Here is a 59,052-nt window from a genome sequence, read left to right as displayed (position 1 = left end):
CGATAGGCTTGGCCGTGGGTATCCTGACGATACCTAGCATTGATCCGGGTTTTGTGTGGTGAAAAGGTTAGCATTAATTTACGGTAGATAGATAAAAGATTGTCCACTGCACGTGACGTTAGGGGGGGGGGGGGGGGACTAAGCGGGACAATATGTCTTTTAGCAGTGAAAAAGGCTTCTTTGGGTAAACAAGTTTTGCAGCTATTAATTACATGGCCGAAAACTACACGACAGAATGTTTTAGGTATTTGTGACTCTTTATTAACATTTTGAATTAAAATTAGCAAAAAAAATTAGTGCATTTGTGTATAAAACCCAAAATAATATATTTCTAATTAACAAAATTCAATCAGGTTTTGCACTTACCGCACTGTTTCCACCAGCAGAATATTTCACCATCGATGCAGAGACAAATTTCACACGGATCGAGTCGTTGTATCTGCAGAACGAGTAAAAACCCAAAAAAACGAAACAGTTATCATTTTCCAACACAAAAACCATACCGTATCGTAAGTAATATCCTCCCAAAAAGCTCCCCAAAACACCTACCTTCTGTCCGTGGTCATACTTGTAATCGTCGACCAGGCACGATTCCGCCTCTGCTGCGCTCACCGCGATCGTTATCGTTAATGATGTCGGGAGCATCTCCTGATCGTACCGGCTTCCGTCTGTTTCCGCGTCCAGATCGATGCTGTTTCGAAAGTGTTGCTCCACATCCATGAAGTGTGTTGGCACTGTTTGGAACGGGAAGCGAAAGTGAAATGGAAGGAAAAACTCAGCACATCAGCAACATTAATTAATCGATCCCGCGCCCCTCGAAGCACATTCCCCGTGATCGTGACTTCCGCGAGGAGAAAACTTTCTGTTTGATGTGATTTTTCATTACCAGCCCCAAGAGAACCATTGCAAAACAACATTGTATAATCCACTTCGGACGTCATTCATCAAGAAATGTCTGCAAATGAATCGAAGAACAAACAAACAAAAAAACCCATCCCATCACTTGGCAAAATTTAAAGAAAACGTGTATAGAAAATAGCACTACCGAGCGCCGATGCTCATTTCGTACCGCCTGTTGAAGGCGCAAGGATACAATCCCTGCCGTCGAGCACTTGAAATGATAAACCAACCCTGCCAGCCCATTTATTCGCACCACAAACGACTTTGGCGAGGAGTCGGTTGGGCATAAGGTGCCTTATCGTTATTATTTCCCGCTCGAAATGTACAGTAAAAGCTCGGCAGATCTAGTGCATCTATCACAGCGCAAAAACCGAACACATGGAAGGGAGAAGAGATAAAAAACCGGACTGTACAACAGACACACATTCTCTCACACAGCAAAGCTGCGACTGGGAAAATTAAACTATGTGCTGGAAAAACGCAACTTTTCTTATCGCCCCTACAGTTGCAGCGCAGCATTCTCGATGCCTTGTGGACATGGAGCATTGCAAAGAACGTCCGTGCTGTATCTGAGCAGCCTCAGGGGGGAGGATAGATAGAGACCACTTCTTCACTACCACTCGAACCACAGGCAGCGGAAAGAAATCGCCGACTGCTGCAGCGATAGCCATCCTTACCGCGCGCATTGTAAAAGCCACAAAGTGCAGCTTGTACGATCTTTCTTTCCCATTTTTTATCCCTCCGTTCATCTCGGTCCGTGAAAAATCGATTGAGAAAAAGCGTTTCTAGTGCTCCGTTGCCTTCTTCCAATCCTGCCCTTCATTATGTTCGACTTGTTCTTGATAATTCGCTTTTTCTTTCCTGTCCTGTGTCTCTCTGGTCCTAGCGAGCGCTCACCATGTGCTCCGTACACAATTGTTCCAACTTTTTCTCTCGTTCTTTCGAGACATACCGGAAAATTTTCCAGATGGAGGAAGCGCGTACACTTGCTTACAAGTTTACCCAAATGATGGACGACGCTTGGAGGACGATGTTTTGGTGAGCAGATGACGACAGCCGAACGGGTTGAAAACTGGCGATAGAGCGTTAAAGTATTCACAGCTTGCACAGCTCGCGTCGATGCACAATTTATGTCGGCGTACTTGAACCCAATCTCCCTGGGACAGTTGGGCTTGCTTGCTTTATGTATGTACGTCTCGAGACCGACGAACGTTTTCTTCTTCATGTTCACAAACAGTCGGCAAAAGGGCAAAGGCTTTGGGTGGGGAACTTCATGAAAAATAAGAAATAAGTAAAGCAGGGGTTCTTGCTCAGTTTTTTTCCAGTATGAATCGTTACGAAGCGTAAGTTTTGTCGAGTGATGATGTCGAATATTCCCAAATATTATTTCTAATAGAAGCAGAGTAACAGAAACCTCATATATCAATTCATTACGGAACTATAAATGTGTTTTTCTTTAATTCTAAAATATTGGTTCCCCTTTAATCGATGCTAAAAACCCTGCAGGCAAAGCGCAATAATGGATCTACAGCGAATGTTTAGAAAACAAGATTGAGCCATACACCATAAGGGAGCAGCCCGGGACCGAAACCACCATTTTCCGAACTGCATCGCTTTCCAAAGTGTGAAACTGACATAACCATACAAGAAAGCTTTTCACGAACTACCACCCAACCCCCCCACCGAACGAATGGTAAAGCTAGCGTTCGTCGATTCTTTATGCGCAAGTTATGGGTAGGTCTTCATTCTTCTTTAAATATCATAAACATTTCATACCCACTTCGCGCTCGCCATCCCCTTTCGTCACTCACCACCACTCACCATCTATGGATACGGCAGCAAAACCCACCCAAGAAGAAGTGTTCACGCTCAGGAACAAGTTGAGGCAAAATAATGGCTGCTCCACAATTGTTTTCACATGGGGCGATAAAAACTCCCACAACCGTACCGGCGCTTTTGGAGAAGCGTTTTCCCCCGTGGACAGTCTTTCGGTGAGTTCCTTCCTCGGATGTCTCGCATACAATGGGGCCGATGAAGTTCACACCCGCCCAAGATTTGACCAACTGGTCTCACCGGTCTTCGAGGAGGTTAGGGAGGTGGGACAAACTTTTTGGTAGCAAACTTTTTCCCCCATCTGGACTTGTCTTGAAGCGATTGTCTTTCGTCCGATCGGACCAGCATCCGACGGCGACGGGTTTGGGGGCCGGGCAGGTATTCGACTTTGTCTATCTCTCTGCATGAAGCTGTGCAAAGTTGAAGTGATTGGAAAGTTTCCCCTTCCTTGCGACTGGGTGATTGGTTCCGACTTTACGGTTTATTTTTATAGCAAATGTTTTTTGCGCGTCCGTGTTTGTCGAGATTTGATTGATCATCATATTTTGGGGCATAAAGTGAAAATTGAGTTGTAAACCCGGGTGCTCCATGATTCGATCACGCGGGAATTTAGGGGAGTTATGTCCAGATTATAGGGTACGCTTATTGGTGTTTAAGGGGAAAATGAGACCATTCCGAGGTGAGGCGCTGAACGAAATTAACAGCTTATTGGAGGTTTTTGGTAGACCCTCTTGGGCTTTAATCAGGACAGTAAAAATGTTAGGATCAGATGGCGTGGTGCCACTTTAAATTTATCCTTTCCTCTTTATCTTCAAATAGACTAAGATAAATATGTGCTGCATACTAAATACAAATTTTCTATTTTAAAGCTCCATTTACTGAGCTCTTAAATTGTACTACATCTTAGCATGTTTAATCACTCTCACCAAAACAAACAACAACACTACCAACCACTGTTTCAAAACAATTTCCCCAACTGAGTGAAGTGAAGGTTTTAAAACATCGTTTGCTCTTTTTCTCTCGAAAAAAGAGTTTTATTTTCATCTTCAACTCATTTCTTCCGTATAGTCCCACTTTTTTCTTGCTGTTTTCCCAACCCATCCCAAAGGGTTGCACATTCACAACACTCACACAGCAAAAAGGCGGTTCGTGGAAAAACGATTCAGAAGCCGATGAAAGTATTATCACCTCCCGGGACAGGCTCCAACCAAGGGAAACTTTCCACACAATGCCGACTGCAACGTGGCAGGGCAGTGTGGCAAAAGTTACCTGGCACATCCAGTAAGCGGATGATCTGTCGCCGAGCTGTTGCATTCACTGTCTTTTCCTTCGTTGGAAAGTCGGTTAAAAAGACATGCCCTGGTCGGGGAAGCTTTACAACATTCGCCAAAACATGTTAGCATATTAGCTAACTCATTCGGTTTGTGGTTGGAAGCTTCCGAGAGCTTACCCCACACAACAGGGGAAATAGAAAGAGAACGAGAGAGAGAGATAGAATAGAGAGGAAAACTTTCATTTGTAGTTAAAGTTATGGAAAGAAATTCGAAACCCTCAGGTGCTTCGGTATCCGGCCAAGTGAAGGGAAAAAGGCTGGCTTCAGGGAAAGTTTCAGAGATAGAATTTTCCTAAGTACCCGCCGCTAACGCGGGGACGGTAAGTGGTTTTGGTTTTCCTCTGATTTCAATTGGCCAGTTTCCATGAATAAGTTGGCCAATCAGTGTTTGCTTTCGTTGGCTGTACAATTACGCTGTGATTTTCATTCCGTTGGTGCATTTACGAACAACGAAAGACTTGCTCAATTATTTTTTTTTCGGATAAAACCAGTCTCTTGTTAAAATAATTGTTGAAAAATTTGGGGTCGTTTGAAAAATAAATAAAGTATGAGTTATGTAGGGTCCTACTACATACAACATCAACTGCCAAAATTTCTATTTAACTCATTAGCTCTAGTAGCCAACATTTTTCTCATGCTTTTCCTTCAATTAAAAATTACAGTTGAAAAACAGTTTTTCCCCCCCAGTTCTTCTAACTTTTTCCGCAATCACTTACTGTAACTTATCGTAAACTACTGTTTCTATCGTAACTTTTCCCCTTCCTTGCACATCTCACACCAGTCCACGCTGCTATCGCCTCCGTCCGATCACTCCACCCGAAAGCGAAGAACGGCACCAGCGCACAGAGCAACCCAAGCGCAACGGAAGCAGTTTATCCGTCCCCAGTGTGCCAACGCACCCGGAAACCTTTGTGAGAGCCTAATCAGCTGCGCTGATAAAATGCAATTAAACTTTCCCAACAAATTTCCTCGACCCCAGGGCGCAACTTCTGCCCCCGGAAACGGCTCTATTGACCTTCTAATCCATCTCTTGGGCCATGGGAAGACGAAAAATCGCTCGTAGGCCGAGCGAATGTGTCAGCGCGCTGCGAGAACAAGTTTTAATATTTATGGAAACTTCGTTTCCCGCCTGCATCAAATCCCATCTCACGCGAGATTTTTGTTTCTTTGTGTGGTTCATTACAAAGTGCACCGAACGTTAAGCCCATGAAAGCATTCGGTGGTTGAGTTTTGCTTTATTTTTCAGTTTATACCTTTGCCTGCCGTGCGTGCTAACTCGCCAATTTTCTCGCCGGGATTGAAAATCATAGCTTTCCGGCTGATTGAATTAAGCGCTGGTTGTAGGGCGACTGAGCTGGGCCCTCCACCACCCCAGGGGTGCAAGTGTCAAAACGAGGCTGCGCCACAGGGCATAGCATCCAGGGCCGGGTGGATCAGCACCAGCATCTGGCCAGAATCTTAGCGACTCTACCCGAAACCGAAAATTTCACAACCCAACGGTCCCTTCGGGGAGACGGGAAACGGTCTTCTCGCCCAACTGTTCGACCAGCAAGTGTTTCGTTCGGGCTGTGGAAAAACTTCTGTTTCTGAAAAATAAAATAAAGTCTCTCTCTCTCTCTCCTGCTCTCACTCTCTCGGGGTGAGTCTCGGTTGAGGAAAAGTTTTTCCCGTACCGTCTGCCCCAGTAGCGGTAGCGAGTTCGTGTTTCGTGGTAAAGTCAGCAGCAACGAACTGTGCGACTGTTTTATCAACTGCCGCTAGCAAGATTCGTGGCCGTCAAAGTAAGGCTCATTAAAATAATAAACCAAACTGGTACGGGCAAAAAAGTTTGGCGCCGTTCGCGTGTCAAGTTTATCGACTTAAGCAAAACACAATGATGCTGAAGGCGAGCGAATAAAAAAAAGGGAAGAAATGAAGCAGAGCTAGAGCACAATGACTTATGTCATCATGATTTCTGGTGCTCACTAAATCAAATAAGGACTAAAAATTTTATACTAATATTTGTAAACGTTTTCTAACATAAAACTCAAGGTAGACGGTTGAGAAATGCTAAGAAATCTTACTAAATTGTTAAATCACATTTATTGCATACCTTTAGGCGTATATGATGATCAAGCATAGCTCAATTCTTTGGTCGGGTCCAAATTAAACCGAACAATACTTCTTCTGCACAGTTAGAAAAAAGTAATAGCTTCCCTTTTGTATTCTATTCACAACAGTTCCTGTAGCAATTCATCCTTTGAATAAATTACCCCTTCTGTAGAGTAATAGATCCTTCCAATAGCACGTACGGCTTCAACGAGAAACCTATTTGCCCAACCGTGAAATAACGCAAAGTGATTGAACGATTGTTCTAGTGGTAGCTTTCCTTACAATTCAGCATCAACAAAAACCGTCTACCGATCGGAACTTTGTCCTTGATAGGCTCCACAGGCTGACCACAGGCTTGAACGGTCACATTTCGTTGCCCTCCAACGTCTTGCAGGTTAATCGAGTTCTGCTCGCAACACCTTTCTCGCTACCGAATAAACTAAATCGTCCCTTAAGACGCCATTCGACCAGCCCACAACCACGTCACGTTTCACCTTGTCTGACGCCGGACCCATTTACTTTTATACTCTGCACTCTATTTTGTCGACCGTGATTTTTCTAACCGCCCCGGACGACATCACGCACACGGTGAAGCATATGATGGAAACGGAACGACGCAGGACGTTTCAGGTCGATATTCGATTTCCGCTTTCCGGGCGAACGATTCCGTGACCCAAAATCCAACTGCCCTACCAAACCTTCAAGCATAAAGCCGAACTTACAGAACTTACAAACCGAAAACCACAACGAATTCGAGCACTCTCGCATAAGTTCTGCCAGTTCTGTTCCCCGTCCCATTTAAACATCTCGACGTCGACCGCAAGGAACACTAAGCCAATTGCACCAAAAACCTCCAGCTTCTTTGCACTGGTTACAGATTTGCGATTCCAGATTGGAGAATTCCCATGTTGCTGCACTGTATGTTCGCTACTTCCGACCACTGCCGACCACTTGTCAAAGCGACCGGCATGGCCACAGCTGCACCATGAACCTACTGCTTCGCCGAGTTCAGTTGAATATCGTCACCACACCGGTACTCTCTCTCTCTCTATGTGTGTGTGTGGAGTACATGTCATATCTCGGTGAGCTCGATGTCAGCCGAGCACTAGCCAACCCGGCAATGTTCCATCCAGCGGTAAAACAGAAAACCTCCACAGGTCTCGCTGAATGCATGCAGATTGTGCAGCGGGATTACACTACAACCTAGTGTCAGTGGTGATAACAACCGGTTACAACAGGGTCGGTATGAACTTTGAAGACATTTCCTGGTGCCACTGCTACTGGTAGCGGATGGCGATCACAAGTGTTCCATTTTGTGCATACCGAAGTGCAACAACTGCCTGGCATACGGGCACGTACTGAGAGCCCTTCTTTTTGAAACGTTCAAAGCATCAAATCTCGCTCCCTTTCACACATTGCTGCATTACCGTATTGTTTAACGTTTGCTAAACAATCGATTTCTTCCCTTAGACCGCTCAGCAAACGTCTCGGGCTCATCTCGCATTCATACGCTTTTGGTTGGAGATTACGGGGGAAAATAGCATGGTTGCAAGAATCACAGGCTACAGGAACCTTAGCCTCAAACGAAACGAATGCATTTTGGATGATTTTACAAGGCAAGAAAATAACAAGCCTTCCCTACAATCTATCACGTACCAAACGTTCTTCTGAGCGATGCAATAACAATCCAATAATGCTGGCTGGTGGGCTTTGGCTAGGGCGATCCGGCGTGCCTGGTTCGGGGAATAGAAATTATTGTGGTTTGGAAAATGCTATGTCCCGACCCGAACCATATTGAGTATGGCATATCGTAACAGAATTTCGTATAGAATTGAGGAATATATGGGATCAAAAACAGAAAATGTAGCACATATTTCGCCATAAGAATATACTGAACGACCGTTGAAGCATTCTTGGTCTCGCTTTAACTTGAAGACCTAGACCATATAAATCCTTGAAGATCATGAGAATATGCTATTTTCCTCACCCAGGCAAGTGTGGATCGCTTACAGATGTCCTCTGCTTGCATTTGACAGGACTCGGAATAATGAGACAATCATTCCATCTGCATCCTTGTCATCAATAATGTAGGCCTACGGTAAACTTTCAGTTCAGAATCTGCCATTTATGTACCACCATAACTCTAAAGTGATTCATTCCGTTGAAATTGTTTTTCCCCTTAACTCAACAATTCTCTTAATCCCCCAGCCAACAACATCTGGCCCTGAGCTGCAAACGAACTGCAGCCAATATTTATTGGAAAAGTTCTCACCGAATAACAGAGCTATCATGTGCTCTGGCCGGATAGCCACAAACAATGCCCACCCGGTGGTAATCCTCCTGGCCCTCAGGCTCGGAGTGTTTGTCGTGCATCCTTACATGCTTCCCGCCATACTTTAAGCTGCCAGACCAAAGCTGAACCAAACGCAGCCATGCTGCACAGAAAGCAATAAAAGTGTCGTTAATCAAGCCCGCACCTTTGCCAGCAGTTTTACAATGGTCCGAGGCCGGGTTGAAGTTTGGTGCCCATTCTTCAGTTATGCCATCCTATTTATGTGCCCATCGTGTGAGCTGGTGCAGCAAATGTTTTCCTCCCCGATTGCATACAGTTGTGCTAGATTGTGTGCGAGCGTACCAACGTTCAGAGCGAGGGGGGGGGGGGTGTAACTTTTTCCGCTTGGAATTGGAACCGCTTTAGCTTGAAAACCCTTTACCGGCAGTTTAGGATCGTTTAGTTGCATTGTGATTTAGGTCTGCTTGTTGAGAGTTTTGTTGTGCAGAAGAAAATTGCTGACAAAACTGACGTGCAATACTATCCGTGCTTTCGAGGAATAGAGCTACTGATCCGTTACAATAATATGACTCAGCAGGTTAGACGAGCTAGAGACTTTACAATTATCGGCTACCGTCTATTGATACTCTTGAGTGATACTAGTTTTGAAAGTCTTTTATTCCTTATTTAGAAGGATACTAGATCTGTTATGTGTGTAAGAACTGTGTAGTAATAACTAATAATAACCACGCTAAGCTACCCTAAGATACCTCAAATATCTCAAGCATTGTCCTTGTGAAAGCTTCCAAATATTGATTGTCCTAAATTTTTAGCCTAGAGATCATTTTCGCAAGGCCTAATGTAGTTTCTCGATTTTTGTTTTTATCTTCTCACTTCTCTACGACAATTTCTTCCAGCTTGTGAGCGCATCAACAAAATGTAACAAGCTTAAAGTTTTCAGACCCACTTCGAATGCTTTGAAGCATGCTTTGAAAGACACTTAGCAGTGAAGCCAACATTTCCTTGTATTTCTGTATTTGTATCTGATTCGATTCGGAATATACAAAACTCTCCTCCTTGAAGCAGCGAACCGATGAGCGAAAATACTTAATTTTTACACCACATCAGATACGGGAGCAAACGGAGAGCAAACCCGCATCACTACGGTGATGCGGCATTGTTGGAGCCTCATTTTCCGAGACGAAACCCCATTTCCACCCAACACCATCGCTCCATCGCAAGCGTCACATTACCTTCACTTCCATTACACTTCAGTTCTCATTAGTAACTCATCGCTGTCTCACGAAAGGAAAGGCGCAACGGCAATAATCGAATTCCCTAAGCACAGGGAAAGCTGGCAAACCATCCGGACCGCCACCGTACCAGAGCGTGAAACCAACATTCGCCCTTCATCACCAGCAGCTCGTTGTCTGCTGATGACCCCCGTTCCCCCAAGGACGTTATGGAATCCGGAAGCAAAATGGTCTCCAACCCACTCTTTCTACCCCGTCCGTGTGTCCCTTTTCCCTGACTTCTTTCAGCCATTATTTTTTTGCTATCTATACGTGTGTGTGTGTGTGTGTCAGTGTGTGCGTACTAGCTTCCAAACCCAACTCAGGCTCCGGATGGACAATTTAAATGCTCATTTCCTTCCGCTTCCGTTCGCACTTGTCAACGATCTCATTAAGCGAAGATTTCTGGACGCGCGACTATGGGGTGGGGGTTTTTGGTGCGCCCCCCTCCTTTTTGTGCATCACAAATGAGCAGCCCAGTACAGTTCAAACCACACGCAACACACGAGCAGAGCAGAGAAGGCTCCCAGAGAAAAGACCAACGGATAATGGCGCGTAGCTCATTAGAGTGTCGGAAGCATTTCCGAGCTTCAGTCATTTCTGGTAGAGGTTGGAATTTTGGGTGTCGGTGAGTGCAGAATTTTTGGGGAACCTTCCCGGTGTGATTCCATTTTGCTTGGTTGCACTTTACCGTCCGCTTTGAACGGCCGAGGGCGGCCAAGTTCTATTGGAATGGAACGGGCGTAACGATAAGCTTCGGGAATAATTATTCCCGCTCCTTCGTTGCCACTGGTCCCTTTCTGTTCACGTGATCCATTTCTGGTTGGTTAATCTGATCAACGGTCTGCAAGACTTTTCCCCAACAGCTTATCAGATCATTTCCTGCTTCATCTTTTAGATAGTTTGAGAATAAACGTTCTCATCCAGGAAGCAAAGGGTAGTCAAATGTCCCATAAAGTTTCCTATTTTTCACTATTATTATCTTCATTTTTGCCAGCAAATTTTGATATGTTTTGAAGTTCTCGAATGTTTTTCAAAATTTGGTTTAAACTTAAACAACAAATATTGCTCCTTCCAAGGAAATCCACACAACGATTCTCTCTGAGGACTCACACCTCACAAAGAGAGGCAAAAGTGCTCGCTCTTTCCCGAAGCTAATCAATTGCAAAATGTCAATGTTCCTTCCCCAAAAACCAGCTCCAGTACGAAATTCAACGAAATCGAATTATGTGGAACTGTCAAATCAAAAAGCAGTAGCAACGGTGGGGTGTTTCACCAGGCGAAAAAGTCAAACCACACGGTTGGCATGGTACGAAGGATGGAACATTGGTCCCGGAGCACACCGGGGGGGGGGGGGGGGGGGGCGTAACATTTTGATCTTCGATCTGTGTTCAATAAGTGGAAACAGATTCAAATATTGATTTATTCTCTCGCCGGAATCTAGCGGCGCTCTATGAGGTGTTCATCATTTTTCGTACTGGTGTATAATTTGAATATCTTTTAAATTTTTAAAGTAAAATGCTTTTTACATCAGTTTTCACTCTAATAACCACCCTTAAATTAACAATAATGAGGTTACAAACTATTCAAAAACAAACTCACCGCACAACGCCATCCTTGCTGCCAGCAGCAGCATCAACGCCACTCGAGTCGCCACCCGCCGTCGACATTGCTCCAACGAGTTCCACCATTGTATCCACCGATGTCTACTCTGCCACCCTGCTCACTGGCCGTTCGCCGTTTTCCACCAATCAGCACTGAATTAATTTCTTTTCCGGTATTTCAATTTGCAACACCTTACCACTGCGAAAAAGAAAAGCTTCACTCGGTACCGTTTTACTACCCGATGCATACAGAGCACGTTACTTCCTTACTGTAAACCCCCTTCTTTACACCACTAACATCGCCAGCACCACTAGAACTTCTGACAACTTCGAACCGATCGCTGAACGATTGAATGCCTTCTTTCACTTCGTTGCACTTGCTGCATGTCAACTGCTCGCTTCAGCATCATTGCCGGCGTCGCTGCTAATGCTGCTTCCGGCGAGTATGCACTTCATTACTGCATCCCTTCGCATCAAGGGTTCAGGGCACCACCGTCGTTCTAGTTAGCACCGCACTCCCGAACACTTGTTTCGCCTTGATTCACCGCTTTTTAACAGAGTTCGAATGGTTTTGCCTTAGATTCGAACGGTCCGGAGTGGTGTCGACTGGAAAATGATGTGGCACCCGTTCCTATTGATTGCGCACTGTGGAAGTGGAAAAGGGGAAACAGAGAAAGAAACACGTAAAATAAACGTCGATTTTTAAAGGCAAGGTACGATGAAAGGGGTTGGCTTTGTAATGAAATTAAATCGTTTACAAGTTTTGTTTCCTACCTTCGAATACACTTAGTATTCCGAGTGGTTTTGAAGCTACGTGAGAAAAATGCGCGATGACTCTTCAAGCCCAATAAAGGCATTCTGATTGTGTTGCTTCTTAGTGAAAGATAGTTTTAAAGAGGTAATTTTTTTGCTTGCAGAATTTTACCCTTATATATATTTTAAAAATCATCCGCCCACATTTGCTGCTTGAAACAGGGTAAACAAATGGACTACCTTATCAAAGCGGAAAGTAATGGAAAACAAATATGTTTACCAGACCTTCGACCCTTCGATCACCACGCATAGCAACTCAATCGAACCCTCCTTACCCTTCACTGATACTGGCCGTATCTGGGCATTTTAAGCACCGAAATCGGTTCACTTTCGATTGGTTTCATTAACACAAAAACCTCCACCCCCCCCCCCCCCCCCCCCCCCTCAGATTTGCCCGGGGTTGAAAGTGGATGAAAATAAAATATTTTAATCCCACCAACATACGCCACTGTACCGATCACTGCATCAGTCATCGGGTTTGATCCCATTGGCAGCAGGCAATTTCAGTTACACAATAAACCTTTCACACGAGTGCGTTAATTCCAGTAACATAACAAACAGCAGCACCATCCTCGTGATGGGACGGAGGGGGAAGGTGTGAAAAATCGAATGAAAATGCCACCCGCATCGATGGCAGTTAATTGTGTGCCTAGTTGAAGTTACATTGAATGACGCTTCAGTGTATGGAGGCCACGGAAAAGCAATAAAACAATACAAAGAATCAATTTGAACATGATAAACATCGTCCGCGTTTACTATGGTTGTTTTTTTTTTTTTGCTTTGGAAAATTGATGTATTTTATCATAGAATTAAGTTGAGTCAGTACATTTTTTAAACCTTTAAAGGTTGATGCAAAACATTATGATGATGAAGATATCGCTCTTAAGTTAGCCGAAAATTCATTTACCCTTTTAGCTAAAAATTGTACAGCCCGCGAAATAAAAGCACACCCCATTCCCAATGTGGATTAAAGTTAGAGGCAGCAAAAAACAACTCTTGTAACTTTTTCTCAACCACCAAGAAAGACCAAGAAAGAAAGGCATCCTGCATCTTCTAATCTCCCTCAGGGAAACAGAAAAGCAACAAAAAAAAAGCTCTAAGCAAAATGAGAAACTTAATCAGAACTTCATTCATTTGAAGAATGAAGAGAGAGAGAAAAAAAACACCAAACCAAGCAATATTCCACTGAAGGAAACAATATAGATGCAAAAACATATTCTAACAAAACGAAACAACATCACTTAAAACCTCGGGGCTACTTCATTCCCTCACGGTCAATCGACGACTCCTTACTCAATCAGGTAAATAATCCGCTTACTGCCTCGAAAGCCCGAAAGCTAAACGAGATGTTGGACTGTGCGTTCTTTTCTCGTCTGTCTCCCTCTCTCACCCACTCTCTCTCTCTTTTTCTTACAGGTCCAGATTTTCATCATCTGCCACGCATCACAATCACCGCAGCGCAGCTTTCGAGAACGACAAAAAAAACCACCGGTTCGCGATACAGTTGGCCCACAGGTATAATATCACTTTCGGCCCGTCCCGGATGATGAATCGGTTATACTTTCGATGGCTTCATGTTGAGATTTTTTTTTACTTATTTTTTCTGTTGTTATCATTGCGCAACGTGGAGAATATGCACGGCAGATGAGAGAAGAGAAAAATCCCCCTCACCACATTCATTTATGTAAATTAAGCTCAATCCATTCGATGATTTCAGTGTGGCCGGGGTTGTGACAGGAAAGCTCTTGATACTCGCCTTTATTCCGAAATCCCATAATCCCTGGCTTTATTATGTTGAAAACTGGCCTAGTGAGCAGGGAATCGAAAAACCGAGCAACGATGGCTAGATAGAGAGGGACCGATCAAGCCGGTTTTCGTTTTGTTACGCTTTGCACTTATGACAAACTTCACATTTTTAGGTCTTGCGCTGTTCTCTATCGATAATACACCATTTCTCTGAAAACATGTGTATGATCATCCTTATTGCTCAGACAGAAAGCCAAGGCCTTATTCAGAAAACTATCCCTTAACAACGTGTTACAGTTTCCTTCAGCGATACCGGTCACCGGTTTGTTTCCGCTTCGTATCTGCTTATGCGGATGGCTGAAGCGCATTGTTATTGTAGAATTTTCAATCCAATCCATCCACCCAATATCAAAGCTAGCGAAACGTTCGGAAAGCAATCCCTTTGGGGCATCCTTGCCGACAAGTCTATCAAAGCAAGTGCCGCGGTGCCGACCCACTACTAACCGCAAACCGTGTGGTGTGCATCGAATGTGCATCGGTGCGTACTGGGGCACTGGGTGTTTCTGGGTGCAAAATTTTCAAGGAAATCGAAAAGCGTCATGACGGGATTGAGTTACATTGCATTTCGTTTCCTATTATCTGTGTCACGAGTGAGTGATTTTTTAAGGGAGGGATTTTTTGTGTGCTTCGTTAGCGTTCTATGACGAATATTTCCGGCATTTTAACACTTTGTTACATTACTTTACTTGTTAAAAAAAATGAATTTAAAAAAAAAAACTCTTCTTAAAAATGGATACATTCTTCTTAATACAGATACATTAAAAAGAATTGTATTAATACATTTCCCCCTAAACTTTATCAAATAGATGACAATAGCCACAGAGACACTGATTTCTCCCGAAGCCACACACATATTTGCCAAGTTACCAACCACCGATTAGCACAAAGTCACTGCCTGCATGATTAAATGGTCTGTTAAAATGTCCTCTTTTACTACCGCAAGTATAAACCGTCAAACCCTGCGTCAGACGTGTGAGGCAAATAAATTTGCACACAAATTGGTTCACCCAATTACTCAACGACGACGACGCTGCTACCTGACTGCCGCTTAGTCACTGAATATTTCATAAGCAGCCAAACATTTCGGATTTATGCGTACCGTCAGCCCATGTCAATGCATTAAACTATCCGAACGCGTCACATAAAATGGAACGTTTTGCAGAAAACTGGTCGAATGTCTCAACTGGCGCTGCTGAGTCTGTTACGCCTGTAAATGGATTAAGAAGAGGGCCTTTTCGGTTGTGTCGAGAACGACTCATGGGAGTGTAACTATAAAAGGGGGAGAAAAACTCTCCCGTTTCAAAAAGGAAAAAACAATCACGCATACAAACACCGAAAGAAACACATTCGTACACTTGTCCCCGGTACATGTCAAAAAGGTTGACCGGAAAATTGAATGTACCCAAGGTAAGGGCGCCTGTCGAACAAATTGAACACAAATACATACACACACGCCCTCGAAAACTCGAACCGTACCGGCTTCGTAAACGATTTACACTTTTCATGCATTTATAAAACAATACCACCCATGGAACGCCCATCGAAAGTCTGTACCGTACCGGGTTGGATTCAAAAACTGGCTGGCTGGAGATCCTTCTTGTGTTGAGTGTGATTTGGCCGATAGCCAAAGTGAAGGAGCAAGAGCCTTGCGGAAAAATTCCCCCCCTCGAGAGTGTGTAATGTAGCCGTTTTCCCAGCGGGGTCACTGGGATGAATTTTCAAATTGCCTCGTTCATTTTTCATGGCGTTCGACTGGCAGACAGTATCGGCGAACACGAACGGAACGAATAGATAGAGCCGTGTTTTCGTCGGAAGGTCGGAATCGGTCACTCCCCAAACTCGATTCCTGGGAATCCCTTGAGTGGACTAGCTGGGGACTAACTTTTCACCGGTGAGGCCGGCTTTCGTGCCACTTTCTTGCGAGCTGTCATCTCGTGCAACAAAACTGAAATGCGACAAATCAGAACTATAAATAACGTAAACATCCAACCAACGTAGGACAGCACGAATACACATAACCTTTTAGGTGATAGCCCTTGGAAAGGTGACGAGAAGGTTCAAAGGCTGCGCATTGCTATTTCTACGAAGCACAAAAAAATCAAATAGGCAAGAAAGGACAAAAATTGAGTTGACCATTCAAAATGTAATTTGATGGGGTTTTTTATCTACTTGCTGCTTGGACGAGGACCAATTTATGATAGAATCTATTCAAATGCTTGAATAGATCCCCATAATAGTAAGCCTCTGGGCAGATGATGATTTGGTCGAAGGATGATAAGTTGTGATGTGGAATATAAACTTATTTTCATGGATGAAATTGATTCCAAATTGAATTCGAACGGGAAATCCGAATAATCCATTTTTCACAACATAAAGAAATCATTTATATGCAAAAAATACCATTTGTTTCATTATAATTTCTGCAAATTTGTGGCAAAACAATAATTTTGATAAAAAAGGGCATTCGCATGTTATACAAGATTATTAAATTGTTTAAGAACACAAAACTGCAAACTCCTTAAAACTTTTTAGAAGTTTTCTACTAGATAATGTGTCCACATAAAAAAATTCATTCAAATCACTTAATAAAACTATCGAAAGTTTGATAACAACTTTATAAAGATAAAATCTTAATGAAATCAGATAAAACTCCGATAAACTGTGAAATCTTGAAGGCGTTATTCCAGCAAGAGCCCACACCTTTTGCCATATTTTATTGCACGGTTTAATTTATAGCGTTTCATCAGCACGTAGATTTACGATACAACACGCATCACGCCCATCTGTTCCTGTATGCAATGCGGCAACTGCACCGTAAATCTTCACTGCAGATTTATTTCTAACAGTAGCGTTGTGAAATAATTCCGCACAAAATTTTGCGCAACTAGCAAAACCATAACAGTGACCAAAAAACCCGGTACTATGTTTTGATTTATGCTTTCCCACCATATCCATCACATGGTTGGTGAACGCAAATTGGGTAAAATAATCCACCAATCGCTGCATAAGCTGCACTATAAATCCTCTATCACGTTTCTTGCTGCGTCTGATAAGAGTTTTTGGAAATAAACGGATGAAACATTTCCAGTTGAAATTCACATTCATCACATCATTTTTCTACAGCTGTTATACTTGCACGGATGTGTATTCTAATAGGTGTAAATCCGACCATTTTTATGGAATTGCTCTCGTGACACAGGTAACGTACAATTGAGAGTGTCGTTATGAGAAAGAAAACCGGCTATAATAATTATCAACCAACGACTATCTGTACCGAAACACTCATCAGCTCTGTCGCACCAGTTGGAGTTCGGTTTGCATGCCAACCAACTAAGCGAATAAAAGCATCTATTCACATCATATTTCTCTCCTCTATTTTTTTTTAACATTTAATTTTTCGCCAAGCTTACCTTTAGACCGTTCTTTTGTATTTTTTCCCCTCATTCTCATACACAAATGAACACACACTTCTCTCTATCTCGCTGTCCTTACACAGCTTTTGTTTTTACTCGCTGCTTTTCTGCTGCCATTGTTTATGCGATTGTTTGGACCGGTATGCTAGTGCTTTTATTCGTTTTCCACCTCTATTGTTCCACCCGGGCCGTTGATTGGAGTTTTGGGAGTACGAAGTTATTCATCGACATTCACAACGGGCCCGAATGCTTGCGTGCCCCAATACTACTGACAAACGGTCCCAAAAGGTAGAGTGCATGAAATTTCACCTGATTGACACGGCATCTGCCGGATGCCGGGATTTGTGAGTAAAGCCCCACCAGTGTTAGCCTTAGCGTTGGCAATCACTGACTTTGTTCATGATGATTTGCCACCGTGCAGCAATTCGATGGAGACGCCTGGTCTTTCACGAGCACGAGCCTGTAGAAAAACCCGGTCCGTTTGAAGCATATTTCATAATCCTGAAGCGGAATTTCTTAGTACGTGATCTTTATGGTTGCCACTACAGTTTTCACCAATTGCAGCTAAATTTATCCTTCATGATCACAAATCATCTTCATCGAATGGGGCACATCGGTATTTTGCAATAATCAGCATCATCCCATCCCGTCATAAAGCACTATAAAGAACTGGCTTTACACGACAGCAATCAACCAGCATCTTCAACGTAACTTCCAACCACTCCCAAAACAACCATACCAACGTCTTTTTTGTCCACGTACAATACCCCGAATTTACGAAACCTTCTGGTGGTACTTATTCATAATTTACGATCGCTAAAGTTCGTACCAGACCGAAAAAGGCCTTGGCCTTTTCATGCTGAGCTGGCCGGCCGGCTTTACCCGAAAGAGACCCCCACCCCCCGACCCCGTTTTTTACGACAATAATTTGAAGTCAAAAATGCGTGGTGAAACAGATTCCTTCGAGCCGGCCGTTTTGCGCCGGGGGGTGAATTGCTACCCTCAAATCCTAGGCCGCACTTTCAGCCTCGCAGGGGCGTGTTTCGTTTGAAGTTTCACAATGCACGATCCACCGAACCGAACACGCAACGCAAGTGTTTTGAAAATTGCACCAACCGAAGCGAATCCCACACGCTTGGATCATGTTGATGACGGTGATGATGGTGATGGTTGGGTATAACGAACGTACGGACGGAAACAACCGAAAAAATAGCACCGGCCTGCCAAGCACACGAAGGAGCAATAATTTCCAGCACCAGCCAGCACCAATAACCCCATAAGCGCCAGAAACAGCCAGCCAGCAGAAGACCAGTGAGTGAGCAAACGTCCGAGGAAAAAACTCGAGGTCCGTTTCGCCTTTTCGATGGACGATATTTTTGTTTAAGCATTCGGTGGCCTGGGTGCTTATATTTTCCACTAACCCCTCCCCCGGGAGCGCACACTTTCCACTCCTGCAGTTCAAGCACTTTTGCTCGTGGTTTCTTTAAGAAGTGACGCGAACCGCTCGCTGAAGGACCTCGTTTTACGAGCCTTCGACTGCTGAGCGCGCGGTTCTTGTGTGCGATTGTTGGCCTGAAGGCATTGTGCAAGCAAACCATTTGAAGCTCGTTTTGATGCAAGGTTCAGTTTAGGCCCACCACGGAACAGCTGGTTATGTAAATGTTTTATGGACAGCTTCAGATGCTTTCGGCTTGTTACGCAAAACCATTCGACGTAATCAATTTGCTTGACATTGAAGTTTTTTTTACTATCGATGATGAACTATTTCGGGAATACTAAAGGTAACGTTGTAGCGAGGAACCACTTTAAAAAAATGTGAAAATTAAAGGTACTTTTACAGTTCGAAAAACAAATCTTCCAAACATTCAACTTCTTTACCGTAATACTTCACCAATACGACAATGCTGTATACGTAATAATACAAATAGAGACTTAAATTTAGACCTAAAGCAATCGGTTGGGAGGAATTTTCCAAATAATTGTAAAGAAATTTAGTAAAAAAAAAACCTTATTGCTCTTCAAGTGAACTATTGATTGTACCTATATAAAATGTTACTGTTAACTATAATAGATTACGCTTATACTCTTTAAATGCTTACACAAATTAGAGATAAAGCAAAAGATAATGAAAAAGGATTTAAAAAATTACTTTCTATTTCATCTGCTTGTTGCAATCGTTTTTGAAAAAAAAAATATATTCAGTATTTACATACGCTTAGTTTGTAAATTGTTTTTTGCGTGAATATTATTCACAGTCACCACATGCGGTGGTGACAATACGGCATCGGACCGTCATATTTAATAAATAAATAAAATAAATAAAATTTACCTAAGCATATGGTATTTATCAATGGAGACGCCCAGTACTTCACTGATTCACGCAGTAACTTCCTGTAATTATTCAGTTAATCTCCTGTACTGGTCTTCATCTAAAAAAAATTCTTCTTCTTCTTCTTTGTTACTGCATCCTCTCAAGGTCGGGGCCTGCCATTTCTGGGTTTCCTGTGACTTAATTTTTCCCGCAGCTGGATAGTCAGTCCTACGAACGGGGTGGCGGTCTGGGTGGGATTTTATCCCCACCCCTGCCTTATTGGCACCGCAATCGCGTCCATCATTGAACAGCCGCGAACTCGCTAACATATTATAATCAGTATTTGAATACACTTATGAGAATAAGCAATGGAGGCGCCCAGTACTTTAAATATCATTTTAATCTAAAAAGTTTATTAAAAGTTATTCCCTTCAAAGGTACTGTTTTTTTTTCAAAAATATGCCCTTATAATTTCACAATGTTACAAATGTTATCCATAAAACTATCAAACGTTCAGTAAAACCTCCTCAACCATAGCTCATAGAGCAGCGGATTAAGGATCAGTGCGCTTGAGTACATTTTGGACTACATTATTAATTTGCACCACCAACAACGGGAGGCTCAAACCATTTTTAAACCCCCGGGTGAACCCGTCAATCCATCATCAAACAACAAAAAATCCAGCTACTAAACATCATCTTTGCTCAGATTTTTCACACTCGAGTACACACACTAAGCAAAAGCAACCCCTCTGGTTCGGTTCGGCAGACGAACTCACGACGATGGGGAGGAGCAACATAAAAGAGTCATATTTCGAACAGGGCAAAAGCTTACGCAATTATAATCTAAACCCTCGGCCAAAACCCCTTCTCACTCCGCACTGTAAGGCAGAACAGTGCGTTCAGTTGATTTTTCTTTCCCCGTTTATCCCATCCCACTGCTCGAGCATTTAATGACCGGAATGGTGACGGAAATCGTCCTGAACTTCATCCGCACCCGGGTACAGCTGGCTAGCTGGCATCCGCACAGACGAAGCGATAGAGTAGCAGAAGTGATTAGAAAACTTTTCCCAGCACGGCTTGGCGCGTTGCAAGTATGCAAACTTCTCTTTCACTCCATTTCACCCGAGTCGGGCTAAGGGACCTTCTGCAGCACATAGACACACAGCAGCAACATTGATGGGAAGACACGATGGGCGAGGTGAAATCAACTTTGAAAAACGATTTTCCGAAAGATGCATGAGGCGAACGGGTTGTGTCGAAAAACAAAATAACTTATTGCTTTCCCTTTTATCAACCGCTTCTTCGGTCGAAGTTTGCAACTTCGCAATCGTTCTTCTACTGGTGCATGCCCAACCCAACCAAAGTCACTCAAGTGGAAAGTTCGATGGATTTATTACTGCCGTAAGAGATTTCATAAATCTACTCCCGAAAAGCTAGGCGTCACGGGGACAGCATTCACTGTGGGTTGACTAAATTTCACTCCAAATTGATATTGAAACTCGCGGGGAGGGACGTCGAAAAAGCTGCCTCTTTAGAACATTAAATTTACTACATCCAATAGAAATACTTGTAAACATTTCCTGCACTGCCGGTGGCACAGGTAATACACCTTCTGAGCTAACTTTATTCATAAACGTCACAGTGGAATTAAATTAAAATCACTTCCCAGCAACGGGAACAATCAAATCAATCCCCACTTTTGAGCAAACGTGCTACATCAATCAGTTTGACAAATATTTCCGGCACTTCACGTTGCGAAAAAACGCGCCCGTAAAGGAAAGTGATGGCATATCATAGGCCTGCCCCTACAAAACGGACCCACAGACCAAAAAACCTCAAGAGATTGAGCAGGGATGCATTTTTAATTATCCGTCACTGTTTGCCTGCGTTTCGTGCGAAGCGATCCTCTTAAATCCCGCTCGCTCGACGTTCGCTTATCATTGAAACACGCGCGAAGAAGATCATGAAAAATGTGTTCAGTTTGACTTAATTTAATTAAAAACTTTTCGCCTGCCCCTCGTTGCCGCGGGCGATAACTTTCGGGCGAGAAATTGGACACCGATGATGGAAAGTGAGGCGCAATTTGAGTGCTTTCCAGTTCAGGTTGATGGTTCGAGTTCGTCACACACCGTCTGCTACAGAGTGTCACAGAGCTGTAGGTGTTCGGCGTTCGGTCCTGAAGACCTTCAAAGCAGTGAGACGAGTGTGACGGACGAGTAAAAACACTGAGCATTATATTGTGTTGCTAATGCTAAGGAGAAGAGATCGTGTTCGTAGCATTGAAATGTACGAATTATTTTGTATTTGTCGTCGAAAAGATCTTTGCCTAAGTGAGAGTATAATTTTTAATTAAAAAGCTAATCAAATAGATCACTTTTAATGGCCACCAATCAATATTGGAAATGCAATCGAGAAAGACTGTGAATAATTTATTTATTTGAACTTTCTAATATCATGCTCAATTCTATAGAGAAGTGAACATTTTTATTGCTAAGGGACGGTAAAATCCATTGACGCTGATGAAGAAACCGGAGGGTTTATCAATTGTTGGGTTCATCATAACGAATCTGGGAATCAGGGTGCAAAATTTCCGTTGAAATCATAGAAAGTGTGCTCAACAAGATGGACATTGATATACAAAGCTTCTTCACCGGCCCTCATCTGAGGAGGTCCATCCAATTTCAATATGTCAAGCTGTCAGAATTAAAACCTCAAAAAGCTTTTGAAAAATTTCTCTCCGACTATGTGCTCATGTACGATCAAAGGAACTAATATTTGATATCAGAATTTTGAAAATAAACCTTCTAAAAATCTCTCTTCAATATGCTTACGGCCAATACGAGGAAGCTACTGAACGTCAATGATAAGAAAGAGCTTTTTAGGCAGTCAGGGTTAAGGATTCAAATAACTGTCGTAAGATCACTTAGGACTTTAACGGACGATCGATATGCGCACAAGTATTGTGTCAGACCAGTTTTATTGGAGAACATTATACATTTTGAAGTGCTTGACATATCTCAATTATAGTACCTGTCAATAATACATTTTAAAAAGCCTTTTCACCGCACTGTGTATAACGTGTCCATCTAAATTTAAATTTAAAAATGATTTATTACAACTCGGAATTGCAATTGCTCGAGCACAAAGCCACATTCACCCATACCCATACGCTTCACCCCATTTCGATCCTCTCGCATTGGTAAATCGAAAATCTATCGGTGAAGTACTTCATCGAATCACCTGAATCACAATCGTACCTACCTTACGTACGGAAGCTAATAATAGAATCAATTTCCTATTTCCCACTCCCTACCCCAACAGCAAAGCTTCCGTTTGTTTACCTTTTGCTACACCATTCAGGACAATTCCTTGCGCATAAATTCTATGTACAAAGCCACATCAAAGATTCCAGCCCTAGCCCCACCTAGGCAACCCGGGGTGCCACAAAGAATCGCACCATGCAAACATCAATCGGACGCACGTGATGGAACGTCGTACGAATGTCCTTAAGGTTGCGGTGGAAATAAAACTTGTTCTTAGCCGGAAGAAATCATCATGTCCTAAGAATCGTACAACGTTCGTGTGAACGAGCTCGAAGAATTGTATCCTAATGCACTTTCCATTCGGCCCACGAACAATGAACCTATCCGTCGTTTCTATTGTAAATCCTCGCAACAGCATCCAACGCTCCAACTCGACATGTGCAACCGTTCATCAAAGTGCATCACATTGCATTGTCCGTTTCAATCATCCGGTTGCTATCAAAGAGCTATCAAAAGCGCATCGATCTAAAACTAAGCCCCACAGCCCCGCCACATCCCGCCAATGTGCCCGGTGCCGTTTCAGCAATGTCAATTTTCAATCACAAATGCACTCACTGTCAAAGTCGGGCCGATGCGAGCTGCCCACCACAAACCCGGCACACGAAACTGCACATAATCAATCCCATCAATCTTCTTGTCCAGCTCAGCGCCAAGATGGTGCGCACCACAATGGGTTCGACCGGTCGGAAAGCTCCCCGGCCGGCTCGGCGCTCGGTTGATTACCGGCTGGTGGTCCGGCCCCGGTGCCGACCGATGTAATCACCGCAACAAATATGGCCGCACAATCGAAACATCAAACCCGTGGTGCAGGATCATGTCAGTCGCAGATGTGGCCCGGATTTCGGTTTCGATGCCGGGGCCATTGCCTGCTGTGCGTGTCTGTGTGTGGTGAGCACTTGAAAAATGATGTATGAAAGCAAACGGGGAAATGGGAAAAATTGTTCACAAACGCTTACTCCGGCTCGCTCAAAACAATTATCGCACCCATCATCATTTTCCAGGCTGTCCGGGAACCTGGGCGAACAACCAATGTGGTGGGAGGGGGGGGAGGGGAGGATTTTCACCCAACCGTTATCATCACCAGCATGCGTTACGTTACATTTCCGGATTGGATTGTATCCAAAACCCCCCGCCGGGCAGCCGTTTGAGGTGGGATCAATGCGTTTCTCTCCCTCTCTTCTAACTCACTGTTTAATCCTCGTCCACTCAGTGCCCAAAAATTCCAACCAAGCGGAAAATGGCACAACAATGCGGAAATGCAATTCCCGCTTTCGTGAGGGAAAATTTTCAATCCGCTCACCCAGAAATGCCTATCATTTGCATCCGGTACACCGACGAAACCAGCTGTGGCCTGTGCAGGAAACGTCCACTCACACAACATCACACTAATCCACACTGAGTGGTGACGACACACAATGAGAAAAAAAAACTAAAACGGACTGTCCTCTGCCTGAAACTAGAGGAAACAGTTCTACCAAAAGCGAATGGCTTGTACTGTCGTACAATATTATCTTTCTAAACCTCAAAAACATCGAGAATCAAACTCAATCGAATGCAAAAAGGGGCGAGCTTCAACTAGGGATGTGTGAATTGTATCAAGAGCTTTATCTCGTCTCCCCTCATGCCTCATTGTCTCGTTCAATCTCCATATTGTATGATTTGCATGAAAGATTCTTTGTTGTGCATTGCTCACGTGGAAAACTGCATAGCCAAAGCGAATGCCGATTGTATGTGTGATACACAACACAACCAGGCTTGGAGGACACGGTGCGAATTATACGTGTGAAATTTAAGGAAGATTTGTTTGAAATGTAAATGAGCTTCACTTACAGATGGTTTTGGAGAATTTTAAAGCGACATTGCAATGCAATATTTTGGAAAATTTGTTGGAAAAATTATTTTTAAAAGCATCAGAATGTATTTTGTGATTAAATTCACAAGAATTTCAATCAAACTCAAAAACGAAATAATCCAAACCGTAATGAATTGCCGAGAAACAGCTCATTATCTTCAATACTTGGGAAAAAAGGGGAAATAGCTTTTTGGGACGGTGAGACAGTGACGGTGGGGCGGTCCGGTGGCCGTGGCGATAACGGCGCAGGACTTCACACGGCAGGACCGGGGTTCCAATCCCTTCTAGACCGCCTCCCCGTACGTAGGGCTGACTACTTTGCTACGGGTAAATTAAGTCATAGAAAGCCAGAAATGGCAGGCCGGAGAATTCTAGAGGTTGTAGTGCCAAGAAAGAAGAAGAGACAGTGATTATTGTCGAAGCGACTATATATTATCTTTGTCCCATTCTAAAAAGTCAAATTTACAAGTTCTTAGGGATGAACTAGGAACCTTTGTGTTACTTCTGGATTTTGGTTCACATTTTTCAATTTCTCAACATTTTAATACATTTGTTATACAGAACTGTAGGAACTGACTTCTCTTTCTATCCCTCCCTCTCTCTCTCACTCTCTATCTCTCTCTCTCTCTCTCTCTCTCTTGGCCCAACTAGTACACTAGTCCTCACTACGCGGATGACGGTCCGGATAGGATTTGAATCCCGATGATGTCGTTTGAAAACCTGTACCGTTATTGCCTCTACCATCGAGCCACCCCTGATGCGGAACTAACTTTTTACACCCCTTAAAATGCTCATAAATTCTCCTTGAAACCCTTGAAAAGAGTTAACATATTGCAACAAACTCCAGCTAAACTTCGAAAATTTCCACTTCATTATACTCCAATTCCAATAGAATATACAAAAATGGTTCGAATTATGGTAGTTTATTAAAAAAAAAATCCGTGTATCTAATAGCTTGAAATTATTTTAACAAAATTCCAAGCTCAGAGATATCGAATAAACTACACCAGACTGACCTAGAGGCTTATTTTTAGCCTGTCCTTCTATCGACCATACATGATACGTTCGAATCGTGCCAAAACGGTTTCACGTGGCATATGATACGATTATAAATTGATACCTTTTGGCAATCAGCCTAAGCCTCGAACAGAAACAAACCCCTGACTAAATTGAAAAGAAACAAATGATCACGCTTTTGTTAAATGGAAAATAATAGAATAAATAAACACAAGAGAATCTTACAGAGTTTAAGTTTTCCGACATTTTCCAAAATACTTCCAACGCGACGTTCCTCTGAATAATACTGCAACAATATATTCCACCATACGTAACACCCTTCACAATTTCGCATTTTTAACTCGTGCAAAACCTCACAAAGAGCTCCACACACACACACACACTCATACGCTATCGTAACGTTAATAGATTGTATATTTATGCTGCAAATATCAACCACTGCGTTACTGCATTTACCCACTTTCACCGGGCTTTACAATTGTAAAGAATCAATTTTCACACTACACCGCTCGCTTATCGCATTCTCTAATTAATATTTATGCTTCGTTATACGGGACTCGATCCAGCTACCAGCTACGTAATGCAGCAGCGAATGCAATGAACTTACGCCAAAGCACAGAAACTTCCATTGCACGGTTCCCTGCTTTTTTGCTTTTTCTATTTTGCACCAGCCATCGTGTGCCTTTTTGAAATTAAATTCCTTCCTTCTGGTGGTGGTGGTGGTACAATGGGAAAAAGGAAACATTCGTGTAACAAACACACTAAGCTTTTTTTTTTACGCAAGTAATGAGCAGCCTCGGTTCGTTTGGTGTGTTGGTGGTGGTGGTGGTGGGCCAAACAGGGCAAACAATAAAAGCGCGAACCCGTCAACCAGTGCCGGATATTACGTTCGCTATTTGATTCCGCTGCCGGTGCGTGGTGCGAATATCTTGCACCGCAATAAAATCAATCCGACTCGATAACGTCGAGCGTAATGAACCTGTTTTACAGTGTGCCGCAGGTGTTTGTCATTATTACGTACGACGGTGGATTTTATGGAGTATTTTAGCCCCATTTTAAAGTGAGTTTTCTAGGGGAGAAAATACAGTTTAATTAGATGCTACAGCGTTTGCTTCGCCCTAAAAAACATTATCATCCTTTAAAAGACATTTTTAAACTAATATTTACATGGACAGTTATAAGCATAGCATAATACCATTAGTATTGAGGAATTATTTATAATTATTTATAAATTTTTCAAAAACTATATTAAATTAAATACATAACCATATCAACAAAAATCCTAGAATTACATCCATAATTTATAATAATCGTGGACTGTCTCAATATTAATATCATAAACTATTTTAATATAACACACTGTACATCCATAGAACGCTAAAGCTGCACTTGCATCCAACACACTAGACCACAACGTTAATGGACACACACACTAGCGTACTCTCATCCGCTCGACCGGAAAGCATTCAATCGGTAATTATGGCCACGACCCTCTCGGAAGTGACCCATTCACCGCGAACGCTTATAGCCCCATCGTTCGACAGCACATCCTACCGACCGTAACCCATTCTTACCCGCTGCACTGTGCATTCCTGTCTGTACAGTCAATATTATTTTAACCTTCTCCTCCACGTATAACCTCAGTTTTTGGCGAATCGCGAAAGAATGCGGCAAAATCCGTACCAAAAGTGAACTGATAGTCCAGTCAACGAACTGCAAGGGACAGCCAACAACTACGCCCTAACTACGCTTGTTAAGCAACTGCGAGTGCAGATAATAGTCACTTAAATTTATGACCCATGGTGACACATCCCACCCAAGTATGGCGAGTTCATTGCATGCTTGCAGTGGAATGTGTGCATTCCAAACAGAGGCGATTCTCCATTTTTGGAGGCAGGATATCGGTAATGATGATGACGATCGTCACTTTTTAAAATTCTTGAAGCCGCGTGCAAACTAAGTTAAGTTCAAGAGATAATGGATATTTGAAGCGCGGTTTAAGGGCGATTTGGGCTTTTTGACTTGCGGACAAAGGAGAATTGATACTTATAACCAGCTCCAAATCCCTCAGTAAAGGGCATCAAATAATCTGGCGATTAGTTAAAGGTACATGGACCTCATACTGCGTACACTAAGCAAAGAACGATGAGCAGCATTGCTAACTCTCTAAGATCCCAACAAATGGGAAATTTTTTCATGGATTTCTATTAACAAGGAGACCTTAGCCATGTTAGACTCAACAACATTTATTTGAGATCGTTTTTATAAATAAAACTAAAACTTCAAATTGGTCGGGAAATATAATGAAGTCCTATTTAAACGAAAATCTTTCGATATATAATATATAAAACAAGGAAACTTATACTGTTATCTATTATATGAAGTAATTTAAGAAATTTTGCAGAGAAATCTATGTAGAGTTGTGATACACAAACATAGTTTTTTACGACACCTTTTTCTGGTGAGAAGCACACGCGAACCCGTAAGACAATAAAATAACCATAACAGACAGACTAAGCCATCGATTGAACCTGACGGTAATACTCTCGATTAGCTGCAGACATTTTTTTTGCTTCTTGCTGCAAGCAAAATCAATTCCACCACTCCTGTCATACTGAAACTAGTTGCAAAACACACAGCAAGACAGAAAGAAACACATCAGAAAAGCAGCCCACATAGTACTCTTATCTGGCGGAGGGATTAGGTTGATCCGTGTATCAAACTCCGCTTTCGCTTCCGTTCCACGTCCGTTCGGACGGTTTTGTTTATATTGTTTGATTACGTTTCACGATATATACATTTTTTTGTGCTTCGTCCGAGCGTCCTTTCCCTCAATACGCTATCGATGGATTACTGGTCAATTTATTATTCAGTATCCAGTTTGTTTACACATGTATTTTTATCCGGGGTGAAGCACTACTGCTGGCGGTGGCTCACTAAGCAAGATTATTGAAGGATAATCGGAAGGAAACTGAAGCAAGCAGACAACCTCTGTTGGGCGTTAAAATGTAATAACCAATAAACGTTAATCATTTGAAGCTTTAGTGAAATTACTGTTACTTTACTTAACCAAAATATGATGAAGGAGAACTCTTTGAATAAATATTAGTCTCTTACTCAGAACTCTGACCCTCTCGAAGAATTACGGGTCCAAAGTGCGGAATGAACTACCACACTAAGTAACTTTACCTAATTCCAATTTCTGAAAAGATTTCTATGAAGGAAGAACCTCTCCGCCACACACGCAAAAACACGCGCACTAGAATGTGCTCATAAAATCTGCCCATAGTTACCACTTCATACTTTATGACGACCCAACGTCAATTCTGGACGCTCTGAAAGCCCGGTGCGTTGCAACGAAAAGCTACCAGCACGAGGACACGCAGTGAAGGGTTTGCTATCGCGGGGGGCCGTTTTCCGCTACCTAGCCAATCCGTACCGTAAGTAGCACGGGCTTGAAGATGATGTCGGTGAGATGAAATTACTTTTTTATTACAAAACTTTCCACCGCCACGCTTATCCCGGTACCGTGCTAAGCCCAGTGGTGCAGCAGACGCCAATCCCACGGGGACCTTTTTCCTCGAATGGGAAGCGAATTTGAAGTGATATGAAAATTTGAAAGGATTTAATGCTCGGGCCGCCCCACAACGCGGTCGGGTCGGGGAACAGGCAGAGTAAAGTTTGATGACGCTCTGGAAGGGAAGATTTGTTGCTTCGTAAAGCCCTTTTTCCTGCCCGTAGCTGATGCAGTAGTTCGCCTAAACCAACCTGCTTCACATATTCTGTGCGTGTGTGTGTGTAGTCACGATTTTTTACTTCCCTCCCAGAGGTATCTTCAAAATTGTACTATACCAAGGGGCTGGTCCGGAGAATCGACAGGTTTTCCTGTGACAACTTTCTTCCTGAGCTAGCTTCATTCAAGATATGCTCCCAGTTTTCATCCGAGGCGCTGTGCTTGCTGGATGAAGTTCTAGGTTGATGATTGATGGATGTTTTATGCGAGACTACACACCACAAATAACTTGCGCTAAGAACCGTCTAAACCTCAAGTGTGTTTTTCGCCAAAAGAACACTTCCTACACGGCTGGAAGAATCTTCAAGAATCAACAATCTTGAAGCCCCAAGTTTCCTTTGTCATCTTCGTTCTATGGAGAGTTGAATATTAAAATTGAACCATCATACTGAGCACGATACACTGGGCGTGACTTCGCTAACATAATGATGTCAATAAGGTGTTTTTTTTTTCTACACAACAGCACAGGTCAACCGATAAGCCAGGACGCCCAGAATAGTCAAGGGTGTAAAGGGTCAAAGGAAGAAAACTTGATAAAGCTCTACCATTCCTCGTGTCCGGTGTGGTGTGGTTTTTGAGTGGCTGCAAAACATTATCTAAAAGCCTTGTAAGTTAAAGGTTCAGTTTAGGATTTGCAAAACCGGATGGACATCCATGGACAGTAACACAACCGGTAACCCCTGTTGGTTGATGATCGTTTTGAAGTAAGCTTGCGAGAATCATGAAACCACATCAAACGTCAAGGACGTTGGGACCGTCTGCGGGAACGTTTATGGTTAAAGTATGGACAAGAACTTCAAACCTCAGGAAAATATGTTTCCAGGAAATTCTAGTATTCTTACTACGATGTTAGTGGAGCTCCAGGAAATTAATTCTATAGCATCTTGAACAGCAAAGACACCCTTTATGAGGCTGCATCCTCTCAATCCAGTTGTAATGGAGCATCATTATGCTTGGCCTGTTTACGTCTTATGAACTATTCTTCAATATACCTAGTAATATCCTGGACTTAGTCATACTAACTTAATCAGTCCATCACATTGTCTCATCTTATCCTCTATCCTGAACGTTCTCCTCCATCAAAGACTATCGAAATTCCTACAGTGGTTGAAAACTAACCCCCAGAGCCGTTGATTGAATGAAATGGGACCTTCTGACGGTTACATTTTATCACCCCATTTGCCCTATCATCAATCCCCATTACTAGACGACCATGTGGTGAGTAACTATGTAGGAACAAAAACCAGGACCCGCCAAACTAGATTTCTCTCATCAATATTTCCAACCCAGTCCATCCAATCTTTTCTCCCTTTCGCAACAAGCTACAAGTAGACCGGTTCAGTAAAGACTCCAATCCGTTATGAATTCCCAATACCGGAGCTGTGATAAAGGCTTTCTTTTCCATGTTCCCCCGTCCTTCAACTTTCACCACCACATCCGGTGGCAATGAAGCGACCGCCCGACACTGAATCTATTCTGACAAAACAAATTGTTTGAAGATAACCCACCGAAATGGGGTTTGACATTCTTCGGTGCTTTTTATGTTCGCAGCCCGTCCGATAAATAGGCACAGCCATCAGTGAGTGTGTGTTAACACTGTTTCACTTAAGGAGGTTAGGAAACGACCCGACGTGGAGAGCGAAATTCTACGAAGGCATGTGGATGAAGTGACACACACACACAGAGAGAGTGAGATGGGAATGACCATCGCCCAAGGATCGCAACTTTATAACGGCCATATTTTACTCTCGCTCCCGGCTTCATTCGCCCGAGCCTTGGTCGGTGGCTTTAAACGTGGCCCAAAAACGAAACCTGACCCTTCGGAACCTGCCAACACCGGCTAGACTGCAAATCCGTCGTTAGTGGTACGGTGGGAAGATACTGGCGGACTGCTTCACCCTAATACCCCAAAAGGGAAAGGACTTTGTCAGCCGGTGCTGGGTTACAGTCCCGAAAGCAAGTCACAGCAAAAAAAAACCCGCTGAACCCCATCTCGCCTAGGAGAAGAAAACCCGATTCCATAAAGAAGGATAATCGAGCTATCCCGTGGTTGACCAATCAGCCTGCTAAACGGGATGCTTTACAGGATGTCTATACCAGTGTCTGTGTGTGTGTGTATGTCTGTGTGCACGAAGGATGTGGTGTACATCGATAAACGGTTTCAAAAATGCACTTTACGTGTTAGGTTTTCTCGCATCGAACAAAAACTCCCTTCCCGAAGGCACTCACTTAATCATCGGCCGTTCGATGATCCCAGGAATTTTACGGTTCATTAAATGTTGAAAAAAAAAATGGTGGGTACTGAAGAGGAAAACGGATTGTTTTTCCGAGAGGAAAATTCCGGATTCGTTTTTTTTTTTTTTTTGCTGCTCACTTTTCTCAAACAACCCCCAGAGCATCTTCGGTATGGTGGAACCCTTTCTTTGAGCTTTATTGCGCGCCATAATGTTGGAGCACCATGGGTTTTATTTTTCCATTTTATCAGCGATCACATTTCATTATTTGAAGCGGGTTTTATTAAATCGAACGGTTGTAAAATTATTTTAATAACCGTGGAACAAAACTTTTCTTATTTCATTTACCAATTGGAAAAAAACAATGTTTCAGAAGCAATTTTTCCAACCATGATGGAGTCAGACATGAAACCTCTAAGAGCTTTCAGCATCACTCTGGAAGGGCTCTTCATAACTTTCTAATTGCATATAGCATTTTTCACAGTACTATGCAACATATCCTTCTGCTTGCAGCCATGAAACATTGCCTCCAGTTGGAAAAACTCCCAAACAGAAAAAGCCCACAACCCATTCAATATAAAGAAACGATCCTACCCGTACAACACAAAAATACATCATCACTCTTTTATTACTCTCGAACCCGTACCGACCGGGCAGTTGAAAGAAAGGGGTACTTTTTACATTAAATGCAGCTTACGATGATCCCTCTGAGCCACAGCATAATGGATGATAATGGGACGAACGGCAGTGAGAGGAAACTAAAGCAAAAAACCTCCACCCGACCTGAGTACCGATCATCCACCGGCTAACACGGTAAGGTGATCAATATTGATGTGCTGCGGCGTAACCGGACTCCCCATCCACAACCCATCAACCCAGCAGCCCTACCTAGTTGATGAGAATGAGGGAAAAATCCTGCCAAAGAAAAAGACCAAAACTGCTCGCACGGCTTTTTTTCTATTGAAGCCGCTCGTAATGGTGGCTGTAACGAACAAAAAAAAAGTTGGGCTGCTAAAAAAACAAAACATCGGCATCGGTCCCCCGGATGTACCAGAGGTACCAGAGGCCAGACTCCCAGCCCCTACGGTTCCCAACAACTAGGGAGCACTAGGGCTCGTTCGTGCCGGAAATCCCTCAACCGCAGTGTTTTGCGAAATATCATGCTGTGCTGGTCAGTTTTTAAACCCAATTTATGGTGCATCCGATTAGCCCCACACTCGACGGTTGCTGGCTGCGATGTAAAACTTCCGCCTCGCAGGGTTCGAGAGTGTCAGTGTTTTGCAGGTACGGAGCTGTAATAAAAAAAAGAGAACGATGTTCTACACACATGCACACATGGAAGGTTTGAGAGGTTTAATGTCCATGCAGTCATCGTAAATGGTTGTTGACTTGGGTGGGGATAACGTACGGTGGTTTTAATTTTCGTCTCACCCCGCACCAAACACAAAAGCAAGTAATTTTCCTAATGCAAACCCGCACAATAATTCGCACATGTATCAAATTGCTTTAACGTAATGGAATGATCATAAGGACTGCATATTGTTGAAGCACAGACATAATCTTTTCTTTCCCATTAAGCTCTCAAAGCACAATGCACATATCTAGATCGTAGTAGATGTTTGATCTTTTCAGCTCCTTTTACGGACTCATGGTTGTAATATGATTCTTAGCCTAATGGATATTGAGGATAATAAATTGGAGCTGGCAGACTTCATCAAATTAAATAGCGGATTGAATGAATGTTAATATTTGCTGGCTAGAGTCATATAAGTATTGAAATTGAGCTCCAAGTATGCTGATTGATTAAGCTTTGATCTTCCAATTCCTTAATGAGATACACATATTGAGTAATTTTCAAGACACTTATACTTTTCCCGGTCTCTAAATCTAGTTCTTAGTAGCTTAGTAGTCATACTAGGCCATAAGGCATATTTAATTATGGAGTTTTATTGGCTGTCATTATTCCGCTTATCAGAAGTTCTCAATTATCTTGAACTTTCTGGAGCTCGTATCAACACCATCACTTTTGACCATCAGAAATTTGGGCCTACAAAGCCTACTCTGTTCAAACCAAACAAGACTTTACGGGTGGAGTCATCCGATGTTATTCTTATGAATATTCCCAGCCCTCCGGAGACTGAAGTGTCTAATTTGCTACACAATGGTGATATGGACAATGAGCCATCTGCTGCTTGGCCCCTGGCCCGTTTGGAATCCGTCCAGCGCAAATTCACCCGGTTCGCTTTGCGCTTCTGGAGGGTTCAAGTGGACTACGACGCTCGCTGTGCACTTTTGGGTATCGAGTCGCTGAACCAGCGTAACTACAACGCCCAGAGACTGTTTGTTGCGGGACTTTTGCACTACCGGTTCGACTCCCCAACACAATTCAATTCAACAATTCGCGACCTTGGCCCCCTACAGACACCATCGATACCGCGCCATGGTCTAGCGCCGTGGTCTGGCCAATACAATATCCTGGGCCTTCTAGTCCATCTCGCCATTAGTCCACCTCAACTCTGGATTACGGGTCGTCCAATGTCATTTTCATGACGAGCCTATCAAAGCCTGTTCAGTGAAATTCGCTGAAAATAGTGAGGTGACAATATATCGCATCTAAAAAGCCATTTGAGTCCTTTTTAGTTTTTTGGGTAATCCTACTGAGCATCTTGCACTCGAATTTTGTGAATTTTGAACAGAAGTTATATCATAAAGCAATTCCACTAGAGGACGAGGCTATTACGATACGAATCTATCATTATTCTTATAGCCAATAGACTTTAATTCACTGTTGGCTCACTTTGCAAAGATATCAAAGTGGATCAACTACGTATCCTTACTTCAAAATCCAATTAAAAACCCTAAAAATTACAAACTATGTTTTTAACTACCCTAGCATGTATTTGTTGGTTTTTTATACTAACTCTTTACTCGGCAAACTTTTCGTTCCCGTACTCTTCGTTAGCAGCAAACGAGAAGTTTCCAAATGTTCCAAATGCTCCCCCCCCCCCCCCCTCCCCGAAAAAAAAACCTCCAGCACCCGCGAGTGTATTGTTATTGATTTATTAATGAGCTTAGTTGTTTCGTCCTGCCGTTTTTTTATTATTCTTCGTCCAGTTCTCGTTTTCTTGCGATAACTTTTAACGACCATTTGCACCGACTGTACCGGCCTGGGAAGTTTTTCTTTCGCAAACAGTGAAATGGATTCTAATGGTGCCAGTTGCCATCGCCGGGCATCAAGCTCAGATTGTATCAATTAATAATTAATCGGGCAACGATTTTCGGTATCTACCAAGATAGTGAGTGGCCATCCGCCGGGTGTGCGCGTGTGTGTAACAGCACAATCTCGAGCAAATACAAAACTGTACACTACAGCACTAGGCCCAGTTACAGGGAAGGATTCGTTTCGATTCACCTCGTGCGGGTTTGCCTGCTTTCGCCACTTGTTTGCCTTTAGTCACACTCATTCGTATCCTTGGTAACGAACGATCGATCCGCCGGGTGCTTTGTTTTATTATTTGCAGACCAACCGTTTCAATTACCGTTGAAAGCATCACAAAACTACCACCTCCGTCAATGATCTCCCGTGGTTAGCACACACACAAAAAATAAACCACTTAAAAATGAAATATTTTCCAAACGAATCGATTTTAGCCGCGAAATGTTTCGAAACCTAATCACCTGCAGCTGATTGTTTCATTTAATAAAACGTTACCGAGACACACTATACCCCGTCAGCCTGCGGGGCGTTACGTTTTGCGGGGTTTCATTTACATTTTTAATGGCTGTTCGCATAATAACCTCACTAACCGGTCACGCTCTCCTGCTGCTGCTGCTGCGTAGTAATGGCCGAAGCATAAAATAGGGGAGGGGACAAAAACAAAAAGCTCACCGGACCAAACCACATAAACAACGTAAAACAATACAGAACGGGATGGAAGAAAAACGCGTGGAACTTCATGTTTTCCCCTGGGGTAATCAATCAAACAAAAATCACGCAACTTCTCGCTTACCTGCAGGGGAAAACCGTGCCGGGGTATGGTTCCCGGTCCTGGCAGGCATACCGAGGACTCGCTGGCTGGGCGAAATTTGTTACACAATGTGACGTGATTTTCCACCACGCGCCCACACACATACATAGAGTTTCGGTTTCAATCATCGACCGTGCCGTTGCGGCAGCGAAAGACGGAAATGTTGATGCAGCTTCCGAACAAATATCGTCCAAAAATTCCCCGGCCAAAACCAGCCACAAATGCATCCACTTTATTCGGTGCGAAAAAAATGCTGACAGGAAAGAAAATAAAACAAACGAATTTTCCCGCAGTTCCAATTATTTACACCCGCACAGGAAGGGCTGTACACAGTTACCACACATACACACATTAATTGCTAATGAATCGAATGAAAAATCATTTACAAATGAATAATGCTCGTTTCTGTGCGTTGGAAGGATGTTAATGAATGTGTAACCAAACGTGCACAATCGGTTGAGCGCGGAAATCATTATGTAATTTCGGCGAATTTCCTTCACGTCTTTTTTAACCCAGTACTACACATGGTGTGGTTTTGTGAAAATGGTGGAAAAGTTTGGCGTAGAAAAAAATCCTGTTCACGGTTAAACAACAACGCTGGTGGTACGTAACGTTACACGGTCTTTGTGTATGGGTAATGTTCAGGAAATTTTTGATTTTTTATTTTGTTCAGAGCCAAAAGTTATCAAGCTTTTAATTAAGAAACAAATTTACAGCAGAAATGTTTTTCGAATTAACTTTAACGACTCAAAATGTACTGCTGAAAAGGTCGTTTCAATTCATATTTGAATTATTTTGATATTAATAAGGAATATTCCTGATGGTTCTATCCTCAATGTGAAATACAGATGATAATATCTAAATATTCTTCTTCTTTCTTGGCACTAACAACCTCGAGAGGTCTCGGTCTGCCATTTCTGGCTTTCTGTGACTTAATTTTATCCGTAGCAAGGTAGTCAGCGCTACGTACGGGGAAACGGTCTAGATGGGATTTGAACCCCGGTCCTGCCGTGTGTAGACCGGCGCCGTTATCGCCTCCGTCACCGGACCACCTCCCCCCAGTTATCTTTTACTTAGAAAAGACCGCGGCGGGCCGGTGGTAGAGGGGTTCACCGGGGCACAGGGGTTCAAATCTCATCAGGACCTTTCCCCCGTAGAGAGAACTGACTATCCAACTACGACGCATCATTAAGTCCAGTGAGCCAGAAACGGCAGACATGACCTAAGAGGTCGTTAGGCCAAAAAAAGAAGAAGAAGAATACCTAAGAGGTCGTCAGGCTATGAAAGAGCAAGAAGAAAAGCCATATGTTCAAACATATTGAAGAATTGACACTAGAGTAGCATGGTACAAATATTTCCTTCAATTTTGAAGCTTAGTTGTCTCGATCGATTCTCGATAAAAGAAGTCCGTACTGGGACCGAGTGTAAATGAATATTTCCTTAAAAATGATGATCTACTAATAAACAGTTTTGATTCATAAATATACATTCTATTCAACGATTTGTTCTAACCAACTTCATATCAACTTTTCATAGCACCGATAACGCATCGTTTGGCCTCGGGTAAAAAGCAATTGCACTTATTGGTGATATACCTTACTTGCTGCCCACCAATAGCACACAGAAAAACAGCAAACACTAATGAATAAAACACGAAATGGTCCCTGGTGCGACAACGCCGACAATGAGCAAACAGTGCCTAAACTAACATTCCAAAAACCGCACCACCACGAAAGAACCAGCAGCAAAGGAACCAACGAATAACCGGAAAGGAGGAAAACAAAAAAACTTTCCCCCCCGCAAGCAAAAAAACTGCCCATCTTCCGAAAGCCCTTTGGAGGCATCCGATACCACGAGGGAAACGGATCAGCATCTGGAGCTAGTTCTGAAGTATGGGACTTCCGAGGGGGGGAATAAGGGAGTCCGATGGGGAAACCCGACCTTAAAGGGTGAAGAGCTTATTGCTTTAACTTTTATTCCGCATTGTTGCACGGCGACCCACACCGAGACGCGAGCCCGTGTGTGTGTGAGCGCTGGACCACAGTCTTTTTTTTATTTTCCCGTTTTGGCTTTTATTTTCTCCGGCATATTTTCACCCATTTCCCAATCATCTATCGGGGATTTCTTTCCTTTTGCTCACTTTTAACATCCAACGCGCGCTATCGTCCCCTATCTGTAACCCTCTGGTGTCCGTGTACACCGTATGGTATATCATCAGCACACTTTTCAACGACGAAGCACACAACAGCAACAAAAAAAGCGCGCGCACCCTAAACCCCGCACCACGCTGCCAGGCGTAATAGAAAAGTGTTACATAAACTTTTGCTCAACCAGGCTTACATCAACCAGCTCACATGTAGGCGAACGGGTTTGTTCCTCGGAACAGGTTGCAGTGGTTGGCTCTCTCGGTAATGGGATTTTCGAAGCGCTGGGCGAATTTGAGGAAAAATCGAGACAAAGAATTTAATTCACTTTCCCGGTTTAACTCCAGCACTAATCACGATGTGGCGGTGAGAAGTTTTTAGGAAGCTTTAGGAAGGAAAAACTGGGTTTCCAAAAGGAGGGGGAAAAGAGGAACCCGGAATCAGTTTTGCATTTTCATAATGTTAGTAATGCCATGATGATTATGCTACCATAGATGGTGTTTTGTGCAACAAAAAAATGTAAGGCCACAAGCAAATGTGTAATTGGAAAAAGGAAAATTTACATTTGAAAGAAGGAAAACCGGGCGCTCAAATATGCATATTCGAGCAACGGATAGATTTTTCCTGTTTTTACCACAACTGATGGGAAAATGTGCTGAACGAAATTAACAGCAGGAAACGACACAAAAATACATTAAAAAATATTTTAAAATTTTTCAAATCGAAATTTTCCTAATTGTAAAACATTTTCAAATGCCCCTCGTAAATGCGTCATTCCAAAACAAACCCTATCAATTAGCATCGCAATCAATCATATTCCCGCGAATCGTTAAAGCCCCCCGAGGGAGGGAAAATTTGCTTCGCAAAACAAACGCAAAATTATTACATCCGCCATCGCTCAAGCTCAGCTCTCGGGGCGTGATTTCCACCTCGTGAAAATCTCATTACCAAGCACACGCATCGCATCGTTCGCTGCTGTCCCATATTTCCACCCTCACATATGCTACAGTTTTACAAAACGGATATCCTCCGGTTGGATAATTTTCTCCCAACGCTCTACCACACTTCCACTGGCTCTATCACTTGCCCACACTGTCACCGTTCGATGCGGGATGGAATCATTATATTCTCATTTTCAAACGCACCGCGAGACGATTGCAGCGTAAGCGAAGGTGCTGAGATGCTTGGAAAGCAGCGCGCACCGAGATTGCTGTACGATTTGCAAACCATTCCGCCATCGATTTAATGCACAGGCCCATCTGTTATTGCTGTTCAGGGTGGCTTAAATCTGTTCTGGCTTCCCCAGTTCGGAAGACGGTCCTTAGACGAGTAAGGTAAATTGCGGCACGTCCTCCACCGGAACCACGATTGTAAATCATTACCACTAATGCGATCACAAGCGGTGGCTGGTTTTGCTCCACCGAGCGACACGAGACTGTCAAATTTGCTCGCTAATATCTAAAGCCGCTCTAAAGAAACGGATCGAAACCGAATTTGGTATGATAAATTAAATTTTCCCAAACAGAAGCAACCCAAATCGTACAATTCACCAGCAATAAGTTTCACCTTTTTCACCGGCGTGCATTATTCTGGGCAGAGGTGTGAATTGTTTTCACCGTGAGCATCAGCTGCTGATGGGGTGTCCACCGTGCCCGTAAGGGATTGCAAACTTTACTTAACCATACTTTGCTGCCATACCGCCCTGGGACGATGTAAATGAGCATATAAATCATGTTGCGAGCCGGGTGTTCTAAGTATGTTGCCGTGTAGCGGAAGAAGCTCTCCGGTGCCACTTTTCTTAGCTTCCATTAGGGAAGAGATTGTAATGGTTATGGTTTCCTGTTTTTGTGTTTCGCGATAAGGGTATTTTATATTAAGTAATCCGTTGTAAGACATTTTTAATCCCTTAGAATTTAAAATTTATCGATGAGAGATCAGAGTAAAAATTTTCTTTATTTTATTCTAATAGAACGACCTGGTCGTAGTGCTTAAGACTAATTTGCAAATCGATTAGATGCTGGCAGTCCGTTAGTTTGAGGCGACAACGGCACCGGTCTTCACATGGCAGGACCGGGGTTTAAATCCCATCTTGATCGTTTCCCCTTAGTGATGACTGACTGTCCAAGTACGTTGTATCATCATTAAGCGTAATAATCCAGAAATGGCAGGCATTGACATTTTAAAAGGCCGTTAGACTAAGAAGAGATAAAGAGATAGTCTCCCTTATCACAACATTACTTTATATAGATAAAAATTGCATTTTATGTAAAATAAAAGTAAAAATGATAAATAAAATCAAAACTAACTTAAGTAAAAACACATCAATCACGGGAAGAATTACTTACGATGAATTCAAAATTAAAAATAAAAATTAGATAAACGTAAATGTGTATAAAAAATTGTTAAAAATCAAAGACTCGAAACATTATACAAGTACAGAAAATTAATTAAAGAATCAATAAGAAAAAATCAAAATTTAAACTAACTTTGATAATGATTAAAAATTAATAATAAAACAGCTCGACAAATAATGTTAAATAAATCATTTGACGCATAAAAACCTGTCTTCAGAAGTAGTTGCTGCATTCAAATAAAGCTGCTAATCATCCTTACCAAGAAACCTATTAAAGCTGAGGTTATCCATTGGTTTGAAAAATGGTCTCCCATATTTTCCTTATCCATTTTCGTTCACCCATACTTACTGCTTCGTGCTGTATGCTTTTTCTGCTGTTCCGCTCATCAATACCTGCCGCCGCACAGCATATTTATCGTCTCGAGCAGCTGCAGCACGAATGAATAATTCATACCCATTCAACCAGACAGCCATCGTACGCCGGGACACAAACAAGTAATCCCACAGGACGACAATTAAAACAGCATCCGTTAGTTAGCTGCATACACACACACCGAGAGCGTACGAACAAAAAAAGGACGCGCTGCCAGCCAACCGTACAAAAACATCCCACAAGTGACAGTGAAGTGCATCTACGGAGTACGGCAGGTAAAAAATCACCGCTCATCTATCTTGCTTCACCAGTATTATGCACTTCCGAACCCGAACTTATGCCGAGAACAAAAACCTCTGACATGAGCGGCAGCAGCAACTGAATAAGCGGTTGAAAATCAACAACCATCGGGAAAAAGAGTTGACATCGAGGAGCAGGGGAGGCAAAAAAAAACGAGAGACATAAGACGTGCCGCAATCAATCCTCCCGTTGTCGGTGACCCGACGAAGCTAAAAAGCTCATGAAGACGATTATCGACAACGAGTGTTCGAGCGCCACGCCACCGGGATGGGAAATAATCCGGATGTTGTTTTCATTTAAATGTAAATTTTCCAATCATCGTACAATTTTCTTGCTACAACATTTCAACTCGGCCCGATCGGAGTCGATTGTGTCTGGTGCGTTTCTGGCAGCTGGGAGCAACACTGGCCAGACGCCACTCTGTTATACCGATACAAATTGCTTCTCATCTTGCCCGGTTTCGTACAGGGATGTCCGGATGTACCGGATCCGAAGGTCCAACACAAATCATTCGGCCTGAATGTTCCCAGGCTTCCGAGCGTTGGAGCAACGGTCCTGGACGAACCTTGATAGATAACGTACTTTGAGGCGATTTTCTCACAGCCAAATCAATACTCCCAAGCTAATATCTCAAAAGCGTAGCTCTTTTAAACCTTGAGCAGCAGGGCAAACCGATGGTCGAGCCATCAAGAAGTATCGGCTAAATGTGGAGATTAAAGGTTTTTCCTTCGGCTGCACTTACCGATAAGCAATAGTCAAGGATTAAGAGGCTCAGCAGCGTTAGCGAGCAGCCCAAACGACCATAGCTTCCTTCCCAACGCCCATGGTTGACTCAATTTCAAAGCCTACGCGAATTTTGAGCCCTTGTTTCCTAACATTTTTTTATCATAATCAGCTGGATACTATTCATAGCTTCCGTCCCCATTTGTTATCAGTTGCAAATCGAGCTCGGGATTTTTCTCATACTTTCCACCATTTTTTATCTCGCTCGTCTTAGGCTTCAGACATTTCCCAAGCAGTGGCGATCAAAGAACAACCCATTCATTATGCCCAGAATACTTCATGCTTGAAAGGCGCCCACATTGGCATTCACCCTACGAAATCGCCATCAGCACGCGAAAGCCCCCGATGTTTGCATGTCGCGGTTGGACGCGTTTCCCATCGACGTGGCCAGCGCCGGTGGAAAGCACCTTTTATGTTGCCCGCTGTGCTACGGGTCGGCTTTTCGTCAGTGCTGTTTGTGTAGCTTCCATCAAACGAACATCACTTGCTACAGTGCGCCGTTCGGAGGAATTTTGCGAACGTAGCGTATCTTTTACCGGTCGGATGGTCGGTCGCATTTTTCCTGCTCTCCTTGCATGCTTTTACTTCTTGGAGTCTAATTAATGAAGCATGGCCTGTGCGAGTATCATCTCGACTGGCTTCGACGTGCGTTTATTATCCTGCCTTAAGCGATACTTACGCGTACTTTAAGGTCAAATGGGCAAAATTGAAACCCATTCACCTGGGGTGGGAAATGGCAAGCCCCCTCTCCGACACTGGGTGATGTTGTTTTATCGGCTGTTGAAAATTTAACAACCGTAACAAAATGAGACAGCTGACATGCCGGTGATTCTGACAGCACAATGGTGGATGGTCTTGGGTCGGTGTAGAAGTTTCAAAGCTATTATGTAGAAAAATCTTAGGATTCCTTGATGATTGAAAAGAATCATTTTAACTAACTCTATTTTCCTATTATATTGCTAAATTCGTAATTTTTTCCAGTCTTATCTTACCTTTCTAGAATATTTTTGGAATCATCCAGTCGAAGGGTCCAGAACTTAGCAGCCAACCCAAAAAAAGGAAATGTTCTTTGATCCAAAGTTCTATAAAGACTCAAAACATCTGCTGCGTTTATGCTGTTCCGGCGAAGCCATTGCAATCAATCAAAAGAACCATCCGCGCTATCTTGTTTGCATAGCATGAGTTCAATTAATCTTTCATCACAGCCGGTTTTTTGGTCCGTCTGCTCCAAGCGCTTTAACTTTCAATTTCTAAGAACTTTCGCCCGACACTCTTTTCAGACTCTACAATAAAAGCCAATGGAGTCTGTTGCAAGATAAAAAGCGCTTCCAAACTTACGTCCAACCAATTGCGCATCGACCGTTACCCGCACCATACGCTCAATCTACTTCCTGGGCCTCGGTTTTACCACCAATCCGTTCATACTCATCAGGCCAGATTACTATCACTCCATTCCGGAGCTTCATGAACCAGTTGTGCTCAATATCTATGGGCCCTTTTTTAGCTCCACCGCTTCTCCCAACGACTCCCATTTGCTTTTTCCCTTTCCCCCTAGATCCGTCCGGAATGGACAAACTTTAGTGCCACTTGTAGCAACAGACGCAACATCTTACCCGTAATCGTTAAGTGGCAACATCGAGACAAGTGCTGCTGCTGCTGCTGCTCAGCATCATCGTTATGTCTATATTTGAGCGGTCCTGGAGACGGACAGCATACTTCAGCTTCCTGACTCGAACCGTATAGCTTTCGTAATTAAACAGTGCCCTGATCCGAAAACGAGGAAACGGTGTACTAACTTGCTCATAATTGTTCACATCCAGCAAAACGCTTCATGTTGTACACCGTTTGGGCACAGCATTTCCTTGTGCTAATTCGCTAACAGGGTAGAGCAAACGCTGGTTTTTCTTGCAGGGTGGGAATTTCTAAGAAAAGCACAGTCTTCGCTGTACCGCACGGTCGTATTAGCCTTGTATTGAAGCGACAGTACGGGTACATAATCCTTGCAAGGTGCTAACAATTCGTTTGAAAAGGATGCTCCCATTCCAATGATGTTCATACGCTCGTACACCGTCATAACGTACCAGGCGTCTCCATTGACATTGTACTAACAAATCTACCAGGCGTCTCCATTGATTTTTACTCAGCTCAGTGCGAGAAAAAAAGGTATTTCAGTTCCTGGAACGGGGATTACCAAAGTGGCATGGTGGCGGGAAGGGAAGTATCTTCTCAACACACTCACACACACGAACATGCTGTAACATAATGTCGCTAATAAAGCCGGATGCTTCACGGTGTATGCGTTCCATTACGAAAGTGGGAACTGAGACACAGGCACCGGTGGGCATTGTCACCGGTGAACAGAGCAGAAGAAACCCACAAAACGAGGTACAACCCGTGTTGAAAGTGGTACCCTTACTCGAAACCTTGCCTTATCCATACCGCAACAACGAGACAAAAAGGAACGCACCAATCCTTTTCTTTTTCGGGATTAGATTCCTGGGAGGTGAAGTAAGCGTAGGGAAACGGTATACACCCTTCAAACAAGGATAATCATTTGCCACAACCACCACTGCGGGTGGTAAAATTGGAGGGTAAAAGTAAAGGGACATAGAAAAAAAAAGCTGAGGATTGCTTACTACCCATACCAAGCACAGGATCACAATGAACAGCCAACAATGGACTTGGGTGTGTAAACAATTGCGTAAGTAGGAGTACTCTTTTTTTCCCTTCGTTTCCTGCACACAGGTTTTCGTGGTTGTCTGTCTGTCTGTGCTTTTTTGTTTGTTTCGCCACTCCACAAAGCCTTATTTACATTTACAACGTTCAAACTCCCTGGTTGAGGTAAGCCTGTCGGGAGCGTGTGTTTTGTATGCTTCCCATTTCTCGTCTTTTATCCACCGAAACGCAAGCCCTAAACTATGCCCATCGTATGAAATATCCCGTATTACGGAAAAGAAACCCAGCATGCTTGTTAATATTTACGCATTCTGTAGCACGGACAAAACCCGTTCGTTTCCGTTCTGTTTTATACGAGGCACGAGCGAGGTACGTCGAATTCAAATTCTAACCCCAATCGACATACCTGTCCAACACCCTAACACGTTGCGCTTCGAAGTTCGCAGCTTAATCTCGAGCCGCCTTTTTCGCCCTCGTTGGCCGAAGGGTTAATCTTTCAAAGCCGGTCGATAGCCGGCTTCTGGCAGTGACCTTTCCCTTCAACTCCAATGTCGGAGATATATTTGGGGTTTGAAGGTTTTTTTTCTGGTTTGTTTTACGGATACGATTTGACGCGAATCGAAGTTGAAACGCGGATAAGAAGAGGCGGCAGTTTCCTTGATCGCACACACTCAAGGGCTTGGTGAGGTGTTACGGCTAAAATAAGAATCATGGGAACCGAGTGACCATAGCCTCAAACTCATCCCTCGCTCACAGTTTCATATCGCAGGAGATTGATTTTTTAACCTTACTTGAAAAACGCTCATATTTCAGCGCCCTTCGAAGAAGATTGTGGCACCATAAGCCTTCAGCAATATAAAAAGTTTGAAACAATCTTTTCTCAATACAAGATAATGTGTTAAATCCTGATGTCCTAAATCCTGCAAACTGTGGGGATGGCAGGATGACAAAAATTCCATTCCACTCAGTTCAGCATACGCTATTCGAAATGTTTGCACAAACGTCTCAACACCTATGCACACAAATACCACCTCTCATTTCTCGCCCGAAAAATTCCCTCCAGACCAGCTGAAATCGCTTTCGCAAGCACAAATTACGAGCATTTCCAACCCCAAGTAAAACTGGCGTGATTTTGTCCGTGTTCATCATTTGTCCGTTTTTTTCCTATTCATTCGTTGTCATTTTCCAAGCTTCGCTCGCACGTTTCAGCACGTGCTTGAGCGCGCCAAACCAAAGTTCTGCACGACCGGGCGCGGTGAAAGGATTTGTCCACTTGAAGATGGTGAAGTGCGTCCGCTCTCGAAAGCCCAATCCTGTCTGAGCCGCAGTTTTGCTCCAGAAATAGAAGAACAAAGTTGGGCATCAAAACACAAGCTCGTACATTTACGGAGAGAAAAAAATGACTCCATCCCTTAAACGCCAACCCTTACCGCGTCCTCCTAGTGCACGCGATCATCCTTCCCCCCGAACAGCGAATGCACAATAATATCCATTATTATGATTACAAACAACGGGAGCTTCGCTACGAAACTGGAGGGTGAACCTTAGCCCTCACGTTTCGGTAAGGGAGCGATTCTTGCGATCGAGCGCATGATGTGATACCGGGGGAGGGGAATGCTTTTTTGTTCCCGCTACCGGATGCTGCTGCTTGAACGATGCTTCAAGGGCCACGCTTGTGTTTTCTTTCTATCTACCCGCAAGACGCATCGCATCAGTAGAGTTATGGCCTGCGGGGGGAAAATAAGGTGTGACGAAGGTACCGTCAGATGGGGAGGAAGTTTTTCTTCTTTCTAGACCTCATGAGGCCTCGAGATAAAACTGTCTGTGTTTGAGTGCGCCCACGTACAGATACGGGCCACACAACCCGAAACACACGCTCGGTTTCATGTGGCAACCCTATTGTCTGTCAGGCTGCTTCACGCCCAGCAAGAGAGTTGCATTTGGGTTCAATGCCAAAGTGGAGCATCCCTTGTTGTGCATATGCACCGTGTTTGAGTTTCTTTTGCATGTTTTTGTGTTCGCTCCGCGTTAGTTTGTCAGTTTCGTAGAACTGTAGGAGGCTTTCCTAGAACGGGGGTGGAAAACTTGGACGAGCAATAGGCAATGCCTTTCGCTGGTCTCAGCTATCCTTGGAGTGGACTTGAAGTGACGTAGGGATACTGGGAACTGCATCCCTGTGCGCTTCCAAACCAAACACCCGCCATATTCCTGCTCACTAGCAACCTAGTTACCGTTGAGTATCCTTTCACAGCTTCGGTGGTACAACCCCCCGCATCATATACTTGATTCTCAGGTTCTGCCCAGAGTAGAGTAGAATGTAAATTTACTCACCGTTCGTTTTGCGGCACCATTCGCTACGTCAAGCCAGATGTCAAAACAGGGGTCGGTCGACGCCAACGACGCGTCTTCACCACAGTATCTACTAACTTAACTCTTGTGCACGATTTGATTTCACACACTGATTCCAAATAGGCAAACACACACTAATACCCACAACCACACACACACACAAGCTGTCAAGCTGTCATATGCCACACGACACCACAATACGGCCACTGCCTTGATTCTGTCAGGCAGTTGGTTTTCTTGATTCACTCTGAACTTTCCTTCCCGGGAAAACCGGGGAAAAATTGCGGGGAAGCCTGTAATGCTGCGGGAAAAAGGCACAAAGGGGTTGTAGCTGGATGGCTGTCAACTTTAAACAAAAAAGGGGAGGATTGGCCAAGATGCACCGGAATGGGTGAGTGTGGTGCAGAGTCGAGGACCAAACTGTTTTACTGAGAATGTAAAAAAAAAGGATCAGGAAACACTAGCCATCGGGCTCAAGTGGGGTATCTGATATCTGTCCTCCTTTTTTTTAATGTAGCACACTTTCCTACCAAATACACTGATTTCCCAAAACAAGAACAAAATCAAAAGCTATTATTTATGCTGCAATTCATTTTTATCTGAAGACCTTCCGGGTTCTCTGAACATGGAAATTCCCACTGGTCGCATGGGATGCACTGAAACGTGAGCTGTTTTTTTCGATTTTTTTTACAGTTGTGCACTCCCGTCGGGATCGTATTTATGAGGTATTGCTTCGTACCCATCTACAAATCTTCGTTCGTACACAATTGATAAGCGTGATATTGTTCAAATTATAAACTATGAACAATCACGTAGACTTATATTTTACTTAAACATATTAAGGACCCAAAGTACACTTACAAACTTACACACTTTAATACACTTCGCTTCTCAACACACTTCGGCACTAGCCAGCAGAAAGATGGCCGCCAGCTTCTGCTCGACTGAACGGTCACGACGGTACTGCTCACGAACACGATGGCACATCTCCCCGGTCCCAAGATCTCGCAGGACACGCAGTACATCGTGTCGATGTGAAGGAATTTCCCGATGAGAGACAGTGAAAGCCGTGAGTTACCATTTTACCGAATCGGTTCCCTCTCTGCTCTACAACCATCTGTAGAGCGATCGATGAATGAACCGAAAATTTGGTGAGGAAAAAATTTACTTTCAAAATAGTAGCAAATATAAAGCTGATAAATAATAATCTAAATTGTTTTCAATTTAACAGACGAATTCATTTCTTGTTTTGTGTGTGCGAAATGTAAACAACTTCCAACCGCTGAAACATATTCAAACTGACAGCTGTCAAACAGAGTGACGTAATTTTCGTGCTGCTTAGCAGTGAGTTTCAGTAGAAGGTAAACTCGAACTCCAAGTGGGAAGGCTTCAGGAAAATACCAATATTTGTTCGGAAAACTCCCATTATACTTGGCAACGATGGCTTTCAGAGTGTTAAACAATACTAACATGCGAACCGGCATCAACATTTACACAATCGGTGGACGACTGCTAAAAAATCGCACCGTTTTTCACAGCGCCCGTCAGCCGGTCCGTTTCGCCGGCAAGTGGTTCCCGGATCAGGAGTTTATCGAACAGTTCAAGGGCCCGGTCATGTACCCGGATGCAGTGACCTCTCGCTGGAAGCTACCGCCATGGAACAGCAAGATCGCCCCAGTCGAGAAAACGGTACGAAATCTGAAGCTCAACTTTGGACCTCAGCATCCGGCTGCCCACGGTGTGCTTCGGTTGGTGCTGGAGCTGGACGGTGAAACGGTAATGCGAGCCGACCCACACATCGGTCTACTGCACCGTGGTACGGAGAAGCTTATCGAGCACAAAACCTACATCCAAGCATTGCCCTATTTCGATCGGCTAGACTACGTGTCGATGATGTGCAACGAGCAGTGTTACTCGCTCGCGGTGGAAAAGCTCCTGAACATTGAAATTCCTCTGCGGGCCAAGTACATCCGGGTGTTGTTTGCGGAAATTACACGTATCCTGAACCACATCATGGCAATCGGTACGCATGGGTTGGATGTGGGCGCCCTAACACCGTTCTTCTGGCTGTTTGAGGAGCGCGAAAAGATGATGGAGTTTTACGAGCGTGTATCGGGCGCACGCATGCACGCCGCTTACATCCGGCCCGGTGGTGTCGCGCAGGATCTTCCTCTCGGGCTACTAGACGACATTTACGATTTTGCGTGCAAGTTTGCGGAACGATTAGACGAGGTGGAGGATGTGCTGACGAGTAATCGCGTGTGGGTTCAGCGAACGACCAACATTGGAATAGTATCGGCAGCTGATGCGATAAACTACGGCTTTAGTGGCGTTATGCTGCGTGGTTCCGGTATCAAGTGGGATCTCCGCAAGACGCAACCGTACGATGCATACGATAAGGTTGAGTTCGATGTACCGATCGGTACGAAGGGTGACTGCTACGATCGTTACCTGTGCCGCATCGAAGAGATGCGCCAATCGTTACGGATCATCGACCAATGCATCAATCAGATGCCGGCCGGTGAAATTAAGACGGACGACGCCAAGATATCACCACCGTCCCGGAGCGAGATGAAACTATCGATGGAAGCACTTATACACCATTTTAAGCTGTTCACGCAAGGGTTCCAGGTACCGCCCGGTTCCACCTACACCGCGGTCGAAGCACCGAAGGGTGAGTTCGGTGTGTACCTGGTGGCGGATGGGTCCAGTCTACCGTACCGCTGCAAGATTAAGGCTCCCGGATTTGCGCATCTGGCCGCGCTGGATAAGATTGGTCGTCATCACATGTTGGCCGATGTGGTGGCAATCATCGGGACGCTTGACATCGTGTTTGGTGAAATTGATCGCTAGACGGCTCGATTAGGGTGATTCCTATTAGTGGCTTAAGAACATTAGAAGTTAAATAACAAAATTGTGGTTTGAAGACAAAGGTACCAAAGATATTATAATCAACGGCTTAAGCGACTGTATCTCAATAGCCAGTTTCATTAATAATCTTATACATTTTCTGTCCTTCAGGGTAACATGAAATAAAAACAAAAATGTTGTGAAAAATTCATTTCTTCCCTTCCTGAATTCATTCGTCCTCGGCACTCACGAACGGAAAAGCCGAGCCAAAAAATCCGAAGCGAAAGAAAACAGAGAGCGCCCATTCACCATCCTCAGCTGTTTCGGAGAGAGATTGGAAAATCCTCTTTTTTTCAGGATACTTAAACAACAACGCAAGAGCAACCTTATTGAACCGGAACATTTTGTGGGAGAAAACGTGAGAGACTACGGGTTCATGCTCATCAAGCACAACCCGTAACATTGCATCGCGTACTAGTCCTTAGAAAGGAATCGAGTGACGAGCGAAACAGGAGAAATGCTCCGAGCTTTCTTCAGCAAAACTCAACTCTCAACCGCTGGTTTATTTTGCCGGCCGGTGTCGTCTGATTGCCGCCATTAAACCATGGCACATAACGCGTGCAGTACATGGCCCGCCGCACATAGGTACCATTTTTGCCGCAACAGATTCGTACCTGTTGTTGTTATCCTGCCGGTGTGTCCTCCTGATGTTACTGCCGTTGCTTCGGCAGACAACGAATACAAATAAAAATGCCGTGATTTGGAGGATCGTGATTTCGGCGATGAAATTTATGGGATCGACCTCGACTCGATTTTGCTGCCGACCGCAATGAAACCTGGATGCCTTACCCTGATGTTGCGAACGCAGCGTGTTCGTTATTACGCAATTTGTTTGGCAGATAGCAACATTGAGTACATTAGTAAACATCATGAAACAAGCTTTATAAAGTATGTAAATTAATTCTTGTACTTTAAGCTTGGTCCTTGGTCCCAGGTATCATGGTCCGGTGAAACATTTATTGGTAATACTTCTATCAACAGCACATTTCATAGCTCTTAAACCTAAGTTAACATTTGCTGTAGTATACTAACTGCCTGGGTTGTGTGGCGCCATCTATGAGTGAGTAGCAGCGTTACCTGAACAATTTTTTTGTGCTTATCCTTTAACTTCTTTTTATTTTGCAATTCATTTAGTATAATTTTGCTGCTATTTATCCAACTAAATCGCCTCGCATTTAAACCTGATTATTTGTTCCACAACAAAACTGCTACTTTGGCGAGAAGAAACAACTCTTTTCAACTCTTGCAGCTTACCGGGCCACTGGAATGTTCTGATGGTTTGTTCAAGCAATACCGCAACACCACTTAAGCTCCAGCACACCAACAAAGAACACAAGCTGTACAAAACTTTCTCCCCCCCAGACGGTTGTCGGTACGCAACCCCCCCTAGACAACAACAACACCAACACGACATCCTGCATGACGCAATCCCCGGACCCCACAGGACGTCCTTGCCACGTGTACTGGCGGTACGAAAAACCACCGCCAGCAACAAAACCAGCAATCAACCTGAAGTGATCAACCCTTCCACTCCGGTACGGTCCCGTGCAAACCGCAACCGATGCGATTCCCGCAACTTTCACGACGTAATCAGCGTAAGCATGGCTGCTCGGGGTAACACACTTTGTTACCTCGTGAGTGAACCGTCACAAGAGATGACATTTACTACACCCACGAATGCCCCTCTGTCTAGGTTGATTGTCTTCGTTTCGCTATGTGGTACGCCCGGGCTGATCTTTAGTAATTTTTAAACTAATTACATAAACGAGTTATTTCCGCGCTGGCTCCGACCATTCGCCACCGGTACACACCCTCGAGGGACGGATTTGAGGTTTAGCTCTAATGCTGTTTACCTTGATTTGTAACTCTTGGAGACAGAGCCCAGTTGACACCGGTGCTCCTGGTGGTGGTGGGCGAAGCACTGCAAAGATTGTTACAAATTACGGACAATGTGTCTGTGTGTGTGTCCTTGGGAAGTTGGTCTCGTAGTGCAGATAATTTAAGGCTCTTATAGGAATATAATCACCCACAACACACTTCACATCCTAAAACGCAAAACAAAAACTCAATTTATTAATCAAAAATTCCTTTTCCTATAGCTTCATCAGGCAGGTGAGTGCGACCTATCGATAGGGAATTCCCGGCATCTATAAAGCGCCTATTGACGGGAAGAAATTCCGCAAAATTTTCCTTAGCGTCAACCGGTAAAAATCACGCCCGCTTCTTCGTGCTGCAATCGACACGCCAACGTGTACCATAATCTTTTTCGCCTCATAAAACTCATAAACTGCTAAACTGGGGGGGGGGGGGGGGGGGGGAACGTCGTACGGGCCGGCAGGCTTCTGCTACTACAAAGGATTCCAATTAAAAAATACCTCCAGTCTTATTGCGTAAGCAAACCTGGGTCAGTTTCTCAGCAAGAATGAAGCACTTAGTGTGTGACTCCGTGTGTGTGTGTGTCTGTCAATTGGAAATAGTTCCCTGCTACCTTGGTTGGTACTCGCACACGGACTGGTGGTCTGGTGACACTTGCCGTTCGACCATTTACCTTCTCATCCATGCGGCAAAATTCAAGCGACTCTCCACTATTATAAAGGCATGTTGAGTGAGCAGGGGATGCATTTTTTCCCACCCTCTCGCCCCTCCTTCCTCTAAGCCTCAGTCTTCATTCACCTGTGCGGAATCTTTCTCACCTGTCCAGCCCGTTACCATGTCAAACGGGGTGGTTGGTTTACGTACGCTGCTTCCACCATCCAACCCCCGGAGCTGCTGACAGTGCTCTCTAGCGACACATTTAGAACATTGTTCTTCACCCGGCCGAAGGTAAAATATTTCCATTCAAAATTGCATTCATCTTCGCCATTGTTTGTCTCTTTCCTTATTGCAGACTGCTCACCAGGATGCTCCAACAGGAATCCGAGACTCATCCATAGAGAGAGAGAAAGAGGTTTTAAACCAGGGTTGACGGGATTTTTCCCGTTTTACTTTTCAGTGACAGATCGTCAGGACGCTTCGGGTCTGAGATAAAAACAAACCGAGTACGAGGAGTGAGTGAGGCACGGTCTAACGACGATTTACTATTTTTCCCCCGTAAGACCCGTGCCACGTAGGATCACGGCATCCTGGTTGACACCACACCATGATGATGGCTGGCAGGGAAATGATAACAAACGTTTTGCTTCGCCTCGCCGGCAGACTACTAGCGATGGGATAGGGTGGGATTTGCTTATTTGCTTTCACCCCAAAAAAAAAAACCGTCGCGCTTCAATCCAATCGAGGGTCGACTGTTATTTTGAACCCTCGTGTACTCCTTCCCAGTATTCTAACGCCATATGGGAAAGGAGCGCGTACCGAGCAAACAGCGTGCAGCGTCGGTTGGCGATGCTGTACTCGGTGGGTTTTGTGTTTGCTGTTTGGCAAGAGATAATGATAAATGTACATGGGTGTATGTGTGTGTGTTTGTGTTTGTGTGTATGGTTTCCGAGCATCATGTAGTGCATGGCATGGCAAGAGTTCCGATACCCGAGGCCAATGGGTCTGTTTCTGCCAACTCTTGCGTGAAGCTCGTACCGCTGATTAAAAACGTATTTTAATCTGAAGCTGGTCGTAAATCGTGTCGAGGAGGAGGCGAGAAATCCCATTGCGCTCATATGGACATCGGAATGGAATATTGCCAGCAAAATTGCAATTTATCTTAAATATTTCATTCAAATTCTTCGAACGAGGGTTCTACAATTGTACAGAAAGTCGAAAACAGTTCAAAAAATCTCTAGCAACTTTTATTTTACCTAGCCGTCACTCAATCTGCGGCTGGACATGCCATGCCTCCTTTACAGGAAAAGACTTTACAGACCAAGTAGTCCCGGTGACATTCTTATAACATGATCAACTCACCGAAGCCTGGAAAGCCGAATTCCTCCTAGACACAATAGCGAGATCGGAGTCTTCCACAGATATGGGCTCTTCAAGTACTTCGGAGCAGCTTCCTCTCCTCCTACATGAATAAGAGGATTTCGGTAGTTTTGGAGAAAGCTCATGCATGTCTCATAGGCGTCGGTGAGTCTCTTGTTGGCCTAACGACATCCTAAGTCACGCCGCCCATTTCTGACTTACTAGACTTAATGATACCTGTGGTAAACAATGCGGTTCGTTCGGATGACGCTTCGGCACACGTTCGATTATATGGCATACGGTCGCGGTACGATTTGGTGCGCGGCACTCATTGGAAAGTGCTAACTCGGACTTTTACGCGATGACACATCGAGCGGAGGTGAACTTAGACAACTGGTGTCGGATCGAGCTTCCCTTCAGTAATTGAACAACGACGGGTTGAAATGAGACTCTAGACGTTGGTTACTTTTACTGACGTCGGAGTCTCGAGTTGCATCAGCAACATGCTTCGTCTGTAACTCGGCACTGTCTGCCTTTGCTTCTCGAGCGGTTCTATTTATTTGAAGCTTTCTTTGATGGTCAGCCAACATTTGTCCAACATATGTTTGGCAAACGTGTGGCTGCTGAGTTGTTCCGGGTTTTGGGTTTACAATGTGTCTTCCTTATTTGCAGAGTGCGGTTCTTCCGTAGTTGGATAGTCAGTACTGAAGAACGGTCCGGATGGGATTTGAAACCCGGTCCTGTCGTCCGGCGCAGTTGTCGCATCTACTACTGGGTCGCCCCGCCTCGGTGAGCACTGGGGAATATAAATGTCCTATACAATCACAGAAAAAGTTAGAAAAAGTTTCCTTAAGTTGTAGTTTGGTTGGCGGCCAACCAGCATCCTCCAGCGCATATCTCTTCAAAGGTCTTAACATGCTGATAACCATTGATAGGGCTGCTAGTAATATATTGTCTGAGCTGGAAATTTTCATAACCTTTTTATATCACTATTTATTTAAATAAAAGCTTAATACCGAACGCTTTAAACAGTCATCTAAACCATGCAGATTGCATACTTTTGAGAGTTTTGAATACTCGTCTGAGGTTTAGTTGATATTTTTAAAGATTTTTTCACTAGATTCTAACCAAAACACATTTTCTATCGTCCATTATAATAACCGGTAATGAGTTTAAAAACTCTTCTTATGAATGCTGTAATGTTAAAAGGAAGCATCTCTTACCGTCAATTCACTTAATGACATAAAGGGGGGACATTCAAGCCCAACAGCAAACTCAACGTGTAATGTGACTCATTATAGCCACTTGTAACGGCACTAGTACCCCTTCGCTCAGTTGCCGCCTTTTTCCCATGTGCCGGCAAAGGTGTGATTAGTAAGTTGGGCAAAGTTGGGTTTTAAAACAATAACTCTAAACTCACTTTTCTAGCTTCGTTACCTCGGCACCAAGCATGGCGGTGATAACCGGATGACGGGGCAAAGACAAGCAAAAATCTATTAGTGAATCCTGGAGTCGTGGAGCGTTCACCGCTTGCATGGATCAAAGAAAAACGCGCGGGCGCGCTTAAAAGAAAGTCTCACCTGATGCCGGCAAAGTTTCGGGCACTGTGATGCATCTACGTTCATCATGGCTGGAAGAAAAGTCCTGTGGTCCAAAAACCACAACACATTCACCGTCGAAAGCCGGAAAACGAGCGGATTACTACTGCTGCACCCCGGGTTGAAGCCCTTAAAGCCCTGAAGCCGTTACTGTTACAGGACGGAGCCAGGTTGCAGTTGCGCTCCGGTCCGCGGCGAGATGATAATGGAACTTAACGCCATGGTAACCACGATCATCACCGCCACCACAGAAGCAGGAACAGCATAGCAGGAAAGGAAATGCAACCGTGCCACAGGGGGATGCCGCAAATTTCCGACATTGCTCGTTACGGAAATAGTTGAAAGTTTTACTTGCTCGTTCGCGTTGACGCTGGCTGCTGGTGGCGTCCTGTCTGTTTTAACGCAGCTTTCGCAGCGTTCATTCAAAAGCTCGCCGCCGAAGTCTCCGGCGGGAACCGTGACCGTGGGGAAAGATTTGCACGTCGGTCGTCGTCGACTTTCCAGTGCGTGTACGGCGCTTACATACCGTACACCATCACCCGCAGACACATGACGAACGTCAACGCAAAATCCTTTTTAGCCGCTGGCAAATGCTTTTCCCACCCTATCGTCCCCGGGATGACACATTCAATTATTTCACCACCGCTGGAAGACGCTCGCTTTACCGCAGTGTCGAAAATCAGACATTAGAAGAAACTTTGCCAAAGCCAAAAGCCAGGTGAGACTTTCTTACTTTACTGGTGTCCAACAAAGCTGATGACACGCTGTGATGAAAACTTTTCGGGCAAATAGTAATCACCCGGAATTTCGGTTGGCAAATATTTGTACAGACATTCATAACGCAGGCAAACTCGGTCCGGTGCAAAAAAGCAACACAACCCCTTCAGGAAAACCTGCATTGCTTATCATTAGCGAAGGCAAAGGGCGCGAAAAATGAAAGCCTGGCACACGGGGGAAGACATACGGAAAAGAAAATAAATAAATAGCTGGCACAATTTATTCATCCGCCAGCCGTCTGGGCCTGTTGGATGCATAAATAAAGCTAACAAATATGGCAGACAGGCAGCTTGATGCGGGGAATGGGGGGATGGTAGTTGGAATTAGGGACTGAAGTCATGCAGAATGTGGAGCAAGATGTAAGCAGTGTACAGTTGCTAGTAGTTTCGTTCAAACTAAAGGATCGTGTAGAGTTGTTTTAAGTGTGATATGTAGTTTGCCTCTCAAAAAACTCTAAAAAGGAGTATAAACCTAGCTTAGAAAATAAGTAATATTAAATCAAATACATAAAAAAGTTATAAAAATAATATTGTAATGAAATTAAAAAAATACCTACAACTTTAAAGAAAAAATAAAATATTAATGAAAAAATTATAAAAAACTACAAAAATAAGCAAGAAGAAGCTTCGTAAATTCATAAGAAATTAATCATATAAAAATGAATAGAGTAAAATGAACAATGTTTATAATAAAAGAAATTAAATCAATAATAAATAAATGAGATGCATGCTACGAAACTTCCCGTTTAAACAACACTCTGTACCAACCCTTAAAGCAGCACCAACATTTAACATTCCGAACATCACAGACCAGAGTGTGAACACAAAACAAAACAAACAAAACACTCAGCAAAATATGAAAAGTCCTCGTCTGCAAAGATTGCAGTAAAAATATAAGCCTCACCACAAACCCTCCCGCTAGCAAATGGGGAAAAAAAAAACTAACACAACAACACACAGTTGCAAAATAAAACCTAAAAACGGGAAAACAAAATGGAAGCAAAAGCAACACCGGAAATGCCATGATGCCGATTTCGTCTGGTTCACACCACCAGCACCAGGAATAGTTTTGCATCCTCCTAGAAAAACCTACGAAGTAGCGCGAAAACGCGACACAAACGGAAAGCGGAAACCAGCCCGACGACAGTTCCTGTTTTGCCCTTGCCCTTCATCGTTCGAATGACGAGCGCGATCGTTCCAGGGACACTTCGCTCTGCACAGGGAAAGGATAAAGTTAGCTTAAGGCATCGCAGTAGCCACGGCTCGGTTCGATTCAACTCGACGATGGTGCTGATGAGTACCGGTGATCCAAGTTGGCAGGGATACTCTCTTCACCGTCGGTTGCCCTTGGGAGCGAAGCGATGGAGGCGCATGGTGGCTTTGTGGTCTTCGATCTACCTGCTGCAGGCAGAGCATTTTTGTATGATGATGCACTTCAACATTTTAATTATGCTCTAGTTTCAATATCGTGCCAGTGAGCCCGTTGTATTATGCAACTGTAGCTCTTTAAACATGTTACCATGGATGCATTATTTTAATTGGGAAACAAATGTGCTACGCGTCAAAATTGTACGTTAATTTAAAAAATGAATATAAGAAAAAATCCTGAATTTGGTAGTTTATTAATATTAACCAATTTTAAATAAAATTAAACAACTTGAAACATTGTTTTAAGTTACTTTTGGACATTAATGTTCTTATAGGAGAGTTTCCTTTCTACCTTCATTTCCTCAACCAACTTGCTTCAATACGGACATACATTTTGGACCAAAATTTGACTTCAGTCTTACACGTGTACTAAGTATGTTACACTAGCGAAGAAACTCTTCCCTTCTTTTGCCAAAAACCGGGCCCCTGTATCCGCCAACAGGACACAGTGGAGAAAAGGAATGCTCGTTAAGAAAAACTTTTGCTGCTGCTTCCACTGTACAACCCATACACAGACATAGCAAGGTAAAGTTTCGCGGTGGGCCGAACACGATGAATAAGACTTCCGGCAAACATCGTTCTGGCATCATTTTCACTCCGAACCCTTACTTGGGACAGACAAGAGAGTGGCCCGATCGAGTGGTACCGCTAGATTCTTCCCGAGACTGTCCCATTTCCTGGGGTGAACACCCCTCGATTTGGTGCTGATGCGAATCGATAGAATTCATCACTGTATTACTCAGCGCGTTGGCTAATTTCATTGCAGCGAAACGGGAGGGATAAATCGGTGTTCGCGGTGCATAAATTACCGCTTTCCAATTGAATCCTTCTAGGCCCGCGGAAACGGAAATTTCAATCACACGATTGCGATGGAAAATCAAACAGTTGTTTTGTGTTGTAAATATAAATTAAAGGAAGCGAGGCATGGCTAAAATCTATTAAAGGAAACCAATTTGACAAGCATCAATTAAAAAAACTTTATTTAATGTTTTATTTTTTTTTAAATTGGTAGAATGAAGTTAAGTTTTTTCATATTTTCATGTATATTTCTACAGTTTGCCCTTGGCTATACTGGCAATCTTATATTAACGGAATACAGAAAGACAGAAGGCAGCAAAAGGGAAAATAGGAAAACGCAGGAAAAGATTAGGAAGGGGATGACAACCGAAATCGGAAACAGCAGGGAAATATTAAAATCAAATGATGGGACGAGGAGTTTTGCACGTTTGATTGCAATAAGGAAGGGATCTTTGAGACCCACTGCAGTACGTGTGACGTGTGGCAATATAAATTGGGGGTTACGGTTACGAAGAGCACTGGAGGGAACATATAGTGGGATATTGCTAAGTAAAGCTGAGAGCTGGTACGGCGATCTTCAAGAGATGCAAGGCCAAGCAGCCGACATCTGTCCTCGTAAAAGGGCAGAGCAGAGGATCAATCACCAGTGGTTTTCCGAAGGGCAAACCTAGTGAAGGACCTCCAAACGATCTATGTGGATCCTTGCCAACGGGGACCAGATCACCGAGCAATACTCCACCACAGAACTGACCACTG

At 43.7% G+C, this 59,052-nt stretch overlaps 1 protein-coding gene and 1 long non-coding RNA gene across 2 annotated transcripts; one reads left to right on the top strand and one right to left on the bottom strand.

Moving 5' to 3' along the window:
- Positions 1–11,384: 11,384 nt before the first annotated feature.
- LOC118515255 lies at positions 11,385–47,854 on the bottom strand. The gene is made up of 3 exons (XR_004906996.1): positions 47,757–47,854; positions 46,878–47,196; positions 11,385–11,970 (listed from the first exon to the last, which is right to left on the bottom strand). It is a non-coding gene; the product is annotated as an uncharacterized LOC118515255 (long non-coding RNA).
- A 378-nt stretch (positions 47,855–48,232) lies between these two features.
- On the top strand, positions 48,233–49,949 carry LOC118515253 (NADH-ubiquinone oxidoreductase 49 kDa subunit-like). The gene has a single exon (XM_036061939.1). It carries the CDS (start codon positions 48,336–48,338, stop codon positions 49,746–49,748), a length of 1,413 nt encoding a protein of 470 aa, XP_035917832.1. The 5' UTR covers positions 48,233–48,335; the 3' UTR covers positions 49,749–49,949.
- Positions 49,950–59,052: the final 9,103 nt, after the last annotated feature.

Source organism: Anopheles stephensi, unplaced genomic scaffold, assembly GCF_013141755.1.
Source record: "Anopheles stephensi strain Indian unplaced genomic scaffold, UCI_ANSTEP_V1.0 ucontig121, whole genome shotgun sequence".
Lineage (NCBI taxonomy): Eukaryota > Metazoa > Arthropoda > Insecta > Diptera > Culicidae > Anopheles > Anopheles stephensi.
Note: the sequence above shows the minus strand (reverse complement) of the source record. Positions and strands in the feature narration are given on the sequence as shown.

Excerpts from the sequence above, each read along its gene's own strand:
- LOC118515253 (XM_036061939.1), top strand. The coding sequence starts at position 48,336 with ATGGCTTTCAGAGTGTTAAACAATACTAACATGCGAACCGGCATCAAC.